The sequence below is a fragment of the Engraulis encrasicolus genome, chromosome 5, assembly GCF_034702125.1.
Source record: "Engraulis encrasicolus isolate BLACKSEA-1 chromosome 5, IST_EnEncr_1.0, whole genome shotgun sequence".
NCBI classification, from domain to species: Eukaryota; Metazoa; Chordata; class Actinopteri; order Clupeiformes; family Engraulidae; genus Engraulis; species Engraulis encrasicolus.
In genome coordinates this window covers 23,474,800-23,539,131 of record NC_085861.1, presented here as the reverse complement: position 1 = coordinate 23,539,131, position 64,332 = coordinate 23,474,800, and the positions used below count along the sequence as shown (strand labels likewise).

Sequence of the window (64,332 nt, the reverse complement as noted above, 5' to 3'; positions counted from 1 at the left end):
TTTTCACAATTTTGCACAAAAAATCAACTACTGCTCTCACAAAATACAAAACAGGGTCTCACTCCCGCAAAGGTACTTTATAATTTGAAAAGCATGCACTTGTCTCACACTGTACATTTCCAAAAGTAAAGCTGGTGTGTGTGTATAGGCAAAGATTTTCAAAAAGTATCTAGCCTGAAGAATTAGTGTCTCGTTAACTTGAGAAGTAATTATGGAATCTGAGTGGCAGGATTTAGAAATAGCGCAATACATAACACCTTTGTACAATTGGAAAACAAACTTAATAGGCATTGATTAAATTAGATTTCGTTAAAAAGACACATACGTACATGTACTGGGTATCCTTACTGCTTGTCCGGGAGCCTCAGCTTCACTGACAGAAGTCAAATGACTTTGGGCTGCCTGGGGTTCCTACATAAGTGGACACCTGTGCAGCTAGACCTGTTTTCAGACATGCATCACATTTGGCTTGTGAAGATTTTGAAGAATTTAGGCGTGAGGAAATGTTCAAGCAGGACAAGTATGTATGATGCTCTCTTGGATACACTGTTCAGAAGCGGTTTGAATAACCTTTATTACATTACATTACACTTAGCTGACGCTTTCATTTATTCAAAGCGACTTAGAGTTATTATTTTTCAGGGTATATTTTAGCGGTATAATCATAATAATAACTAGAGAGTGCAGACCACCGCCAAGGAAGCATTTGGCTATAATGTTACACCCTTTTTCAAGTAGCCTATTTCTGCCTTGTTTTTGTGGAGTTAGAAACTGGAATGTCAAAATTTGATCCATCCCGCCATGGTGAAGAATCTTTTTTAAAAATTCCTGGATCCGGACCATGATCCGGATCACCACCAAAATGTTATCACTTGTTCCTTTTGCCATTTCTAACAACTCACCAAAGTTTAATCAAAATCCACTCATAACGTTAATCTGCTGACAGACAGACAGACAGACAGACAGACAGACAGACAGACAGACAGACAGACGAACCAATGTGGCCGAAAATATAACCTCCTTGGCAGAGGTAATGATAATAATAAAATAGTTTTTAAAAAAAATAGTTTTTTGATGGTGTATATCAATCATGGACCCCAAGGCCACTTTCCAAAAGGATATAGGGCTAATGAATTGGGGAGAGGGGAGGAGGGAAGGGTTAAGGACCCTAGGCCTCAGCTAAGAGATGTACTGTACATCTACTCTTTCGTGCAGAGCCTCTGTCAATAACCTTATTGTCTCCAAAATGGAAATGGCCATGTCTTAATATGTTATTTAATATTGGCCATGTCATAGTAATGTTGTTATGTTATGATGTATTGGAGTTTTTTCAGGAAATGGTGAGTAGGTGATCCTATCTGCATGGAAGGGCTACAGTACATAATGGACGTTGGGTCAGGTCTGCTACAGGAGGGTAAAAGTGTGAATAATGCTAACTTTTCTAACTTTTAGTCAAAGAACTTGGATCAAACGTCGGCGAAGTGTGAGGTCAAGTCAAGTTTTTTAATGTCAGTTTCTTTCATATGCGCAGGTCATACAAGGAAATAAAAAAAATAATTTTCTTTCTAATTCAATGAAAGGACATAGACATATACGAGACTGACATTTACAGACTGACATCAAAGTGCAAGACAGGACAAGTAAAAGTGATGGTCCAATACCCATAAAGTGATGACGTAATGAATAATACTGAGCATTTAACATTGGTGAGTGACAGTGATGGACCACTGATAAACAGTAACAATAAGTGATAGAGTGATAAATAATAATTAACAAGCACTAGTCTAGGTCACAAGCACTAGTCCAGGACAGGAGTTATGATAATGGTAGGTCTAGCCATAGATGGGTCTAGCTCCATTACTACATCTGGACATTTCGGTCAAATTACTTCGGAACAGTTCAAAGACAGTGCATTTCGTGCATCACTGTCTAACCGCAATTAGTTCTAAACATTAAATGTTGTTATGAAGATTTATGGAATCCATGAGCTGAAGAAAGCAGGAGAAGTTGAATGGGGGAATGAATGGGGTGCAGGGTAATATGGCTGCCTGTTCACCCCAGAGTGGCAGACGTGACTCAAAACGCTTTTCGCTTCTTGTTAGGTCCAAGTTCTTTGTTGTAATGGACGACAAAGTAGTTTGTTTTCCCGGACACAGGAAGAGAGGTGGCAGACACAATAACCAGCATGGACCTGGAGGAGGTGGAGATGGTGGGAGGATAGGAGAGGTTTTTTTTCAACCATCTAAATTGTACGTTGCAACCTGTTTGTCCAGTTTAGCGGCATGCTCCAATCCAATCCGTAATGGATGGACATGGCGTCCATAGGGAGACAATGTACAGGTACACAAAACATTCAAAATGATACGTATTGGGATAATGAAGTCAATCTGGCACATGACCCATCCCTTATACTGTAAGTAAGGCACACACATTCCATGTAAAAATATCCATGTACTGCAACATATGCCGGTAACCATATTACAAAGTACAGTATGTGTACAGTATGTATGCTTCTGATACCTGTACAGTATGGCTCATAGGATGGCTATAAAAGTGCCCCGTTTCTACATTAGATTCTATAATAGTTTTATTGCCATGCACATTTGTATATTTTCCAGTGAGTGAACAAATAAAGTGGACAGGAGAAAGACAAAGGGAGAGAGAGAACGCACAACTCTGCACGAGAGCATCAAGAAATGAAAGATTGTGATCTATTCACTAAATATTCCTTAATTAGCGAAACTGATGTCAGAGAGTGAGTAGCAAATTGTGTAGAGCAGAGGCAAAGACACTTAGAATAAGTCCTTTCACTCGGCGGCCATCTTGGCTACGCCTCAGGGTTGCAGTTTCAGATTAGTAAGACCAAGGGCGTCCTAAAATGAATGATTACACAGAAATGGAACAATGGAGCGACCCACAACTCATATGGTTGGAATCGCAATGAAAACTATTTTATAATGGCTATCTCAGATTGGCCGTATGTGAAAGCAACGCTGTAAATCATCATTTTCTTACTGATGTGTTGAACTGCACATGTGCAGAATTTTACATGACATGGCGCTGCGCGGCATGGGATCAAATGGCCGCGGACTCTGTTGCAACCCCACAAGCAGCTGCCCGATGTGAACCGCACATGTCATCAGCAACCGACCAGCTGAAGCAGATTCTGAGGGTATACCGATTAGGTTTGAGCAATTGTAAAAGCTTACGCGTCAAGGCGGCGAGATGATTGGATAAATGACAGCACAGCTCAGCAAGCAATTGGCTCTTGTTGCCGGACAGGTGGGATATAGGCCTATGCAAGCAAGCGCCATATTCGCGTAGCGAATTGCCCCTGTTCATTCCAATGGGCGCTCTTTGAAGTGTTTCATTTCCTGATAGACTATCTCTGCAGAGGTGGGCAAACTCACGCCCCGGGGGCCACATGCGGCCTGCTGAATCATCTGGCCCATAGAGCCTTACAAGAGAGACAACCGTTGAATTCAAAGTGCTTCTTTTATCAACATTCTTAAAAGTGTTAATGGTTTTGTCACAGGGAATTTGTTATGGATGTCTCTGTGACAGTTTCCCTGAACCAAAGCCGGATTGGGAATGACTTTCATTCGGGACTTGTCCTGTCTTACACCATCGATGCGGCCTGCTTGGATCATGGGAAAAAAATGTAACTCATTTTTTTTATCTTATCTTATCTTATTCATTAATATTAATGAAAGTGTAGTCTGCATAAATTCACCATGTCGCGGCCCTACCGTGGCTCTATAGGTAGGGCACTGGGCTGCTATGCTGGTGAACCGGGTTCGAATCCTTTCCTGTCTCTCTCTCTCCCCCCAATCATTGCCTTTCTCTCTAATAAGGTCTAAAAAAAATCACCATGGCAGAACTGTTCCATGTCTTTGTGTCCGACAAAACAGTTGTCCGACAATTGACTGCTTAGTAAGGTATGTATCAGTCTTTGAAAAAGAGAGTGAATAGTCCGACATCCTGTTAGTCCGACCACACGTTAAAACTCAGCCTGGTCCTGACCATCCCACTATACCATTTCATTTCGTATTCATGGTCTGGAGGTTGTTTGATCTGACGTGATTGCAGGAAGCGGGAAGGACATTTTTTTATGAACAGGATAAGTTGTTGAACAAACATGTCTGACGTCTATCTTTGGCGATGTAGGACCGTTTAACAGACATGTCTGACAGAACATCCTACTGTAGGAAAAAATTACAATGTAGGGACAAACACATGCCAAATGCTGATGCTCAACATTGCTCCACAGAAAACAGGTACCAGACGTAGTGCGGAGCCAAGTCTCTTGGCGGAAGGACGTAGGATGGTGCGCGAGGTAAAACTATGAACAAACCAAAACCTAACCCTAACTGTCAGTGAAGGCATGTTCTGTTAGTATACAATTGTTTTAGCATTTTGATTTTGCACACATTTAACAGAAAAGTTAAAACTATGTCTATGCTCAAACCCCAATTCCTAACCCTTTTTGTCTGAAAAGATGTGCTCACATGTAGCCTACCCAGAAACGCATCTTGTCACCAGTCAAGGGAGGCAGCCGCTGGGGGCCTCCAGCACACTAGATGGTGAAAAACAGCTCAACTTCTAACTATAATAGCGGCAATTTGTTTTGAATGTTCATTCTTTTGGGTTTTTGCTTGGGGCCCCCATTGACACTAGAATCGCCTCAGAGCCTACCCCAGTAGCCTGAGTGTCACACACATCTGTCGGCCTAATGGAATGCCAGACCAATGGGCCATCAATGGAGCATCTTAGGCAAGATAGACATCAATAAGTATCATAATTAGGTATATACATACAGCATATTATCATACCCATCTATCTTTAAATTTGCTTGGGGTAAAAAAGTAAAAAAAACTTGCGGGGGGTGTAGGGGGGTTATGTCAAATGGGTGTTAAATTGAAATCAGGATTGTAGGGATTGGATTGCTATGGCTTTATTTCATGATCCACTCAGCAGCTTACTGTACTTTGTATATAAAACTACTGTAGGTAAATTAGGCTATGGATGATATTATCCAAAGTGGATTTGATAAAATATGACAGCTCGTGGCAGAGATGTGGACTTGTGACTTGTGACTCGGACTGACTTGTGACTTGAGTCACAAATGACTCGACTTGAGACTTGACTTGCCAATATTAGGAGTGACTTGTGACTTGACTCGACTTGTACGCTATTGACTTGAGACTTGACTCGACTTGACAGTTTTAGCTTGCAATGACTTGCAATTGTGCTCCAAGCAGGGCTTGAAAACGAAATTATTTTTCAAACGTTCCGTTCCGAACGGTTCAGGCAAGTTTCAGTTTAACGTTTTCGTTCCTGCAATCGTTCCCCCACAAAAATATCGTTCCTGAACCGGTTCGGAACGAAAAATAACGTTCGTTCTTAACGTTCCTGCAGTGTTTAACGGCCATATTTAAGTCTATTTTCGTGGACTTTATCTTAGAATAGACGTACTCATTATTTCCCCTTGATTTACACAGCTATTCTCAAAAATAATAACACACCCAAAAACACTCAGATGGGCTATCCATCCTGGCAGATTCAACCGGAGGCCTATAATTCTTATCAAAAGTAGCCTATGCCAGCCCAGTAGCGGTGGGTGGATGTTGATTAGGGAGGCACAATACAGAATAGCCAGAGAGTTTAAAAAAATAGCCAGAGAGAGTTCCTAAAAAAATCTCTGGAATAGCGCAGGTAAACGTCAGCATAATAAGAGGTGTCGATAGGCATGGATTTCAGTTAGCTCTATTTAATAGGCCATGGTGAGGTTTGCAGCAAGTGAAACCCGTGTAAGTAAAAGGGACACAGTTTGCTCCACAAAAAAATCCCAAACTGTTTTGAGATGTGCACGATGCAAGGGGTCACTAGTTCTAGAGAAGGGACAGGTTGCATAGTCTGAAACCTCGGATATGCTCTCAGATATCGGCTACCATTCCAGTGCAAGTCCATCACCACAAAACCGGAGACCTTTTGTAGCCTAACAGACAAGCGTCACAAAATAGTAAGAGTTTCCACGTAGTCCATCCCATCATCCCAGCCCTCTGCACGACAGAAGAGAATAATAACTTACAACAACAAATGCGCTGTCTTTCTCTATCCCTGCTTGTTGTCACACGCGACCTACTGTTATTCGTGATGACAGCCAGGAAATATTGCACAATACTGAGGAAACCATCGAAACATTGAGCGGGCCAGCTAACGTCAGCTAGCGTCTGTCCATCTGCCACGAATGACTTTATCCCGCATTGACCACAACAACAGATAAATAAGACGTCCTTGATTACAGCACATAAAACACCAGCTCTCACCTCTCTTCTCTACAACCGACAGTGGGATACGCTGCGCACAACAAAAGCACTTCAGTAACTTTACGACAACATAATTTGCCATAACCGCATTGAACATCGAGGCCATCGGCGTCGTTAGAGCATTTTTACCGGGGCACGTGCCCTGGTGTGGACCTGCGGTGCCAGCCTATAATGGGCACTGATTTTTTAATTAATTAATTTATTTATATCTTTATTTTTTATTATTTAAATCTGGATCATCTGTTAATATACAGAATACATGTTTGCATTATTTTTTTTCTCTTAAAATACGCCTATAGCCTACTACACTTAAGTTAGAATGTAAGTCTGACACCGACGCAGCAGCCTGATCAGAATGCACTTGCCACCATGGCCACTCGCACTCGGAGCATGTAGCCGGAATTGCCTGCTAATACAGACATTTTTCATACTATCTTTAAGAAACACGACAGCCTTACTAGTTCTCTTAGTGAAGACACACTAAAACATTGATTATAGGCCTAATATAACCTAGTTATTTTTGGCACCCTGAAGAAATTGACTATTTGAATTACGTGGTGAGTTACATGGTGCCCCCCCCTCATTGGCCGACCGCTGCAATGAAATGTGACGAATAGGACTAAAGAGTCGTTCTTCTTGATAAGGAGAGATTTGGGCAGCACATCTTTTTGAACCGAACCTTACCTGCAACACAGCGACCATTCACTCCGGCCGGTGTGAAGTGAAGTAGCCTAAACAGTAAGCGTCATTTTTTGTTATCATCTGTAAACTAAGCATAGCATGTCAATCAAATGTGTAGAACATGTTTCATCTAATAACGCGAAGGGGCGTCTCTGAAGTGGTGTTAGCCTATGTGGTCAATAAGTAGCTAGCTAAGCTGGACCTGTTGATCGGAGAAAGATCACAAATGTCGGCTTCACCAACTATTTGCCATGTTGTGCTGTTTCTCAATTCTGTACGTTCGTGTTTTCAGGGGGTGATGATCCCGTGATGGACTACCCCAACTTGTCTTGTCAGCTTTGCTAGCTATCGGCATATATTTTGACATCTTGACAAAGTTGCCTGCAACCAATGGCCCCGCTGTTATAGCCCAGGCTATAGCGCACTATAACGGAATACAACACTCGTAGAAAGCAGTTTTGTAGGCTATGCTGTTGCTTTTAAAAATAGCCCAGCGCATGCTTGAATGAGCCGTCGTCCAGGCAAGTTGGAGGCTGGCTGACTTAATGCAGCCCAAGCACACGTTAGTCTCAGAGTTGAAAATTAACGATTCTGAAATGATTCTCATTCTGGTGTTTGCTGCTCGAGTGGTCTTACAGACAAAAGCATGATGACATCCTACAGGTGGTTACTTTTAAGACAGAAACATAATCTATTACACATAGCCTACGCAATGCCCATGTGTGATACTCTGGCTCCCCCTCTTGACGTGAACATGCACCGGCACACACAGACACGCGCACACGCCATACACACACACACACACACCAATTGATCATTCATAGCTTGCATATACAGAATAGAAGAATGTCCAGTTTTTATTATCAGTATGGATTACAGTTATACAGTTATGTTCACAAGTGGGCCAATTCAATATACAGATATACAGTTAAGTTAACAGTAGGCCAATTCAATTCAGTTTGGTTCAGGTAGATATTGAATGATGCAGAAAATAAGAATATAACAATGTATTTATGATGCTGTTTAATAATAAATAAGTGCTATAAAATATTTTCTTGTGTGCTTGCATAAATTATCTCTGCCCATTCTTTTTTAAAAATAATTGCCCAAAAATTTTTCAGCTCGCGCGCTTCGCGCGCTCGCATTTCTTTTTGGTGCCCTTTTGTGCCCCTGTATAGTGTTGAGGCTGCTGACGCCCCTGATCGAGGCACTCGGCGGTGCCATTACAAGTAGTAAGCTAAACATGACTTACCCACCAGTTGCCTCTCCAGAGCACTCTGCGAATTAGGTTCATCAAATCGCCTATCCAATTCCTTTGCAAATCATAGACTGTATGGTCCAAATACTCTGTCCCTGTAGGAATCCCAACACCGATCTCAAGACATGTTCTCTTTTGCTCTCCATGGTGTCAATATAAAACTCTGTAGCCTACTGTAGGGCGTAGTACTGTCCGTGAATGAGACTGAAGAACAGCGCGGGTAAAGTGTCATATCTCTTACAAAAACTTATTTGATATTGGTGGTCAACAACTTTAGGGCGGGTTTATTAGAGCCAACTTCCAATCACTACGAGAAAGCCAGGAGAACAGAGACAGTTTAGTTCTAGTTTCCTATCAAAATCTCTGAGGAGAAGCACATCCTAAAATTTACCCAGGAAGTTTCTCCATACAATGCACAGTCGCACTCTGATTGGCCAATGCTCCTCAATATTTTATCAATCGGCGGCAAGAGCTCATGTGAAGCAAAATGCTGTTGCTGTATGCATGTTTCCCCTCATACACGTCAGTAGCCGAACTAAAAGACTGTCGCCATGGTTACTCCTCAAACAAAATCGTGCACTTGTATGAAATATAGAGAGCGGAAAAAAAACGTTATTAACCGGTTTGTGGATTTCAGAATAACGTTTTTGTTCCGGAACACTTGAAGACCATTTCGTTTTCGTTTCCGTTTCCGTTCCTTGTAAAATTCCATAAAATTTCGTTCGTTTTCGGTTTTCGTTTTCGTTCCTTGAACCGGTTCGGAGCCCTGGCTCCAAGTCAATGAATATATATATTTTTTTGCATTTTGTGTGTGAAAAAAATGCATGAAAGAAAGAAAAATAAATGATTTACCTTCAACCATAGTCAAAAACCATGCTAAAAAATATATATGATCAATTGTGGGTTGCATGGTCACCCAAACAAACATGAAAGCTTGTCTGCAGCCGTGCTGTAATGGTTAGGGAGTTGGGCTGGAGATCACAGAGTTGCAGGTTTGAATCCCACCCTTAAACCCACCTCTTCCTACATCTCCATCCATGACTGAAGTGCCCTTGAGCAAGGCACCTAACCCAATATTGCTCAAAGGACTGTCACCAATATGTGCGTTGGATAAAAGATGACAGTAATTTAATGACTAATTATAAACCGTGGTAAAACCATGGTTAGTATCAGAGTGAAACAATGGTTCAATTTATAGTTAAACCTAGTAAAACCAAAAACCAATGCCGAACCATGCTCAAAAAACTGAAATCATAGTATACCATGGTCGATTTTCGGGACATGACTGGCGAAGGGGGACATGCAAAGCAGTGTGGAGAGGTAATGAATTTATGACCAAAGGTAATTGTCAATATTGCACATATAATACAAGGTGACTTGTTAATGACTTGGAAAAAATAAGACTTGGACTTGGACTTGACTTGGCTTTGGCACGACTTGGACTTGGACTTGACTTGACTTGGCTTTGGCATGACTTGGACTTGGACTTGACTTGGTCAAATGTGTCGTAACTTGTGACTTGACTCGGACTTGATTGGAAGGACTTGAGACTTACTTGCGACTTGCAAATTAGTGACTTGGTCCCATCTCTGGCTAGTGGTACTGTCACCCACGCTCACGGCGTGCATCTACGTCGGCAAACTGCAAGTTTTATACATTTTCCCTGTTTCCATGGGCAAGCAGATTTCCACCTGAAAACGCTTGTGAGAATGCAGATAAATTGTGGAGAAAAAAACGGACATCTGTGTTTATGCTTCAGACCGTTGTCGTGAGCACGTAGCCTTAGTCCAGGGGTGTCAAACTCAAACTGACTGAGGGCCAAAATCAAAATCTGGAACAAAGTCGCAGGCCGAACTGAACAATTATTTTTAAAAAAGGACTAAAATTGTGCATGGCAAAAATCTCTTTTACATCATATTTGTTAGTTAAAATGTGTCTTCACATCCTTTCACACAGCAAATTTCCTGTTCAAGTCATGTTACGCTATACATAAATGGTATATGTGGGCCAAATATAATACACATTTGAAATTATCTCGCGTGCCAAATAAAATGGCTCTGCGGGCCAAATGTGGCCCCCGGGCAGTAAGTCCCATCATAACTCACCACACAGACAAGGAGTCCGGAGCATGTCAGTGACGTCAACTAGCAATCCGGTTCTCTTCCACCTTTCTATCTACATTTCAATGACCCCAACGCTGCCACAGCTGTTTTCATTGATTGCTGGGAATCTGTGCTGATATCAAACAGACAAGTGCGGTTGCATTATTACGGTTAATAAAGACAGAAAGCAACCCCATAAGATGTTCATTTAAAATGTCAAAAGGCCAATGACTCTGATGTATTTTTGGGCTGCAAGTACATTAGGCCCGCCTTTCCAGTTATTACTACATTTGAAAATTGTGTTATTCATTTTGTGGGGTTAAAATCGTTAAATTACCCGACTGCTCAATTTACCCAATTGTTGGGGACGAATATGTTCTTGCTATGGTGCTCTTCAATATTGCTATATGTAGCCGTTTTTTTTAACAGATGACTAAGACAGAGTTGTGTAAGAGAGGAGACAATGGCACAGTGCCAAACATGTTCAACTGCCCCAAGGCCATTCTTGTCTAACACAATCCTTTTTTTGATGGGAGGTTCAGGCCTTGCTTAAATTCTTTACATTTATGGAGCCATCTCATGCAGTCATACCTGTCAGACAACCTTAGTGCCTGCTAGTAAACAGTGACCTATTATCACGCAGCCTTACTGCCGTCTTGTACCCATTGCAAACAGTGAGCCAAACTTTTTGCTGTGAAAAGGAACCCCTCTCCTCTAAGGAAGACTCGCTTGGAGACCTTGGCATTATCCAGTATAATACACCAATAAAGGACAATAAAAGATCTGAGTGCACAGGTAAATACACTAATGAAAGTCACCCATAAAGGGAAAAAAAACGTATTCAAGGATGAACATCAAAGTTACATAAAAGCTTTACTGCCTGAAACGCCTCATGCAAGAATACTGTAGTCTTTGCTTTGATAAGATTTTGATGTATGAAATGAGAAGCATATGTTTGGCATACACACTGGTTTTCGTTTCGTTTGTTTCACTTAGCGCACATGATTCTTATAGCCTACGTATGTTATTGAAAGTAGGCCTATATGTTTTTCTTACGTAATGGGCCAATTGTTTTATGTAGGCCTACTTAACACCACATTCTGACAAAAGGATGGTCTGTGCATGGTGTCTTTAAAATTGATGTTAGACAATTTATTAATACACAGGGGAAGCCTGAAAAGAGACATGGAAGCATTTAATTTCATACATAAATGAAAAGTAGGTGACCACCAACAGTTATACCCTGAATGTAAGGACAGGCGTATTCTGTTATGAGAACATCATCCCATTCATTACAGCCATTTCTGTCAGATCCACTCTAGTCAAAAATGAGACGGGAAACAGAGATATACTTCAGAAGCTTTATTTCTGAATTTCTGTTTGGGGGTAAGAAAAGATCAGATTCTTGAATGGGCAGCAAACTCTTCAAAAATAACTGACCAGAATTGCTGAACCTTTAAATAAAGTCAATTGGTGTCTAATCATCAGCAGATGTTGTAATGAAACTCTTTCACATAGCCTACTCACAATTGCATAGGTTATCCACCCGTTTATCTTATTAATCTGAAAACTAATAGTATCAAAAAATATCTATTAAAATAGTCTTAAACTAACACTAACTTACTAAATAAATAAATAAACATCAAATGACATAAAGGATCACTTCCTTCATATGGCACTACATGCTACCTGAAATAATGAAAAAAGAACCGCAACACCGATGCTCCCATTTACTTCATTTTTTACTGGGCAGTCATGGGTGAGCGGTTAGGGCGTCAGACTTGCATCCCAGAGGTTACCGGTTCGACTCCCGACCCGCCAGGTTGGTGGGGGGAGTAATCAACCAGTGCTCTCCCCCATCCTCCTCCATAACTGAGGTACCCTGAGCATGGTACCGTCCCACCGCACTGCTCCCCATGGGGCGCCACTGAGAGCTGCCCCCTTGCACAGGTGAGGCATAAATGCAAATTCGTTGTGTGCAGTGTGCAGTCTTCACTTGTGTGCTGTGGAGTACTGTGTCACAATGACAATGGGAGTTGGAGTTTCCCAATGGGCTTTAATCTTGTCTTATCTTCTACAAGATTAAAATGAAGTAAATGGGAGCATCGGTGTTGCGGTTCTTTTTTCATTATTTCATGAACTTTACGTCTTTTGGACCTGCACCCGAAAGCATCTGGATGTGCGTGAGATTGGATTTTGATAAACTATGCTACCTGCAAACACCACCCACTGCTATGGAATGGGTCTGTTGGATCATTACTTCTAGGATGACATGGAATATGAAATTAGAGATTAAACATGGAAAGAAGTTAAAAATCAAATTCAAGTCATCTTGTTTTGTTGTTGTTGTTGTTTTTAACATAAATCCTGTAATCAACACATTCAATATTTATTCCTTTACATTTCAAGTAGTCTATTGATTCAATTCTACAATGCATTGCAATGCATTACATTTTTACTGAAAGCAAAGCAAATGTATCATCAGTCATGATGAGGCAATACAAGTAGTCAGATACTGAGCAACATTTTATTGGCTGTTTTCTGTATCAGTCTTGCAGTTTTCAATGCTTTGAAGTGCTTTTATTTAATTCAACATTCATTTGCTCCCGAAATATCCTCGGAAATAACTGAAACTTGAAAAATTTGCTGCATCGATTATGGAACTTGCCGCATTGAATTGAATGTCCATGCCCCGCCTTGCATTGCATTGCCGAATCGATTATTGTCACTACTACTGTATGCCTGCATACTGTATTGTGTTGCTAAGAATAGTGTTTGGTGTAGAGTAGGTAAAGCCAGTTCATCAACTGCTAAACCCGTTTTCTAGCCTCGAGGTAACATACTGCATGGTCTGCATTCCCGGTCCATGTACTTTTTTGTTCATTCCTTATTCTATTTTGGAAGTTGCAAGACAAATGACAAAAGGACTCGTCTATGATTTTGTACGCTTGACAATAACTATTAAAATGTAATCCAGCGCCATGTTTTGATATATTTTAGGTAGGCCTACTGAAAACGAAACACTGAATCGCAGAGAAAACTTCTCACAATCGCATATCCACCCATTTAGACTGAAAATCTGAAAACTAATATAGAATCCAGTATTTAAAACATTTAACCAATATTGTTCTTAAAACTAACACAAACTCACTACGCAAAAAATAATCATCAAATGACCTAAAGAATCACTTCCTTCACATCTGCCACTACATGCTACCTGCAAACACCATCCACTGCTATGGAATGCAGACCTTGTAGTCTGTTAGCTTAAAGCTAGAAAACGGGTTTAGCAGTTGATGAACTGGCTTTACATTATCGTACTTGGGATCTGTGGGGGAGGAAGTAACATTTTGGACATTGTTTTACAGGGTGAAGCATTTTTAGTGACGGACGGTGGGATGTAAACATTGCAGAGTTACTGATTGTTGTAATGCACACAGTTATTAACAGGACTGATTGCAGGTGGGGATCATGGAGTAGCTGGATTGCGATTGGAACACACGGGTGGGGGAAGGACTTTATATTTGGCAGGTCTGGACAAGTATACAGATGTCGGAGACGAGAGAAGCGCAACTGTCACGCCACCAAGTGGGTGGGTCTTTTGCCCAATGTTCTACTTTAACACCAAGGAGCACACAGACCAATCAATGATGACAAGAGAGAAGAGCTGCCATTGAAATACATTTTATTAGTTATAAGTATAGGTTTAAATTGTCCATCGTCCCAAGGGGGTCACCAGTCCACACCCACAGGTCCAACAGTCCCTTCCCCGTGCCACCAACTGCAGGCTGAGAGAGAGACACACGACACTATGTAGAATCGGATCCAGTGTAGGCCCTCTATTCCTAGCCGATGATAACGCTACACAGCACACAATTCAGAATAGTGCACACCACAGCACACAGTATAGGCAAAAATACTGGATAAGAGAAAGATTACGCAAACCACGCCCACTCAATGCAAAAGCATGGGCTCAAGTTGGGTCTCCTAAGGGGGCGTTGTCCCCTCCTTCTTCTTCTATTTTTGAGGTGTTTGCTCAAGACGTGCGCTACCGCCATCTACAGCGCTAAGGGGACTTGATTTATTCTCAACCTCAGGACTCCGAAGGTCTCCTAACCGAAGGTCTCCTAAAGGGGCGTTCACCCGACATAAAGTGGATACCGGAAAAGAAACAAAATGACGCTTCTTGGTTAGATCCAGTTTCTTTGGTATAGGTCTCAAGACACAATTGCAAGAACCCCCACTACATGATGGGGGTGAAGTGATGAACTTAAAAAAGAGTCACAGCACACTTAACATTAATGGCTAGGGATATACATCTATGGCTTACGGCAGGCATGGTTAACTTTTTTGATAAAGAGTGCCAACATTTTTCATCGCCACCATCAGAGGGCCACATGACCATACACTTCAAGTACGAGAAGCTACAAAATGATAAATAATATGTTTTGTATATTTATACCCGAATGTTTAGAAAACCATGGAATTTTAACGTGATGTCCTTGATGAGTAACCAAGACAAAATGTTTACTTTTAAAGAAAGAGCAAAATACTCACATTTACTGTAATGCTCCCACAAAATTAAATTATGTTTATATATGGGTCACACTGAGTGAGGAGGCGGGCCGCATGTGGCCCCCGGGCCTCCAGTTGCCCATCCCTGGTAGCCTAGAAATCTAGACGCCCCTAGTGGCCGCAAAATGAATTTGCTCCCGGGGGCACAGCTTTGCTGTAGGGGTTTTTGGCGCGGCCAGGCTACATCCCTGGCTTAAGGAGAGAGAGAAGGGGGGGGGTGTAGGCTGAAGAAGGAGGTGTCGGCAAGGCATCTCACGTGTCCACAGTGCACATCAGCCAATAGGACCCAGACGGCAACCCACAGCTGCTCCACTCGTCGGGCTGGTCACTGGTGGGGCGGGACAGGACGCTGTTACTAGAGAAGACAATGATCACATCCAATTATGCTGGTCTGCCACATGGACTGTGGACATGGAGAAAGTCAGGCACTTAACTTTTTGAGGGGTAGACGATTCCACCACTCCATTCCTTCCATAGCACTGCTGCAATACACTGGAGTGGCTTCCATAGGGTCTCTGTGCGGCTCACTCAGCTCTGCCCAAGCGCTCCATGCATGGGGTTGGTCTGTTTTGATGGTATCTGAATGCGCACGCAGCCAGGGATACCAAAATGTTAGGCGGCTAGGTGTTTTATCATTGGAAGTTTCATTGAACCAATGTAGTGCTTGCTAAGAACCTGTTTTGTAGTCGGCTGGATGTTGTAGGCCTAGCGGTTTCTGTGCTTTCTGTAAGCCTACCAACTCAATTCTGGGAGAACTATCTTGACGTGAGTACATCAGATCGATTCCTATGCTGTGTAAATTAAGTTTTATTGTATCACACCAATCACACATGAGGAGGACGTTTGAGTGACGGCAGCTTTCAAACAATCAGAGGCTGCTGCCGACCGCGAAACCCTGCCTTGTCAACAGTGGCTAACGCTTCGCAACACAACAAGGCGTTTTTAGAGCACATGGCAAAAAATTCATGATAGTATGTTCCTCTAATGGTGTCACCGACAATACCGCGTTCAAGCAAGTGGATAAAGCTGCCAGCCAACAATGCTCTTGTCATACACTGTGCAGGTCTCCAATGGTTTTCCAATAATAAACACCAAGCTGCCTAGCATTTTGGAATCCCTGGCTGCATACGAGTGATTCTCTAATTCGCCTACACTTTTAAGTCCGTGGATTTTATTTGGCAATTCCACTAACTATTAACTGCATCCAATGATGTTTTGGACATTAGAAAACATTTATCTTTCATATAATACAGAAAGTGTAGACATAGCATTATTTCCCTCAGCAAGAATGAATATTTAATACTGGTTTTGGGCGTTTTCATGCCGTCCTGTTTTCCAAATGTCAGATTCAGTCTTCATATTAGCATGTAAAGAAACTTGTTTTGCCCAAGACGATTGCAAATGTTGATTCACAGTAATCATCACAATATGACAAAACTGTCAGAAAGACCACTGTCCTTTCCATTATACATGAAATTTGCCATTTTGTGTGTGTCCACGAAAAACTGTGTTAACCGTGTCACGGTCTGAAACCTCCTCCATAAATCAGTAATGGTTTGGTCTTAGGCCATACGAATAACATCACGTGATGTCATCATAACCTCTTTGGCAGGATACGGGAAGACTTTTTGGTAAATTTTGAGCTCCATCCTTCCATAATTTAATCCACTCTTTTTCATGTTCTCATAGCGGGAAAATTGCCTGTCAACTGTGTTATCAACATATTCATAAGAATCTGAATTAGAAATCACATGTAGAAAAACACAGATAAAGCATACAGATACATGAATTGATTAAGGTGTTGTGGTGGAACTTCTGAGGTCCTCAGTTAGCACAACACCATAAAAATGGCTGAAATGTCAACGGTGTTACCATCAATGGTGTTACAATTAAGTATGACAGTCAGGGTTGCCAGATGAGGCTGATGATTTCCAGCCCAAAAAATGATCAAAATCCGCCCTAAAAACCTGTCCAATTCTATTGATATGGCAGTGGGCAGGTTTTTTCTGATAGATGCCATTTTTACCCGCACACGGCCATCCTAAGCAGCCCAATTGGGCGGGAACCAGCCCAATCTAGCAACACTGATGACAGTTGAGGAGGAGTATGTTTTTGCCAATTTATATCCATATTGACAGACAAACAAAATAAAAATAAAAAAATAATTTGTGTTCTAGGGAGATGGGTTTGTCTGCTCTGTTTTTTCTCCTAAAAAAGTGCCGACTTGTTCCCCTGCACTGTTGACCGTAACACAGTTGAGTAACACGGTTGAAAGTATTTTTGAGCTATTGATCCCTTATGTGTTGGAAAAATCTTATGAACAGACACTAGGGGTTATCTCTGGAGAAGGAAGTCTTGTGTAAGGAGGGTGACTAAATTCAAATCAGATGTTACAGGGATTTATGATGAAAAATGTGTCAGTCTGTATCACAGTGACTCATAAAATCCTACTTATGAAGCTCAACAATCACATTTTCTATATCAGTTGCACAGATTAATGACAACATTACTGCTAAGGGACATAAGCACTTTCAAACATATATTGTTTCAACTCTGTAGTATTTTTATATATGTTTGAAATGACATAGTATTTGTCCATAACACTGTTGACAAAATAATTAAGCAAATGTTCGCTTTCATTAGAGTATTTATGAAATGATTTAAGATTAAGCTTGGCAATTTGTTTGTTTGGAAACTTAAATATATACACTATGTAAACATCTAGGTCATTTAGTTGAAAAAAAATACTGATAATTGACATTTTGTTTTTGCCAAAAGCGTAGGGGAATCGTAGAATCACTCATACGCATTTGTTTGTGTACGAACAGCCGGAACCCATGTATAGAAGTGGGTGCTTCACTTCAATCAGTCATTGTGGCCTATTGTTATTGTCTACTCTGCATCAGCATGCTGCAGCTCTTCAGGTGTTCTCTAGTGATGGGCAAATGAAGCTTTGTTGAAGCTCTGAACCAGTCAGGCACATTGCTTCACAAATTGGGTTAGTACTTGAAGCTTCAGTAACAGGGCTCTCTCCTGGTGAAAAGCCATGTTTGCAATTCAATGGGCTCTCTTCGATGAGATGAGATGTTGTGCCTCATCTGTGACAATACCCCCAATATTGGACTGAGCTCGTACTTTTGCGCACTAACTTTCAGACATTTGATGTTTTAGGCTACTGATGAGGCAGTTGAGGTAGACAACACTACAAAGGCTACGATGCCACATTTATTTATTTATTCATTTATTATTAGTCTATTTTTGGGCAATCAGAATAAAGCGTTGCTGAACATTAATGTCTTCTCTCCTTGTTGTGTTCATAACTTATGATGATGTTGTCTACTTGTCTATCAAGTGGGACTTATAGGCCTAATGACAGTCAATAAAATATCTATTCTCTCCACTGCAACCTGGCAGACGGCTCTGCACAACCGTATCTCACGTCTGTCGTAAAGTCTTCACGAAAAAAATGGGGAAAATTCTGGGGAAAATTCTAGGGAAGAATCTACAAAGGAAGTGGTGCATTCACGTTATTGCCCGTGTTTCGTGGTTGATTTACGATTTGAGTCTCGTCCAACCACGAAACACGGGCAATAACGTGAATGCACCCCGTCCTTGTAGATTCTGCCTTAGAATTTTCCCCAGAATTTTCCCCATTTTTTTCGTGAAGACTTTACGACAGACGTGAGATAGGGCTCGGTGGAGGATACTTGCGGCCGAGTTGTTACAGGATACTCTTAATAAGAAGGGACAGACCATGCTCGATACTTTACCCGGTCTAGCACTCGAAAAGTTGCCGCATATTGTGCAGATGATTTGGTGGTGCCAACAACACGTGAAACTAGGCACAATGGAGACTAGAGCCTATAATTTAGACATAGCCTATTCATTTGATTGTGCTACGTAAACTTAAAAGTGTCAGTAGGCCTACAGAATCAAACGGGACGCTGAAATATTGGAGCCAGTAACTTCGTGTCTTCGGATATTGTGCAGAGGTGTGCGCGCGCGCACAACTCATTTCTCTCCCATCTCTTTGCTCATCAAGACTCCGATCTCCAAAAAGACACGGGCACTCAGGATAACTGTTTACACGAGCTGCTTAAATAATGTGATGCAGGTTCTTCATGACTGCATTCGCACATATCTTTAAACATCCATGATGGAATTGTCACTCTTAATGTGCAAGTATTGGATATGAAAAAAAGATCCTAAAACGGTCACGGTCACAACACCAGAGGACCCGTGGTGGTGTGGTGGATATTTGCGGAGGGGGCCGAGGCCGAGTTGTTACGGTAGGCTACAATCATATTATAGAAGGGACAGTCAGACGACACAGCGCGACTCACATAGGGTAGCTGTGGTACCGCAAAGCATTCCTGCAACTGCATGCAAATACTCGGGCGGATATCCGGGCACTCACATCCGGCAGCCTACTTACGTTGGGTTGCTACACCGTGCTCTTTGCCAGCAGAAATTGTCTAAGCTATGAGATAGGCGTCTCTCATTGGCTCCCATATAGCCCCGTTGGCGAACGCAGCCAAGTAAAAGATGAATGGGAGCCTATTGGGCTAAATGGCTCAGCAGGGATTTGTGACGGTTCTGTTCTCTGGTTTGTAAAGATGTGTGCACATTCTGTACCTTATCATGAACGTTGTATTAGAAGTGAAGTTAAAGGTTCCTGACATGGCTTTGTTCTCCCAAAGACGTGTTAGTTTTGTCCTGCAACACGCTAGCATTCGGCTAATACCTGCTGGCTGAGGAATCTTTGCGACTATTCACGACCAGAGCTGACGAGAGACGTACTCTGACTGATCCTAGCAGAGACATCTACGGTCACACACCTCAAAACCCCCCACCGCCGTCCAACATGTTAATTGAAGGTGCCCAAATTCTTAAGGATGAGCGCAGTCATTTCCTTTACCCCATGTACACATGCCGCTTTTCCACCACCTTAAATGCAATAAATAACAGGTGTCCGCAACAATCCTAACATAACTTTAAACACATCGACATCTGAAGTCAGACTTAAAACTACAAAACAAATGGCGTAGTGCCGTAAAGTCGATTGTCACGTGTTATGTCATTGCTATAGTTGAAATAAGGGTAATTTTCACGAATGTAACACTTGACAAGATGCAAACGTGTCGGCAAATGCTTTCACTTACTTATATCTATCGAACGCGACTCCATTGTTTCCAGGGAAAAAATCACACGGGCAGATAGTTCTATGAGAAGGGTACAGCCCCATTGGCACCCATTCATTATTTACTTGGCTGTGATAACATAGCTGCAGTGCCACTCCTGGCCACACCAGCTAGTTGTGCTTCTTGTACAAGATTCCATTTTCTTTGCCTGTATACAGGTCTGTGGGGTTGCTACTGTAGCGCCCGGATATCCGCCCGAGTATTTACGTCAATTTTACCTCAGCTACTCGATTTCGGTCGTGTATTTACGACAGTTTAACCTCGGCTGAATTCGAAACGGGAGGCAGTGACTCGATGACTCTCCTCCTACATAAACAGGTCACTGATCAGTTAGCTGATGAGGCAGCCGTTACGAACGGCACTAACGAGTGCGCCGCCTTGCGCATTTGATGTTACGGCGATTCTTGCGATTCATGGCGGGAGTTACGTTCATCACGTTAGCGCTTAGCTTACGCATGCTATTTGAACGGTGAATGATCGTCAGACGGCGGAATCGTAAAATAGGCTATAAATAGATCTAGCGACAGCATATTTAGATACTACAATGTTGATTTATGCATTCGATTTTCAATATCTACAATTGTCACCAGGCGGAACTGCATCCACCGACACTGTTTCCGGGGGGAACAGTTTCGAAACAACACCTAAGATGGCGGCCTCCGTGCCGGTAAACAGCAGCCCATATCATGAAGGCTGGCGGGCCAATCTAGTGATTAATCAGTAAGACACTCAAACAATTAACCACCGATTGGCCAGCGGTAGATAGGAGTGCCTTTAAAAAGTGTTTGTGTCTGAGCTTCCAACACGCAGGACCGGAGCAGCGACCCGAGAGGACGAAGCCGAGAGAGAGGAAACCGTGGATGACTGGCGGAGTTGGGAACGACGGAACCGTTGTGGAAGGACCCCCCCCCCCTCGCAGACCGACACCCGTGGACGGAGCCCCCATCTGCCCTTTGGGCGAGATAAGTGGAATCGTGCTTGCTTGCTATACCCCTAGCCGCTGCCATACCTCTGCTTCACGCTTCGCTAGCAGCTAAAGCTACCTTCTGCCCTGCTGTCATTCTGTGTCGCTTGGCTGCATGTTCTCCCGGTTGCATTCGATTGCATAGCTGCCGCTATCACTTCTGCTCCCTGCCCATACGCTTGGCCTTAACCCTTTACCTGCCTGAGCTGTCTGCTGCATTGTGCTGTGCCCACCTCTGCTGCTCTTAACCCCTGCTCCTTGCCCGCATGTATAGCCTTGGCCCTTTGGCTGCCTGAACTGCTGCATTGTGCTGTGCCCACCTCTGCTGCTCTTAACCCCTGCTCCTTGCCCGCATGTATGGCCTTAACCCTTTAGCTGCCTTAACTGCTGCAATAGTGCTGTGCCTACCTCTGCTGCTCTTAACCCCTGCTCCTTGCCCGCATGTATGGCCTTAACCCTTTAGCCGCCGAACTGTTGCAATTGTGCTGTGCTTGCCTCCCCTGCTATCTCACAGCATGCGCTACTACCCCCCCCCACCACACCCCACACACCGTACCCTGCTTGTCTGCATGCTGCTAGCTCTCTGTGCCCTTGCTGGAACTGTGTTGTGCTTGCCTTTCTGACCTGTCCCTGCATACAACACCGCTGCAACCCCTCGCCACTGCTTTTACCAACGCTGCTAACCCAGGGCCCCAGGACTGCTGAAACTGTGTCTCGTTATTCCTCTCTTGGCCCTGAAGTAGCTACTTGCTAACTGCCCCCTTTCCTCTGCTCTCTAGTGCCTCCCCCCATAGGAACAGCAATAGCCCGGGCCCGTTGTGCCACAGACCCTGCTGCCGAGGCTCTCTCCCTCTCGCTCCCGGCGTGGGCCTGTCATCACGTGTGAGTGTAGTTAATTCAAGTGTTTCACCTGATTGCCGTGTAGTGTTTTGTGTGACCCCCGTTTCTCTCAGGCCCCGTTGGCGAGACTGCACGGCTGTAGGCCCAAACTAAACAACTCTATCGCTGCTCCACCCCTTTCCCCCAAAGCCAAGGATCTCGTAGACCCCCCCCCTTTGACCTGAAACCCAGTGTCGTCCCCTCCTGCCCCTTCCGTCCAGCTCACCACCTTGCCTGACTTAATGTGTGCTGTGCCTCGTTCACCCTGCTTGGATTGCTAACCTCATTAACTCATCGCGTGCCACGAGTGTGCTTCTGACTTAATGTGTGCTGTGCCTCATTCACTCTGCTTGGATTGCTGAACTTCATTAACTCATCGTGTGCCACGAGTGTGCTTCTGACTATTCCCCTCAGGCTTGGCGGCGGAGCTGGAGATTCCGCACTCGGACAGGACTGGAGCGACCCGATCCTTCTTCCTCCCCCCCTCTCTCTGGCTGCCTTGGACGCCCCTCTCTCCCCGGACTCTCACCCCCCAGCACAATTCCTATTTTAGTTAATAAAACATAACCTTTTTGACTTCATTCTGTGGTCCTGTGTCTTATTGGTGGTGTGTCTCAACTCCTCAAGGTTGCTAGGGGTAAAGTTTCAAGTAGGCATACTTGCCTGGTGACATATACATAAGTGTCAGAATAAAGAGTATGGCTGAATCTCAAATGGTGCACTTGTGCACTTTAGTGTTCATGTTTCAGTGCGCATGCCGTATTAGTTACACACTGAAACATAGTGCCCGAAGTGCACAAGTGCACCATTTGAGATCCAGCCTTTGATAAGGTAGTAGCTTGGGTAGTAGCCATGTTTGTTTTTCAGGTTTCCGGTTGAGAGGGAGGTGGCGCACAGCATGTTGGGTACCAAGGCAGCGAAGTCAGCATCTGATGTATCCTCGAAATATCCTCTTTAAGGGGGGTTTAGAGTCGCGCGTTCGCGGGGGTTCTGCACAGAGAATGAGCCACAGCGCCCCCCTGTGCAGCGACAAAACGAGCCCTGGCTGCAGTACACGCATGTTTCTCCCAGGCTGAAATGTCCGTGAGCTGAGCTATGCTTGAAGACGGTGATTGGTCAATGCGCTTACGGCAGTCCGGGGGGAACTCAGCCCTGATAGGTCAGTTGTGTTCTATTCTTCTACCCTACCGCGGAGGTTTGAAGGAAAACGAAAAACACGATGCAGATGACTTGGCAGGAAATCACTGGAGTTTACTTGACAGGGAGAAGAGAAACTGTTTTTTATTTCAGTAGTACAACTTCCAAAAAATCAATTAGAAATATCCATAAAAGGCCATCATGGAAATGATATGTTTGTAGTGTGGTAGTAGCAAAGAAGCCTCTTTGTTCTTTTGTAGTGTGGCAGCTAGCTCATTAAAAAAGGGTTCGCTAATGTCCTGTAGAGTTTGAATGGGTTTGGCTGACAGTTGCTAAACTAGCTGTTAATTAGATAGGCTATCTATTGTATTTAAAAATGGCTTTTGTTTCATTTAACCACCTCAACTGTAAAACATGAATAAAGAGAGACTCTTGTATGCTATCATCCATGTCTAATTACGCCACAACTTTTTAAATTAATAGCAAGAAGCCTCTTTGTTGATACAGTATATAGTACAAGTAGTGTGGCTAGCTAGCTTCTAAAACAGGGTTCGCTAATGTCCTGTAGAGTTTGAATGGGTTTGGCTGACAGTTGCTAAGCTAGCTGTTAATATGGCCATTAGATGTATTGTATTTAAAACGGCTTTTGTTTGGCATTTTAACCACCTGAACTGTAAAACATGAATAAAGAGAGAATCTTGTATGCTATCATTCATGTCTAATTACGCCACAACTTTTTAAATTAATAGCAAGAAGCCTCTTTGTTAGTGGTAGAATTACGTTTCAGGTGGCTAGTCAACTAGCTTTGAGTTTGTAATGACTGATTTAGCTGGCTAGCTACTACTAGGCCCCAGGTGTGAATGGCCATTCATGCTGTCTATTGTCTTTTAAAATGGCGTTTGTCTTGCATTTAATCTCATGTAGTACTTGACCAAAAATAAACTGATGTTGTACCATCTAATTATGCCCCAACTTTTAGAAGTAGGCTACTAGTGGAATATTACGTTTTACATAGCCAGCTGATTAGCTTTGTGATTCATTCTAGGGACTGGGCTCAACTGAATGAGTTAGTTCGCCCCCTGTTGTCACGGAGGTGAATTGACGTCATTAAAATCTCCTCCTCCCTCCCCCCTTGCCCCACTCTTGAATTTTCGGCGGGAAAAAAAACACCACGCCCTTTCGCACGCATTCGCATGTAGGTCGACTATGAGGCAATACCCCCCGCTGACAGTACGTCTATGCTTTACCCCGCAATCGGCACCGCGTGACTATGCATCAGCCTTTACACCCACAAATGCAGTCAACTGCCGAGAGAGGAAATAAAGCAATTTTTCGTTTCGATCCACACTTCATGACTCGATGTCCAGTTAGCTCACTGGAAGGACAGCTGCCTTCCCTGTTTCGAATTGGGCCCTCAGCTACTTGATTTCGGTCCGATTTGAGTCAAACTGAAGATGGAAGGGATGTAGGTGCCGTGCGTAAATGGAAGGCACGTGCGTAAACAGCCTACAGCACATCGCCGATTCATCGACACCAGAGAGGTCCTTGATCTCCCAATCAAAAGTGGCCTGTGACCAATATATATAAAAAAAGAAATTATAACTTTAACAACTTGATTTGGGTGTGAAAATGAAACTGTCTCAACCGGGGCACCTACTTGATTTGGGTGTGAAAATTAAACCGTCTCATCAGGGAATCCATCAAAAGATAACGTACTTTCTCGTCAGCATTCTTTTGTTTTTATTATCCAGGAGGACTGAGCTGAAAACTGCAGCAGTCACCTTGCACAGTTCTAGCAGCTCTGAAGCGCGTGCGTGTCAAATCATCCTGCACATTAATAAATGAAAAAGTTTGCACAAGACTATAAAATAGATGCGTTGTCACAGACACTGGAATAGCACGTTCCGGAAGGCATTTAAGTCACAAGTTTATAAATGTAGGCCTATCCGGCAGCCTACTTACATTGGGTTGCTACAGCTACACCTACAGGCACAGACCTGTATACAGGTCTGTGCCTACAGGCCCCCTTTTATTTTGAAAAGTGGCGGGCGGCCATCTTCAAATTTTCGCAGATGTCGTCGTCGGCTTCACACACCCGGTTGTTTAGCTTGGGCTGGCACTGGCAGATATGGTACCGTAGACACTTCACTGTTAAAACGACTCACGGTTAACACAAACGTTTAAAGACTTCTCTGATTTACCAACCATGGAAAACGCGCTAAAGGTCATTAAAGTGGAGGACGACTGTGACAACAGTCTGTTCAATGATGGCGAGGGAGTTGTGTTTTCTTTGCATGCTTTGGATTGCAAAGTTGAGACCGACTCAAAAGGTTGGTCATCACCATTTGCTGTCTGTAATGGGGCATTGTCGACAACAGAAGCAAAGGTCTTTAAAGAAGAGAACTGTGAATCGTCACTTTCCTCGTTGCCCATCAAATGCGAAAGTGAAGAGACGACACTGAAGGCAATCAGGAGGACAGAAGACTACCTGGAAGAAAGTGGTGGTGATGGTCCTCTGAAAAGTAAGCTCCAACTAGATTTTTTGGTATCGTATGCATGCATTCATCAAACAGTGATCGGAGGTGGAAAGATTCCTGAAAATGATAATGCAATTTTTAAAAAACCAAGTGGGTCACTTCACTTTCACATGTTAGGGTTATAGGGTCCGACCGTCACAGATTTTAAAGGGTGACGTCAGGTAATTCGACACATCAGGTAAAATCAAAGATTTTCTTAGTGTCGTTGGTACAAATTGTTTTGGGGTTCGAGCCCCTCTGGAAATGACAACCAATGGCTACACAGGATGGCAACCTGTTGAGATAACAGATCATGACAAGGGGATTTTATTGGGTTTTGGTTAAGTTTACTACATGGTGGGTCACAGAGCCATCTAATATCAGAGTTACGCCACTCCCATAGACCTCTATGGACCAATCTTTCCACAGCAATGGCGGCTCTCATGGAGCCTCACGGAGCGTTAACATGGAAATCCCCATTGACTTTAGTTCTATTAGAAGTTACTTAGTTCCAGGAGGTGGCAGTAGAACACAGAAAATGTGGTGAAGGTAATGTAATTTGTTTGTACTTAATCCATACCTGTCAACTTTGAGCTCCCAAAATCCGGGAAAATTCCCATATTTTAAGCCAAAATCCGGGAAAATTTCTAAAGGCCAAATTTTGACAGTCAACGGGATGACAGAGACAGATCGGACGGTGCGTTCTACTCTGCTTTTCACAACAGCGCGCATGCAAAGACAGATTCTGTCTAAAATCCCTCAGCACACGTTTTACAGCGTGGAGAAACAATACAATGAAAACAAAACAATGAAATGAGCGCAATGAGTTCTTCTTCTCGTTGTTTTGTCGCACAAGTTGTCTGTTCGTGCAAAGCTTGGTGCTGGTACAGGTTGTGATTAAGTTAATCGCATGATTCGCTGTTACGAGGCTGTTTTGTGCGTTGCATGAACTGACGGTTTCTGAGGAAAAGAGTGGGCGCACAAGCGCTATGGAGCTCGAAGTTGACAGCTCATATTTTCAAGGAACTTCAATTCTTGGTATCTGGCATACCATCTTCTGGCAGGTAGCTTGCAAGACCCTCTGTCTATCTCTTCAAGAGGGGGTGTGGCTCGTCGGACAGGGCCGTGGGTAGCCTATAAATAGCCTACTGGACCAACGGTGTTTTTTGATAATGTGAAAAATCCGGGATATTTCCGGGGAAAAAATCAAATCGGGAAGAAATCGGGAAATGAGTCAAAAATAGGGATTTTCCCGGGAAATTAGGGATGGTTGACAGGTATGNCTTAATCTTTGTTTGGTATGTGATGGTTCTGTGTTAGTTTCCAACGAACAGAAGTTTACTGTTAAGAAACATTTTAATCCACACGAATCACATCACCAACCAACTTCCTGGTCCCCGGTTTGCGCAACTCTGTTATTAGATGGCTCTGGTGGGTCAGGGTGGGATTATGCCTAAGCTTACTTCTTCCAATGAAGACTGCACCAGAAAGTTGCATGGAATTTAGCATGCCATGACACCAAATTTAGCCAAATTATTATAAGTAGGCATATCATCATAACTAAGATACACCAGTAGACATGTACACTGGTGGTTGACGTTTAAGGCCGTAACACACTTAAAGGAGGAAACATATTCCAATTCCTGAACAAATGGGTGGAAATTTTGAAAAAAAAAGAGTAAAAATGGGGATGTCAGTGTCTGTGGAATTTCGCCCAATTTTTGCCATTTTTGGGAAAATGTGTCCTGCGGTGTAAGCTGCAACAAAATGATTAATATTCTGCACAAACATATCCCCAATGCTCTTTCTGATATTGTTCCTTCCATAAGAGCAGTCACACCATGGGACACCATAAATGAACCTAAGCATTGAATGACAAACATTGCAATATGTAGACATATTAAGAGGCTAATAGTCATCTTAAACTTCCACACCACTCTCCAATAACTGAGGTATAACTGGTTAGGACATTTACATTTGTTTTCAAGAGGAAAAATATCAATTTTGTAGGTTCTAATGTTGCGTAAAAACAGGGCGTCATGTCAACCACCCACACATAAAGGCGAAGTATGTGTTCTGTCTTAATGTCATTTAAAAAAAACTGTTTATGTTTGTTTCTTCAAATTTTAGTTTTAAACCACCAAACTTTAACAATGAAATACATTCTTCTCAGAAGTGAGACAAGATGAGTAGGCCCTACCCTTCTAAGCGTTGTGCAACCTCCCGGTCAGTCAGAAGCACTGTTGGTGCCCAACACGGGTCACCTACCCGATGTGGGCTCTTTGCACACTGCACATGCACATTATGGCTTTCACATTTTAAATGTTTATTTTCCAGCACTCCATTGTCCAGACAGAACATTAACACAAAGGGAAATGTTAAGTTACCTTATTTATTTTAGACCTTACTTTATATCAATGTTTTACATCAAATGTAGTATGTCGCTGTAAATAATGTAATATTGTGCTCTGAATTGTGAATTGGTGGGGTCATCCCGATGTTCCCCGGGTCCTATGTTCCCCGCAACCAGGGAGGGAACGTCTGGACCCTTTTTTCAAAAAAGGGTTCTATGTTCCCCGCTGCTTCCAAGTAGGCTGCTGCCGCATAGCAAAGTGCAGGTTGTTGTTGCACCTCTGACAGGTTAGGTTTAGGGATAGTTTTGGTCAGGGCACAAATAACTCAGAAACATTTGCATTACGGACAGGTTAGGTTTAGGGATGGTTTTGGGAAGGGCACAATTTGAAAACTTGGAAACATACAATGTGGGGAACTTGGGACCCTTTTCTCAAAAAAAGGGTTCTATGTTCCCCGTTTGGTCAGGGCACAAATAACTCAGAAACATTGCATTACGGACAGGTTAGGTTTAGGGATGGTTTTGGGAAGGACACAATTTGAAAACTTGGAAACATACAATGTGGGGAACTTAGGACCCTTTTTTCAAAAAAGGGTTCTATGTTCTCCGCTGCTTCCAAGTAGACTGCTGCCGCATGGCAAAGCGCAGGATGTTGTTGCACCTCTGACAGGTTAGGTTTAGAGATGGTTTTGGGAAGGGCACAATTTGAAAACTCGGAAACATACAATGCGGGGAACATAAAACCCTTTTTTTAGAAAAAGGGTCCCAAGTTCCCCGGTCCCATACAAAGACAGGGGAATATAGGACCCAGGGAACAAAGGTACGCTCCCGAATTGGTTAGCTGACCAGTTGGTGACCTTATTTAGCGTTTCTGTGATGGTTCTATATTTCATATAAAACGGAGAGTTTAAATCACAAATTGCCTCCTGTGGACGGCTGCAAAATAAACACTTAAAATGTGAAAGTATAGTAAAACAATCAGTTCTGTTTAACGCTGTCCCAGAAAACACACGTCATGGTAGGCCACATATCAGACAAATCCTCTTCCTGGTACGTCATACTGTGCATGCAGTGTGCAAAGAGCCCACATGGGGTAGGTGGCCCATGTTGGGCCCCGACATGCGCTTTCACTCCTGTTAGCATTTGTAGCTACTCGGCATGGCCAACGATAGGGGCGGGCAATATGGAAAAAAATGTCATCACGTTTTTTTTACGTAAAATCGTGCTTCCGATTGTTTTATCACAATCGGAAAAACAGGCATTTTATATACATTACTATTTGCAATTAGGAATTAACTAAATGTAAACACACTGACACCCTCATAAGGTGTGCTATTGAAATACAATAATGTAAAGAATAAAAGTGAAGACAAGTAAGTAGACATCACTCTGATACTGATAGTAAACATCCACACTGCAAAATTATCTATAAGATTTCTCCACTTTGGCAGATTCGAGACGATCTTTTACTCCATTTCACGGTTCGCGATTTAATATCGTCATATCACCTACCCCTAGCCAACGGTAAGTTTTGGGGCTGTAGTTACATGTGACGAAAGTTTTTCCTGTTTACATGACCATTGACATGAAACAATGTTTGGTTACGCAAATTCAAACGTGGCTTTTTCTATGCTGTGGGAAGTGTGTCCTTCTGCGCGCTTTGACAGCGCATTGATACCTTCACTTATGGCCGCATTCATTCCATATTAACAAAAGGTATAGCACAACCACATCGGTGTGTTTATCAAACAAAACATAGTTATAATAAAGTAATGTTGCTATCCCTCGGGTAATCAGAATTTGTTGAGAACTACATGATCTCACATCTCACGTGAGCTATAAGGACTGCTTCCTGCTGTAAAGTCTAGTCACATTAAGCATTAACTTCAGCTCGATGGTAAGTTTTGAAAGTACAAAACCAAGGCAATTGGACTCATTGCAGTTATGGCATTTTTTAAGTATAAAAAATAACATGCATCAGGACCAGTGAAATCTCCCTCATGTCGTGTAGTCTGCCAGTTTTCCCGGTTTAGCATGTTGATAGCAACATCGTATTTATGTTGGCGTTTGACAGTTAATGATTAACTGTTAACCGGTTAACATACTCCATAGAATACGGGGGTTCAATAATCACGTGTTTTCACTCACACCTTTTGAATGAATGCCTTTCAGAGATAATTTGTTCTCGGAGGGTCTTAACCTGCATCTATGCTACTGTTTGAAACCATCAGCCTACTCTTTCCTGTGTCTTATTTTCCAGTGGGAAAATTGTGATGCTCAACTTTTATTCACTCTAAAAAAGAGGCCGATTTGAATTTCAAAATAGGCAACTTAGCCAGTCTGACTCTGGCATGGCATTTTGTGCAGTATCACAGAAAGGATAACTGGGCCCGGGGCGGCTAACCATCCAACACCTTGATCCAAGACAGATACTGTAACTTAATGCTTTTAGACCACATGGTGAAAATCATTTCCGCCAGATTTTTTCCTGACCATTGCAGTGCACACACAGCAATTTTATCATTGGGTTTGCGAGGAGCGACACCTTTCAAATTATGCCCCCTTTTCACCACCCTGCTGTTCTTTTCTTTACCTGTAGGTGAAGCTGAGCCCCTTTGCACAGAGCAGACCTCGCTATCTGCAGCCGTCAAAGCTGAACCGTTCAAGGTACAGTGGTACTTCATTCAGGGTTTCCCTTTTCCTATACATGGGTTTTTCGTAGAGGTGCACCGAAATGAAACTTTGTGGCCGAAACCGAAACCGAAAAATAATTAATCACTTGGCCGAATACCGAAACAGAAACTGAATATTACAATTCAGTTAAAAGTTAGATTTTTCACTATTTTTAAATATTGCTTAAATGTACGGCTTACAATAAATGTTTAGACATGTTTTTGAAAGAAAATAAATGTGTATTTGAAGTCTTCAAATTAGAGGTGCTCCGATTGCTCGGCAGCCGATCATGATCGGCCGATAATCGGTCCCCCCAGGAAATCGCGATGTTGCGATCGCGTCGTTTTTCGCAACTTTCAAAAAGGATAATACAATAAAAAAAATACAATAAAAAAGTAACCTAGCAATCAGTCCCAGCACTTTACTATGCATGTACAAAGTTGTCGGTGAGGGGGGGAAAACTAATAAATACGAATGTAGGAAACGCCATGTTCTCATTGCGCGTCTGCTCGCATGGTCACAGGAGGGAAAATGTATGACTAGTCTGGCATAACCAATAGTACTACATTTTTAATATATAATTAACACTTCATGACAGTCATCTACATTACGCCAAGTATAGGGCTCCTACAACAAGATGTTTTCTTTTTCTAAAGCGGTCCACCTGCTGGACCACTTTGGTGTTTGACTTGTGCGCATACAGAAGGCAACATTTTCCCTCCGAATTGAGATGCGCAAATGCCTTGTCCACAACAAAGCAGTAATTTCCATCCTTCATTGTGAATGCTGCGTGCGTGCCTGGCCGATATAGTAATCTCTTTCGCGCAAATTGGGCTATGGCTGGATACGAGCACTTGGTGGAAAACTACTTTCTGTCTCTCCCTCTTCCGCCCGCCTACTTATAGTAATTATGTATCCACTTTTTAAGTCAGGAATGGATATCGACATGATACGAAGTTTGTATGCTTACAATTTGAAACGGTGATGATGACATTTGAAACAGAGTCAAATGGCCATAAACAGCATTGTAATGAAGGGTGTCGTAATGGCAGCATGAAAGAGATGGAACTTTTCACGACGACAATCTGGCTAAAAACTCAGCCTGGCCGCTTCCCTGCTTTGCTTAAGGACCAAAATTACAATATAAAAATGGAAATAATATAAAAACACCAGAGGACTGGAATGTGGCAGTGTCCTTTACTTTCAAGTGTGGGGAAACACATTAAAAATCGCAACAAAAATCGCACCTTTCACTTCATGCCGCAACAAAATCGCAACAACACAGTAAGAAGCTCCGCAACTTTTATCGCGATTTTCTGGAAATCCTCGTGCACCATCTGGCAATTCCGACCGCGATTTTTTGAGAAAATGCCCGCGATTTCCTGGTGGGACTGCATAATGGCCAAAAATAGCCTGATCGGTGATCGGAAAAACATCAATGAGTCTGTGCAGGGAATTCTACAATCTATGACAGTGTTACAGAGAAAGAGCTTTCCTCGCAGACACGCTGTGTTGTGCGTGTTGCCTGTTCTTTCAAGTGAAGTTTTGTGTATGTAGAATCTCAAGTGTTTCAGTCACAATGTAATTTGCGATAGACTACTTCTCGCCAGTTAGCCATTTTACGTTATAACCTGTGTAGTTGCCTCGGTCAGCACGTGACGGGTTCACGTTGTCCGCACAAGCATGCCAACGTTATTGTTTTCAAAGTTGTAATTGACAGTCAGTCGATTAGTTTGATAGTCGCTGAAACGCCAAACGGCGACAGGTGAGGGTAGAGGGAGAGAGCACTGGCTGTGTTCCAATACTCGTACTGTCCGCCCTTTCCGCACTGTATTTGGGTACGCAGGGTGTTCCATTTCTAATCGCGACGGTAAAGTGTACTGTAAATTACCCAGATAACGCCCCCAAAACGGTCATTTTTCGAAGTGTGGTGTTACTCTACACTTTTCGCACTCAACGGCCGCCATGTTTGTGACGTAGTTGAGTGTCAGATCTGTCAAACGGTTGAATCTCCGTGATAACAGCATAGTTTTGATTCCAAAGACAATTGCCATGTGTATTAGAGGCAGGGATAACTTTAAAAAGTGTCAGCATAACGAACAGTGCCTTCTGTGCTGAATTGCATATTGGCGGTTGGTAAACTCGGATGACACGCGACCAACCGTCATTTCCGTTCAGTGTATCAGACAGAACGGGAATCGGAATGTACTCGCCTCGTGAATTGCGGAGGGTGGAAAGGGTACTTCACTGCACTCAAACAAGGTACACAGTACAGAGGGTGAATAATGGAACACAGACTCAGTCTCAGAACGGTCGCGGAGCACTGCAGCTGTGGACAGTGAGTGACAGAGAAGGGAGGGGCTCTCCTCACGAGGCTGCTCATTTAAAGCGACAGGGTTTTTTTTTGTGCAAATTAAGATTGATTGGTTTATGGCCAGAAATGGTATTCAATAAGGATAAGTAATAGGCTATTAAAAAAAATAGGAAATAATTTCTGTGATCGGCAATGATCGGTGATCGGCAGATAAAGATTTTTGGTGATCGTGTCGGTGATCGGGCCAGAAAATGGTGATCGGAGCACCTCTTCTTCAAATGTTAGAGTAGAACTGAAATTAGTGTAATTAACCCCTTAGCGCAGCACTATGGCTCTCTGTAATGTCACAGTAATGTTGTTATGATGTAGTTAATCAAGTTCAGCAAGTGAATAGGGTTGCCGGCGACCCCTGCTGCAGTAAGAGGCTACTGGCCATTTTCAATTCATTTTCTATTCGGCCTCCGATTCGGCCATTCAGTTGGCTTTCGGCCGAAAACCGAAAGTGTCACACACACACACACACACACACACACAATACAAGGAGTAAACTAGATGTGTCTGTTGTTTTGTAGCTACACAGAATCGACAACAATGAAAATTAAACATTAAATCTTTATGTTACGTGCATTTTTGATCGCCCTGCCAGCCACCGAGGTAGTTAGGAAGAAAGAAGTGGCTCATTTGACGAGGATAGGTCGCACGAAGCGGAATGTTTCCTCGGTAACACTGTTCAACTGCCCAAATATAACTTCAGCATCGTAACTTGCAAGCGCATGTGTTGTCTTTGGTTCGTGTTAAATGAAACGACAAAAGCACGGTCAAATTATTTAATGAAGAGCTCATCATCCGTAGCCCGACGAAAGTTAGAACAAGGAAGTAGCTTGTTCTCGACTCGAGGACAGAGCAGGCTGATCGAGAGGACCAATCAGAGACCTATTTTCTCTCCTTCCCGCCCTTCACTCTGATGCCGTCTGCATCATTCACTGCGTTGAGTCACAATTTTGGGGAGGTGCCCAGAGTACATGCGTGATGGGGGGGGGGTGCTCACTCCGATTACTGCACGGCTCACTCCGATTACTGCACGGCTCACTGCATCACAACGCAGGGAAGTTGGTCTCCAGGCATAAATCACCCTATAAACACAGGCAATACACCTGATGCCCTCCTTTTCAAACATCAAAACTGATCCTAGTCAAATCTCATGCACATACATTTTCTTTTAGCCGGATGCTTCAAAACGTGAAGTTTGAAGAAGAAAGAGAACCACACACAGATGAGCTCCCTTTTAATCCACTTTTATTTTCCTGAGGTCTTGGGCCACCACGGCCGTTCCTCAGGCTGATATCAAAACTGACCTGCTGCAGGTACAGTACTGTACAGTACAATATTTTAATTTAAGCAGTAAGCCACGAGAGGACTTGAGTTATGCTTGATTGATAACTGGCAAGGGGAGTGGGGCACGATGCGAAGCGGAGTGCCGTAAACGTCCCCTTACCCATTATCAATAGAGCATAAACCACGGACTCCAGTGGCTTATTGCTTATCGAACACTGTTACACTTAATCGCTGACCAAATTTCTTTAGAAACGCTTTAATAACAATTAATTTGATCCTCGACGTTTAATTGACAAGTTGAGGAAGTGATTGTGGTTACCCCGGCAACTTTACTCGCCGTGCTTGCGTTCATCACGCTGCCAGACACACACTTCACTACAAAAACTCAGCAAGGGGCGATAAACACTTCAGGAATCAAATGTCTTTACAATCACACTGATACCCCAACCACAGATGGTGCAAAGATGTGCTCTTCTTGCAGACTCCCTACCCTAACTGCAACATATTCTCATTACCGACGTAGATGCGCTGGGTGTAATTTAGACGTAGGCCTGTCACGATAACACATTTTGGCAGACGATAAATTGGCCAAGAAATGATTGCGATAATCGATAATATTGTCTCTCTCGCCATGTTTTAACAATTTAATGTGCAATAAAAACACTGCTATGCAAGGCGCAGCATCCTTCTTGAAACATTGAATTTAACATTTGGGCCAGCACCCTCAGAGGTTTAAATAATTAAGATGGACGCCTGCTCCAAGAAGAAATGTGTCTAACAAAAACGATAGGAAAATGCGACTACACCCCTTCACATTTTAAAAGCATCACGGCGGGGGATATATATATATGTTTTTAATTACATCCTCATGGAGCACAATAGGCTCTAAATAGGCTTTTTGGTATTCATTATTAGGGTAAGTTATGTAGTCTTACTTTCTGTTATCTATCTTTCTCAAGCACACTGAATGGCTTGTAGGCTATAGGTCCATGGTGTGATGTAAAATAACCTACTATTGGTGGGCTATCGTTATTTCACAAATTATTACTTAGACAGCTTATTTCAACAAAATGCACGTTGTTACTAGCTAATTGTCAGTCAAATCCCAAATCAGCTCTGTTAAAGATATTTAAACATCAGCAAAAAGCAAAAAAGCGAACAGACGCACAAGTTCCAGGTGCAGGCAGCGCACACTCTCCCTCCCTCCCTCTCTTTCTCCCCCTCCCTCCCCGATACCCTCGACTGGAACAAGTTGCAATTCTGCGCACTTTAAACTCCTTTATGAACGTCCATATATTAATTCTTATGAGTAAACTACAGTAGCCATGTTTAGATCGCCTACTAAAGCATTTTCCCCTGTAGCGCACTCAACCGTTAAAATTCTCGTGGTGTGACTGATTAAAACCCACAAATCCGATCTTCACGATTTGCTTGTGGACTGCCTACTCATATTGTTAGGTCTGAATAAACAACAAATATAGCGAAAATCACAAAAAGAACAGACAACGAACGCCGGGGTTGGAGGCGCATTGAACTAATAGGAGAAACTCGGTGAGGTTTAAAATAACAGCCTCAGAGCAAGTTTGGCGCGACAGTACCACAAACACGTCTTCATCATGGATATTGGGTTGCTGCGCATGTTTCAAAATGAACACTTGCCTCAGTGTCGGAGCTGTTCATTCCCCTTTCTGAGGAACGTTGCAAATGCTCTGACTGAGACTGGAAGAATATTGCGCTCCTAGAGTCTCAAGCGCAGATTCTTTGCAGAGGCTTGTAAGTGACACGCAGGAACACCAGCATTCTATTTCAAAGACGCAAGTAGCCAGATCAATGCCTTTTTTCAACCAGAACTTGAGAAATTGGGTGACTGTGTGTGTGTGTGTGTGTGAGAGAGAGAGAGAGAGAGAGAGAATCCGCGGTGGTCCCATGCCAAGCTGATGGCTAACATGGAAAATATAAATGACTGTGACAACCATTTGTGGGTTTAGGATGAAGATGGATCAGCCATGGCTCCTGTCCTGAGCTCTGAGACAAATCCAGATCTAGTGTCACGATACCAGCTGAGGAGGTTATCAGTGCGACTGGTAGACTGCTGTACAAGACGAGGTCAAGAAGGCACGAATGACAAGAAAAACAAAGATGGGGTTAAACCTGAAACTGGTAAGTTATCTCACAAACACTCCTCCCCAGTGGCAATTCTCAATTTCCCAAACCCTACAGAAGATCACAACTGACAATCACACAGTATGAGACACACAAAATAGCTGATGAATTGGTGAAAGTTAATGTGTGACCTGTACTGCCTTCACGAAAATGAACCTAGGTAAATCATGGTTTACATGGTTTTTTGCATGGTTCACTATGATATAATATGACAAAAGTGACTTTATTTCAATCATGGTTTGACTATGGTTTAACTGTACCCTTACAATAATTTGCCATGGTTTTACTCTAAAACTAACCATGGCTTTAAACACGGTTTATAGTTATTTATTAAATTACACTTTGCAGGTGCTTTTTTTATCTTAAGCGTGTATTTGTGACAGTCCCTGGAGCAGTTTGGAGTTAGGTGCCTTGCTCATGGGCACTTCAGCCATGGATGGAGGTATAGGGAGAGGTAAGGGTCGGATTTTAGCCTGCAACTCTGTGATCTTCAGTCCAAATCCCTAACCATTGCACCACAGCTGCTCACAAGTTTTCATGCTTTTTTGGGTAACCACGAAACCCACAAATGTGACGAACCATGCTGGGAAAAAAATCACGAAAACCATGAATAGCCATGATCCATGATTAGTTTTCATAGTCAGGAACCACGTTTTTCATGGTTGCCCTCCAATCCAAAATATGGATAAGTCATAGTACAGTATTGTTGTTCACTTGGGGCGGAATTCTCCCGTCTCCACTTAAGTCGGTTTTACGCACGCACTTTTTACGCACCTTGATCCTGCGCGCATTCTCCCCTCTGCAATATTACCACACCCCTCGCGCTTAACTCCGAAAAACAGCGCGTAGCCCAACATGGGCGTGATATATGCTATGGGGGGATGAGTCCTCCCCGACTTCATCAGTTGTGGTTTCAAAGAAACCACGGAGCATGGATTTTCAGATCAACCATGTGAAAACCTCGGCAGTCCATTGAGATCCAAAACTGAACTTTAACTTTGAATTTAGAACCACGTGCCAAAAGTCCTCGTGCGAAAGCATATCAAAATCTAACCTCAGCTCATTTTCACAAGCACAAGGCCAGTAGTCGAGGTGAGATATTGAGATGGAAACGCAATGTGTACCTTTGGCGGGAACTCAGCTGAGCGTTTTGGTGCGCAACAGGTTGATTGAAATAATAAACATGATTAAACGTTTTGTTAAAAATGGAGTTTGGCGTGTTGCCTGGACAATTCCGGAAATCAAAAAGTCATGCTATATCATTCCCACAGTTAAACAAACACATAGTATTTGCTGACTTTTAAAAGTGTTTCTCTGCTTATCTGTACAGCAACGTGACATTAAAATTATTGGAAATATTTGGATCTCAGCTGTCCGTCAGGATATTACACTTAGGCTACATGCATGCCGAAGAATGAACAAGGAAATCGATCGTCATGAAAAAACGGAGAGTTTATATTCTGTCGCAGACATGGGAATTAATTGGACATGGGCATGCAATGCATTGCCAAGCCAGCTGATGGGGTGTAATAGAGACCAGAAGCGAAATGACAAAGACATGCTCTGATATGTAGGCCTACCTTTTTACGTTTAGCTGTAATGACATTCAGGAAATATTTTCTGCCCTTACAAAAACGGATAGGACAACCTGTAGCCTACCTCAGTATGTGGTGGTTTTGTATGTCGGGCATCCGTTCAGAAAGTAATAGGTTACATGCACATATGCACGAGTTCCAATAATTTTTGTTTTTTTTGTTTTTTTTGTTTTTTTAATTTATTTTGTTACAAGGATGGCCCCTTGAGATGTGCCATCTCATTTTCGAGGGGGTCCTACTGACAGTACAGTACAAAAACAAAAAACAAAACAAAACAGTAGACATAGACACACACACTCACTCATTCACTGACTGGCGTTGCTTTCCAAACTACCCCACCACCCAACATGCTACAATAGTATGGTTTACAAGATGCCATTAGTTGTTAAAGAAATCATATGAATGAAAAGAAAAATGAAAAAGAATGAGAAGGAAGAGGGCAAAACAAGACAACAGAAAACCCAAAAAACACAAAAACAAAACAGACCGTAACCAGAAACAAACAAACAAAAACCCGACCCAGCAACTAAGGCCTTTCAGAAACAAGAGCAGGATGTTTCAAAGTAAGTGATTAAAGATGATCTAAAAATATAAAGGGAAGTGATGGACCTAAATGAAGAGGGAAGGCTATTCCAAACTGATGGAGCTTTGAATTTAAATGCTCGGCGACCGATTTCCTTTCTAATTCTGGGTGTCACTAAGAACAGATGGTCAATATTACGTAGGCTATAGTCAGAGCTTAGGGGGGTTAGTAGCTCTTTCAGGTAAGGAAGGGACTGTGTGTGTATACATTTAAAAATGAGAATTGACCAGTGGAGCTTTCTTCTATTCTTGGGTGCAGGCCAGTTCAAGGCTTCATACATTGTACAGTGATGTGTCCTATACGGACATCTAAGTACAAATCTACAAAGACTGTTGTACAGTACATTGAGAGGATGAAGATGAGTTTCAGGAGTATTACCATATACAACATCTGCATAGTCAAGAATTGGAAAAATTAACTGAGTTACAATTCTTTTACGGACCTCCTGTGAAAAGCAGTCAACTGAACGATAAAGAGATTTTAAACAACCAGTTATTTTCTTGGAAATTGCGTTAATATGATGTCTAAAGGAGAGCTGAGAGTCCAGCCAGACACCCAGGTATTTAAACTCCTCCACTCTATCTAGTAGTGTTCCATCAAGAAGAGTAACTGACCAGTTAGTAGATGGCAGAGAGCTGGTTCGAGTACAAAACAGCATGTTATATGATTTTTTCCTTGTTCAGGAGAGGCTTATTTGACAGAAACCACTGTTGCGCTTTGTTGAAGTCAAATTGGAGAGTATGTTGAATATGATATATATTAGCTGAGGAATAGTACAATACAGTGTCGTCAGCATATAAGTGAATTTGACTATCAGAGCACATTTGTGGCAAATCATTGATGAAAATAGAAAACAACAGAGGGCCCAACGATGAACCTTGAGGAACGCCCTTATCAATTAATTTAAATTTAGATTCCCTACCCTGAAAGAAGACGCTTTGAGTTCTGTTATGAAGAAATGAATTGAAAAATAGTAAAGCTGTACGGGACAGGCCAATAGCATGTAACTTATCTAATAAAAGGTAATGGTCAACTAAATCAAATGCCTTAGAGAGGTCAATAAATATAGCACCTGAGGGCATGTTGCTGTCTGCAGCTGACATTACATCATTGGTAAATTTTAAGAGAGCAGTTGTGGTTGAGTAACCGGGTCGGAATCCTGATTGATGCTGAGATAATATGTTGTGGTCCGTAAGATATGTGGACAATTGGTTAAATATGAGCTTTTCAAATATTTTTGTTACACTATTAATTATTGAAATAGGTCTGTAATTGTTCATATCTGAGGTACTGCCGCCCTTGTGAAGAGGAATTACTCTAGCACTTTTCCATGAGGAAGGTATTTCACCTGTTGTTAAAGATAAGTTGAATAGATCAGCTAAAGGGAATGACAGAACATGAGAGGCCAGTTTAAAGAACCTAATATCCAGGCCGTCTGGGCCTGCACTACATCCAGCTCTCATACCATCAATGACCCTCTGGACGTCAAATGGGGAGACTATATTGAAGCAAAAGGAACTGTTACTCCTGCCCTGAGTCAGGCTTGGCCCATAATGGGAGTTACCTGACATAGTTTGTCCTATTGTAGCAAAGTGATGACTGAATGCCTCAGCAATCATTACAGGTTCACTTACCATTTGGCCATTAGAACTAATATGGGTTGTGGAAGATTTTGAGGATTTGTTTGTAAGATAATTATTTTTTTCCATTTTTTTTTAGGATTTTTAAAATCTGTTGCCAGGCTATTCTTAAAGTAACTTGCTTTAGCATTCCTTGTTTCAGTTTTACATCTATTCCTTAGCTCCTTGTAAATGTTCCAGTCTGTAGAATCTCTGGTTTTGCGGAATTTTCCCCAGGCCTTATCTCTTTGTTTAAGTAAACCAATAAGTTCACCTTTGATCCAGGGAAGATTTTGACCTCTGATCTTCTTTGAAATCAATGGTGCATTTTTGTTAATTACTTGCAGGAACTCAGAATAAAAGAAGTGCCAGGCTTCTTCAACAGTTGGAATTAGTTGAAATCTTCCCCAATTCACATTCAAGATGTCTTGAATGAAGTGTTCAGGATTAATTTTATTGATATGCCTAATCTTAATCAGTTTGGGAGGAGGATGTACCAATTTAATTTTCCAGACACAAAATACCATTGAGTGGTCACTAAAGGAGTCAGGTAGCACACCTGATTGAGTTATTCTGCCCGGGTGGGAAACTAGTATCCAGTCCAACAGAGATGAGGAGCTGGGGCCAACTCGAGTGGGTTCTGAAATAATCTGAGATAAATTTATACTATTAAAAAGAGTGCGAACCTTATGGGAGGAGCGGTCTAACCAGTTAGAGTTGAAATCACCAAGTATAATTTTTTCAGTAGAACGGTTAAGGGAATTAATAGTAGACAAAATGCAATCAGTGGTTTCAGCAGGGGCAGATGGTGGTTTATAGATATTGCCAATAATTAAACTTTTATTTTCATGAAAAGTAATGTTAACAAAAAGTCCTTCAAAATACTGGGGACTCTCCTCAGGAAAAGCAAGATCAGCAGTCAAATTTGATGCAACATATGTTAATAGTCCGCCACCTCTAGATCCTCTGTCTTTCCTGAATGATACATAGTCATCAAGTTTAATATCCTTGTCAGAGATACCATTGTTTAGCCAAGTTTCAGATAATGTAATCACATGGGGTTTGTTGTAGGTAAGCCAAGCTCGCAATAAATCAATTTTAGGCATCAAGCTCCTAATATTCAAATGTACAATAAGTAGCCCCTTAGCGAAATTCATTTATCTTCCATGAAGAAAGGTGGGGTAGAGCATCTTAATCATAAATGAGTAGCCTAGCTGATGAAGGCAGAAACAGCTGGATGAGGGAGGCAGAAAGAGAGCAATAATCACCAACACAAACACATTCACACTCACACTCACACACACACACACACACACACACACACACACACACACACAAACACACAAACACAGAACAAAAAAACCCACATAAGGCAATATAAGATTGCATTGGGGAGGGGTGAGGGGTCACATAGTAAAGCTCAGTCTACCTGGCTTGATTTAATATAATATATAATGAGCTTAACAGTCCTACTCCTGGGGCTTAGGCTTTCACATTACTCAAGTGGGATAGAGAACACAACAAAATAGTCATACTGGTCCTACACTTCACCAGATACTTAGTTTATTCATTCCAACTAGGCCTTATAATTTTCCAGTTTCCAAAAAAAAAAAACTATAGTTTATATCTCACAGAAAACGTGAGCCTATCTTGAGTGATTTAACGTCAGAGAAAAGGGAAAAAAGAGAAGTATATAAATAAAAGAAAAGTCTGTCTGCTTGACAGTCTGTTTGAACCAGCGTTCATAATTCCACTTTCATGCAGCGTAACATAAGTCAAACCTGCTCTATTTTTCTTTTCTGAACTTGCTGTATACAGCTGTCAGTGTCCAATAAAGTAATGAAAAATCGTGCCTATATGCTTCGGAAGCAATGCCAACATAGCAGGGACGAGAAAAAAAAAGAAAAGGCGCATAGTCCAATTTTCACGCAGGGATGTCACCAATGTTTTTTTTTTTTTTTATGGCGAAAGAAGAGGAAGGATGGGCCTAGAAAACAACAGAAGACGTGCGCGACCATAGGCGCTATAGGCCTGCGTAGTAGTAACGCAGAACAGCTGATGACATTTCAGGGTCTGTGAATAGGCCTTGTCCATTTCACATCGATGAGCATAAATAATTCCCATGTTGCACAATTTGACCAGCGGCGAGGTGTTGCAGTGTCCCAGTGGAAAAAATTAAATCAATGAAAAAAAAAGAATAATAAGAAAAAAGTCGGCAGGTTTTGCACTTATATCGCCACGGCTGAGAAGTTCATAGGCCTAGCCTACTGACTGCAGGAGAAAATAACAAAAACAAAAAGCAAGATGTTATCCAGCGAACCGTGCGCTGGTCTCTGCGTTAGGGCAGCGAAAGGGCTACCATCATATTGCCATATCAGAGTCAGAAGAGGAATCAAGTGCATTGTAGAATTTCTCAGCATCATCAGGTTTACGGAAGTAGTGGCTCTTACCATTGTGGGTGACTCTTAAAGTGCTGGGGAAAAACAGACCATACTCAATGTCCCGATCTCGAAACTTTTTCTTTACTTCATCAAATTCTCTGCGTTTCTTGACGACCCCTGCAGAGTAGTCCGGGTAGATGTGGACCTTTACTTCTTTTTCTGTTGAGGAGCCATCCCGATTCGTAGCCATTATCTTGAAGACGAGGGGGTCTTTCTTGTCCTTGGCGAGATTCTTAATCTTTGTCTTCTCCCGGAGATTCTGGAACTTTACCAGGATCGGCCTTGGACCTTTGTCGGTGACATTCTCCTGGTTATCCACATTACCGACACGGTGGCAGATTTCAATCCCAGGAGGAAGGGGGAAGTTGACTTTTCCGAAGAGCTGAGGAATCAAGCCACTCATGAAGGCATGGATGTTGTTCCCCTCGGCCTTCTCAGGGATTCCGATGAAGCGCAGGTTGGAGCGTCTGCTTCGATTCTCAGTATCCTCAGTCCATTTTTTCAGGTGCGCGTTTTCCTTCTCCAGCACGCTTATCCGTTTGAGTAGCTCTGCAATGTTGTCTTCGTTTGCGCTGACTCTTTGTTGTACTTCAGTGACTTGATCTCCAAGCATATGGAGAGAGTCATTTATCTTCTTTAGACTTGATCCAAGAGTATCAATTTTTAAGTCCATGTGCGCGACCGTATCGCGCTTGGATTGTTGCACTAGGTCGAAAATACTTTGGAGCGTAATTGCCTCGCTCATTGTGAGGCCGCCAGCGTTTGACTCACAGATAAGTTGGAGTTGGTTTCTTGGACTTAGTCTCTTGATGGTGCTATTTTTCTCACTAAGTAGACTACATTCGCTTCAAAGCCTCCAGGAAATATTTGAGTTCAGAATATAAAGTCCATCATATGGTTAGTTGAAAAGTTAGTAAGCCAGTTGACTAGAGCTGCAACACGCACTCACTCTCCAGCGGCCATCTTGGGGATTCACTTCACAAAAGTGGAGGAATTGCAATAAAAACCCTTTACTTAACGTCGTGGCCACAGGAGACAACATGATGATACTCATACTGATTAATTAATTACCTGCTTTTGTTTGTAAGTTCACCGAATATGAGAACATGCTCTGGGCAGCTGGTCATATTTTGAAGAATGTGTATGTGAAACTGTGAATTAATTTCGATTTGGACTCACGCTGACGGTAAGGAACATCAACAAGGCATACCGTAACATGTTCAAAATGCGAGCCAAGCGAGCATCAAATGCAATATTACATTTTACCTCATAGTGGCGCTTGACCTTACTGCAGCCCTTTGATGCGCGTAAAGGCAAACACGCTTAAGTGGACGGGAGAATACGCTTAGGATTGATTAACATGGGGAACTCCCTGATTTTGGCCTGGCCCCACCCAAAGTGCGCAAGTGATGAAATCGCGCAAGTGATGAAATCGCGAGTAAGCCCCGTTTACTCACTGGCTTGAGTAAGCTCGGAGGCGCCGTTGCGCGCTTTTTTTTACTTAAGCGGGTGGGAGAATTCCGCCCTTGGAGTACTTGGAGTAACCATGACATACTATGGTAAAACCATGGTTACTACAGTAAAACATGGTCGATTAACATAAGGGTGATGTCAGTTATAATTGTTATGTAAGGGCCTCTGTGTTATTGTCATGTTTGGTTGTATTGTTGATGAGCTATATCATCATACCAAAAACATTCTCTAAATGTTCAGCCGTTGCAAAAAGTTTTGTCACCCATCTATCTGTTTGGATAATAACAGCCAATAACCTGACTTTCAATTAATCACTTGGCTTCAGAAGTCGCTTATATGAAAGTTACAACCCTCCCAAATGAAGTTGTATGTACAAAAATACATTTCATGCACCAAAGGAAGATTGACCATTTAATGAACACAGAAAGGATAGATTTTCACAAACGTACTGTATTTTTTTACATAAATGAGAAATGGGTCAAATCTTATGTCATTTCTCAAAATATAATGGTTGAAATGTAGGCGTATAGTTTCTCCATGCGCCAATGTCATACTGTAGTCATTGTTTTGCCGTCTTTCATTTGCCGCCCCCCCAAACGCCACGTGAATCCCCCCCATCTCCCAGCTGCCCCCATGGTTTCCACTGCATGAATACATCACTGTATTGCTGTACAAATAGCGAATATGTTCCCATTAGTCATTGCCCTTCATTGTTTTTTCATTGTGTTGGTTTCCAACTTCACAATGACTCCAAACACACACCTATGGTCAATTCTGATTTAGTGAAGAGGTGAAAGTGATTGCATAATTGACGTCTGACACCTGATCTGGGTATTTGTGTTTTTGAAGTGATTATCTGCTTATTTTTATTACCTCCGCCAAGGAGGTAATGTTTTCGGTCGCGTTGGTTTGTCTGTCTGTGTCTGTTTGTCAGCAGCATAACTCAAAAACTAATCAACAGATTTGGATGAAACTTTGTGGAGTTGTTGATAATGATCCAAGGAAAAAGTGATTAAATTCTGGTGGTGATCCGGATCACAAACTGGAACCAGGACTTTTTGAAAGATTATGTCAGCAGGATAATTCAAAAACTAATCAACTGATTTGGACGAAACTTTCTGAAGTTGTTAGTAATGACCCAAGGAACAAGTGATTGAATTCTGGTGGTGATCCGGACCACGAACCGGAACCAGGATTTTTTAAAAGATTCTTCACCATTGCTGGCGTATATATCTAGACGCCCCTAGTGACCAGAAATTAAATTGCAGGGACTACACAAAAATAAGGCAGAAAGACTTGGATGTAACATAGTCAAATGTTCTATCAAGTAGCTTCCATAGCGGAGGTCTGCACGAAATTTGCATTACGCTGTGGAGTTGGTTTTGTGAGTTCTTTGTTTAACGAATACATGACTGCTTGGACAATGCCATGGCAGGAATACTGAACACTGCGCCTGTGTGTTGTGATGCAATGAGAATGACAGAGACCCAGATTCCGCCGTGGTTATAAAATAACACTGACCATCAAATTACATCATCAAATTAAGAACAAACTCAATTTGTCAATTTATTCAACATCAGAAACTGATGAACTATCTGATATTGCTAAATGGGAAGCTGCTTTTACACAAACAGAAACGAGTGAGATGCTGGCAGTGCGCTGGTTCCACCATGGCAAAGTCTGCATTCTTGACCAGACATTCCTACAACACGCATGCACACTACGTTATTGCAATTTATTAGAATGCATTATGATTGTGCAGCGCAGGTTTGTGCAGTATGCAATATAATGAACGTGACCAAAGATGGGAAACACACAGTGACTGTATCGCAATGGTAGTAGCGTTCAGGATTTTATGTTTTGGCAATTTCAGATGGATATTTTATGGCATTCTGATGTTGGACAAAATGGATGGCTGTGCTAATAATTCTGAACCAGTAGATCTAAGCACACCACTGAGAAGAAAATGATATGCTCATTCATGAATATTGCTCGGAAATACTGCAAATATGTGAAATTCAAAAAAAAGGGTGGACTGTTCCTTAAAGAGGATGACTAATTTTCAACGAAGAATCTTTGAAGTATTATTTTCACTATTATTTTATTCTAAGTATTCATTATGACTGAAAAATAGCATTTTTCTACACGAGAAGGGGATGCTCTCCATCATCCGCCATGTTGAATTTCCAGAAATAGACATTTTTAGCTGCAAAACGTATTATACTTTGATAATAAATGTTGGTTTATTATTTTGTAAATATTCAGAAAAAAAGATTACATTTGGCTATAGGCAGCACAGTTTCAAATAAACAGTATAGTTGCAATACGTTCTGTGACCACCATGCTACACAGTGCACCTTTTAAGTAGGTTCAAAGGCTTACTGGACAATCACACATGTTGTTTTATGATGATCTAATAATTAACATGTAATGATATTTCCTCTTTTTTTAGTTTTGCGTGGTGGGCCAGAAACGGAATCAATTTCGTCTGTAATTCCCAAATCCACGACTGTGCCAGAAATAATGATGCCTGTACTAACAAAGAAGCACTGCCGTTCTCTTTGTGGTGAGCGCTTCAATGCCTGGACAAGTCTGAGAGCACACCATCTCATTCACACTGGAGAGAGGTCCTATGCCTGCCAGCATTGTAGCAAAAGCTTTTCAAGGGCAGGGGATCTCAAACAACACCAACGCGTTCACACAGGAGAGAGGCCCTATGTCTGCCAGTATTGTAGCAAAAGGTTTTCATGGGCAGTGGATCTCAAACGACACCAACGAGTTCACACAGGAGAGAGGCCCTATGCCTGCCAGCATTGTAGCAAAAGCTTTTCAAGGGCAGGGGATCTCAAACGACACCAACGCGTTCACACAGGAGAGAGACCATATGCCTGCCAGCATTGTAGCAAAAGGTTTTCACGTGCAGGGAATCTCCAAGTTCACAAACGCATCCACACTGAAGAGAGGCCCTATGCCTGCCACCAGTGTGGCAAACGTTTTTCACAGGCAGGGGATCTCAAACGACACCAACTCGTTCACACAGGAGAGAGACCATATGCCTGCCAGCATTGTAGCAAAAGGTTTTCACGGGCGGGGCATCTCCAAGTTCACCAACGCATTCACACTGGAGAGAGGCCCTATGCCTGCCAACATTGTAGCAAAAGTTTTTCACGGGCAGGGCATTTCCGAAGACACCAACTCATTCACACAGGAGACGAGCCTTAGGGCCTGTTCTCATATTTCCGACGATTGCATTCAATTAATATTTAATGGGATGCGACAACGTCCTCACAAAGACTGGGGATTGGGGCATGGCGACTTTGACAGATGACGCACGCCAAAAAGTAGAGCTCCATCATCCAATGAATGAATAGGAGGTTTGTTGTGATGAAATGAAATGCAGTATGATATGAATATGATGTGAATTTTGTAATGAAGTCTCACACCCTGTGGAAAAAATAAAACCATACAAAAAAGACAAAAGAGGAGCATTTGATTAGCGCATTTGGGAAGTACCCAATAATTTACAATATGTCCCTGGCCTCGTACAGACACTAAATAACGAGGCTTGGAAGGAAGTGGCGGAGATCGTTTGTGTCCCTGGTGGGTGTCTCTTATCTGTGTCAACTGGACAGTATGATCATACACATCTTGGTGGTTTAGCCACTGGTACTTGCAGATGTAGCATAAGTATGTAAATCAAAATACAATAAATAGAGTGATAAATACAGTAATAAAAATATAGTAAATACAATAGTGGTCAGAATGTAAAACTTGTGTGAGCATAGAATAGGATGGAACGGAATCAAACTTCATGAATAGGCTACTTTTGCATTAGTCTCTGAAAAACAACACAAACTTGCAGTATGCAAACACATTAAAACAGCATCATGGCCATGTTCTCATCAGGTGTATTCATATCCTTTTTAATCAGAGAAAGCCTGTAGGAATAGGTGGAGTTCGCTCGGAGTCAGGGACACCTACAGGTATATGACTGAAAGTAAGAAGAAGAAGGAGAGAAACAGGAGTGGGGCTGGGCCGTCACCACAGACGCGCTGGCGTTTTATGTCCGTGATGGGTAGGGGTGTAACGGTAAACACAAATCATGGTTCGGTACGTACCTCGTTTTTGGGGTCACGGTTCGGTACATTTTCGGTACAATGTATATTAAAGGAAAATACATTCAAACTGGTACTTTGGGTCGGAGATTTCATCAGTGTAAGAAATAGTACTTTTCTCAAAGTCTCACAAAGAACAAGCCTCTACACCTGTTTTTTTCCCTTGCGTTCTCTCTCAGCGTTCTGCATGAGCCACTGCATGTAGTGGCAGCATAATGTAAAAACATGAACAGAGTAGCATGTCACTCTACCTTTCGGTACAGCACTGTTCGGTTCAATACAGCACTGTTCGGTTCGGTACAACAATACAGTGTACCTTTACAGGCATAGTTATGGGGTTCCTGGCCCCCTTCATACAAACCAGGGAGACGACCTTGAATATTCCTCGGAGGTCAGTCCCTGCCCTGATGTCGATACCCTCCACCTCCATCCACTCCATCCTCCACTCCATCCCTCCATCCTCTGCACCCTCCACTCCATCTCTCCATCCTCTGCACCCCCCACTCCATCCCTCCATCCTCTGCACCCTCCACTCCATCCCTCCATTCTCTGCCCCTCCCTCCAGCCACCTTCCCCGGAGTCAACAGCCTTTTCTCCTGAGGCCAGTGACAATGAGGAGGAGACTGAAGAGGATGTGGTCCTCTTCGATGACTCTGGCTGTGGCACCCCTGCCACCCCAGCTCGCCTTGGCACTGCCGCTCCACTTGCCGCCCCTGCTCCACGGGGGCACAAAAGGCAATCGGCAGATTGAAGTCGTTTTCTGCTTATTTTTGACATTATTTTCTGGAGACGACAACACTTGTGTCTTGTAAAAATGTGCCTTTTTCTGCATTCATTGAGTGATTATTCTTTCTTGGGTCCAAGAACTTTATTTTTATACATGAAATTTCATTGAGGAGGGTTGTGGCCTTTATTTTGGAGGAGTGACTTCTGAAGTCAATTGATCAATTGAAAGTCTGAAAGTCTCTAACAACATGGTTAAAGCAACAAAACTCTGGCAAGGGCTGTACATTACACAATTACTCAGTCACGCACATCTTTACTTACTACAACATTCTTTGGAAATTACAAGGGCTTGACAAAACATGTCTTCTAGTTAACCTTTTCCAGTGTAGCTTACACTTGCTAACTTTCTTTCATTACCTCAAAGCTGTTTATCAGCTTGATTTGCACTGGACTGTGGAGGGGGTTTTGTGAGTTCACAAATACATGATTGCTTGGACAATGCCATGACAGGAATACTGAACACTGTCATTCTCATTGCATCACAACACACAGGCGCAGAGACCCAGATTCCACCGTGGTTATAAAATAAGATGGACCATCAAATTAGATCATCAAATTAAAAAAAAAAAACTCCAAGAAGAAACTTCCATTTTGTTCAACATCAGAATCCGATGAACTATCTGATATTGCTACATGAGTGAGAGGCTGGCATTGTGCTGGTTCCACCATGGCAAAGTCTGCATTCTTGACCAGACATTCAAACAGCACGCATGCACACTACGTTATTGTGCAGCACAGGTTTGCAATATAATGAACTTGACCAAAGAACGGAAAACACAGTGGCTGGATCTCAAATGGTGCACTTGTGCACTTCGGGCACTATGTTTCAGTGCGTAACTAATACGGCATACGCACTGAAACATGAACACTAAAGTGCACAAGTGCACCATTTGAGATTCAGCCCGTGACTATATCGCAATGGTAGTAGTGTTCAGGATTTTATGTTTTGGCAATTTCAGACGGATATTTTTTATGGGATTCTGATGTTGAACAAAATGGATGGCTGTGCTAATAATTCTTAACCAATAAATCTAAGCACACCACTGAGAAGAAAATGATATGCACATTCATGAATATTGCTCGGAAATACTGCAAATATGTGAAATTCAAAAAAAGGGTTGACTGTTCCTTTAAGAGGATGAATCATTTTCAACGAAGAAATTTTTAAAGTATTATTTCCACTTTTATTTTATTGTAAGTATTCATTATGACTGAAAAATAGTATTTTATTCACGAAAAGGGGATCCTCTCCAGCATCCTTTGATAATAACTTAATAATACCATACTTTGATAATAAATTAGGGATGCACCGATACCACTTTTTTTGAAAACCGATACAAGTACGAGTACATTAATGTATGTACTTGCCGATACCGAGTACCGATACCGATACCTTTTACCACCAAAATACAATGAAAATAAATGCATGGTCTTGTTTTTTTCCACCTGTGATATTTTTATTGTCCATTTCCATGTAGATTTAAATGTTAATAAACGTATGAGGTGGCAATTTTTTCCATGCTGATTTCAAGTCCACAGAACATGACAAGATTTTGCATTGTTTTGAGTAATAGTAGTACTCATAGCTGGTATCGGCAAGTGCTTGACGAGTACGAGTATGAGTATAATGAGAAGTATCGGTGCATCCCTATAATTATTGTTGGTTTATTATTTAGTAAATATTCATGAAAAAAGATTACAGTTTCAAATGAACAGCATAGTTGCAATACGTTCTTTGGCCACCATGCTATACAGTGCACCTTTAAGTGGGTTCAAAGGCTTACTGGACAATCACACATGTTTTTTTTATGATGATCTAATAATTAACATGTAATGATATTTCCTCTTTTTTTAGTTTTGCGTGGTGGGCCAGAAATGGAATCAATTTCGTCTGTAATTCCCAAATCCACGGCTGTGCCAGAAATAATGATGCCTGTACTAACAAAGAAGCACTGCTGTTCTCTTTGTGGTGAGTGCTTCAATGCCTGGACAAGTCTGAGAGCACACCAGCTCATTCACACTGGAGAGAGGCCCTATGCCTGCCAGCATTGTGGCAGAAGGTTTTCACGGGCAAGGAATTTCCAACGACACCAACGCATTCACACTGGAGAGAGGCCCTATGTCTGCCAGCATTGTAGCAAAAGCTTTTCAAGGTCAGGGGATCTCAAACGACACCAACGCATTCACACAGGAGAGAGACCATATGCCTGCCAGCATTGTAGCAAAAGGTTTTCACGGTCAGGGCATCTCCAAGTTCACCAACACATCCACACAGAAGAGAGGCCCTATGCCTGCCACCAGTGTGGCAAACGTTTTTCACAAGAAGGGCATCTCCAAGTTCACCAACGCATTCACACTGGAGAGAGGCCCTATGCCTGCCAACATTGTAACAAATGTTTCACAGTGGCAGGAAATCTCAAACGACACAACCGCATTCACACTGGAGAGAGACCCTATATCTGCCAGCATTGTAGCAAAAGTTTTTCACAGGCAAGGGATCTCAAACGACACCAACGCATCCACACAGAAGAGAGGCCCTATGTCTGCCATCAGTGTGGCAAACGTTTTTCACAGGTAGGGCATCTCCAAATTCACCAACGCATCCACACTGGAGAGAGGCCCTATGCCTGCCAGCATTGTAGCAAAAGTTTTTCACAGGCAGGGGATCTCAAACGACACCAACACATCCACACAGAAGAAAGGCCCTATGCCTGCCAACATTGTAGCAAAAGTTTTTCACGGGCAGGGCATTTCCGAAGACACCAACGCATTCACACAGGAGACGAGCCTTAGGGCCCATTCTCATATTTCCGACGATTGCATTCAATTAATTTTCAATGGGATGCAACCAATGTTCCCTCTAAATTTTTCGGTGCCTGAGCAAATGCACTATATCACTGAGCAGAGCCAATAACCTCGGTGAGCGGGTCGCCCGGCCCCCCCCTCCCCCCCCATTTTACGGGTAACATTGATGCTTCATAATATGTTGATTATATTGTCATTCACTATAGTGAATATTACAAAATCAGTTATGTAATGTTTCCAAATCTTGATTATTACTTAATCATCAAACCACCAACATCAATAGGCCTATATTGTAGGCTAGGCCTACATTTGTAAGATGTTGGAAAGAAAGTATCTTCACAGCAGCCCAATAGCCCAGAATGTTGCATTCATGTTTAAAAGGATGAATCATTTAATTTGGATTTAAATGTTTTATAATAGGCTAGGCCTATGTAACAAATTTAAAAGACTAAAATATTGAGCTTAAATTAGGCCTACAAGTAAAAGTAAAAGTATGCACTGTCACTTTAAGAGCTCGTGGAAATTTCAGATCTTGGGAAGCAAACATTTTTCTTACCGGACAGTCTGACTGACCTTCTGGCTAACTTTGTTTTATGGACGTTCTTATCAGTAGGCTAGTAGGCCTAGTTCATTTAGGCATATTAGTTCATATGTTTTCAAGACATTTCCACTGCGTGGACAAATGCTTTCATCAACACCATTTTGACGAATTTAAACCAACTCTTTGGCAGAAAGCAGCACACACTTCCAATGATGCCAATAGCGCGAGAGATGTTGCCACTCGCAAAGCTATGACAGGCATCGACACCGTTATCAACATTCACATCAGATTCACGATCGAGCTCTAGGAGAGCTAGAACTTGTCTTCTATCCATTCTACAGAGATGGATTTAGGCTTTTTGTGTAGGCTACTTAACACAACCGAACGCCGTAGATTAGGTTGCGAGTGACAGCTGTTACAAAGTTGTCTGGTCACTGTTTTGAAGATCAGCATTCGAAGCGCGGCGTGTCCGCGCTCTGTCTGATCGCTATTGAAAAAGCAGCTGGAGGCGCAATGCTGATTGTAAGCAGAAGTCCGCGTCTAGTGTGATCGTTTAAACTGCTGTAAGATAGATGTTTCATATCTAAAGAATATGTTTTATTTCGATTGGATGTTATAAAGCTACAATGAGTGGAAATTTCGGCCTCTCCACACAAATTTGCCGCCTTGTTTTACCTGCGCTGAATGGATTTGCTCTGCGCTGAGAACGTGAGAACAGTGCGCGATTGCACAGTCGCACAGCTTAGAGGGAACATTGGATGCAACAACGTCCTCACAAAGACTGGGGATTGGGGCATGGCGACTTTGACAGATGACGCACGCCAAAAAGTAGAGCTCCATCATCCAATGAATGAATAAGAGGTTGGTTGTGATGAAATGAAATGCAGTATGATATGATATGAATATGATGTGAATTTTGTAATGAAGTCTGATACCCTGTGGAAAAAATAAAACCGTACAAAAAAGACAAAAGAGGAGCGTTTGATTAGCGCATTTGGGAAGTACCCAATCATTTACAATATGTCCCTGGCCTCGTACAGACACTAAATAACGAGGCTTGGAAGGAAGTGGCAGAGATCGTTTGTGTCCCTGGTGGGTGTCTCTTATCTGTGTCAACTGGACAGTATGATCATACACATCTTGGTGGTTTATTCACTGGTACTTGCAGGTGTAGCATAAGTATGTAAATCAAAATACAATAAATGCAGTGATAAATACAGTAATAAAAATACAGTAAATACAATAAGGGTCAGAATGTAAAACGTGTGTGAGCGTAGAATAGGATGGAATGGAATCAAACTTCATGAATAGGCTACTTTTGCATTAGTCTCTGCATACTGCGAGTTTGTGTTGTCTTTCAAACACATTAAAACAGCATCATGACCATGTTCTCATAAGGTGTATTCATATCCTTTTTAATCAGAGAAAGCCTGTAGGAATAGGTGGAGGTCGCTTGATTTGCACTGGACTGTGGAGGGGGTTTTGTGAGTTCACAAATACATGATTGCTTGGACAATGCCATGGCAGGAATACTGAACACTGTCATTCTCATTGCATCACAACACACAGACCCAGATTCCACCGTGGTTATAAAATAAGATGGACTATCAAATTAGATCATCAAATTAAAAAAAAAAAACCTCCAAGAAGAAACTTCCATTTTGTTCAACATCAGAATCCGATGAACTATCTGATATTGCTAAATGGGAAACTGCTTTTATACACAAACGAGTGAGAGGCTGGCAGTGCGCTGGTTCCACCATGGCAAAGTGTGCATTCTTGACCAGACATTCGAACAGCACGCATGCACACACTACGTTATTGCAATTTATTCGCATGCATTGAGATTGTGCAGCACAGGTTTGCAATATAATGAACTTGACCAAAGAATGGAAAACACAGTGACTGTATCGCAATGGTATTAGCATTCAGGATTTTATGCTTTGGCAATTTCAGATGGATATTTTATGGGATTCTGATGTTGAACAAAATGGATGGCTGTGCTAATAAATCTTAACCAATAAATCTAAGCACACCACTGAGAAGAAAATGATATGCACATTCATGAATATTGCTCGGAAATACTGCAAATATGTGAAATTCAAAAAAGGGTGGACTGCTCCTTTAAAGGCCAACTTCCGATAAAACACAGTTTTACTCACTCCTTTTGAAGATCGGACGGTCACCCCAAGTTAAACTCACTTGCAAGGCTCTCATAGCGGTGCGTCACCTCGCCTGGCTGTGTTTCGCGGTGTTTCCCAATTTACATTAATAATGCAGAGAAACGAGCGAATCACGAAAGCCTTTCTGTGTTTCGTCACGTCGAAAGAAGGCGTTGCCCACAAAGGTTTATGTCGACCCATATTTCTAAAAACATGTCGAGTAATTTTTTTCTGCTTGTTTTCAATACAAGCAACGTCTGGTGGCCCGAAATCTAGCTTAGCTTAGCTATCAGCTGGTTGCTACTCTCAGGTGCACAAGCAGCACAAAGCCTCATCCATACAGCAAGCCCACTCTGGTTGCTCCGTGCCTGCAGCTTGCCTAGGGGTCGCTGTCGAAAGAGCACAGCCCTGAATGGAGCATGCACGCCAGTGTTAACTTCGTCAACCTTGACTATGACTAAAATATTTCGTCAAAAGCCCTTTTTTGATTTTCGTCATTTAGACTAAGACTAAGACTAAATTGGGAAAGCAATGACTAAAATATGACTAAGACTAAAATTGATTTTCGTCATTGTGACTAAGACTAAGACTAAATTTAAAAAAGCTGACGAAATTAACACTGGTGTTAAATAAAATGGAGAGAAAAAGAACCAGTGTGTGAAGAAGTTTCATTCTGCACAGTGTGATATATGTTGAAAAGAGAAGCAGTGTGCGGAGAAGGTTTACTCTGTACAGTCAATGATTATGTTAAAAAGAGAAGCAGTGTGTTCTATTATGTACAGTGTTGACTAAAATGACTAAAATGACTAAAAATTGACTAAGACTAAAATGGATGTTCGTCATTTAGACAAAGACTAAGACTAAATTGGGAAGGCAATGACTAAAATATGACTAAGACTAAAATTGAATTTCGTCATTTTGACTAAGACTACGACTAAATCAAAAAAAGCTGACAAAATTAACACTGATGCACGCCTCCGTTGGCGCCCCTATAGTGCAGTACCACCCGGAGAAGTGGCGACTCTGTTTCCCATTACATTCTATCCAAGAACAGGAGGACTGAGCCAATCAGAGACGCATTTCCACGAGAGCAGGGAGAGTGAGCCAATCAGAGACGCTTTTCCACGAGAAACACGGAACACCCTCTCGTTTCTCCACAAGCCACATTGCTGGCTTGCAAAAACGGCTTGAAACAAAGCAACCAGAACGTTTTTTAAAACAGGACCAACGCGTAACACATTCAATAACAATGGGGAACACAGCAATATTAATCAAATGACGTTGAGAGGCCATCTTTAAGAGGATGAATAATTTTCAAGAAGTATTATTAAGTAATTGAAGTATTATTTTCACTATTATTTTTTTCTAAATATTCATTATGACTGAAAAACAGTATTTTTATACACAAAAAGGGGATCCTCTCCATCATCCGCCATGTTTAATTTCCAGAAATATGAAAAGAAGGAAGGTCCGCACACTGTTGCTGCTCCAGGTTTATTGACACAATGTTTCGACCATGCAGTCTGGTCTTCGTCAGGTGTATGTGACGAAGACCAGACTGCATGGTCGAAACGTTGTGCGGACCTTCCTTCTTTTCATGTTTAATCGTGTTTAAGTCCGGCACCTGTTTAATCTGGATGTGCACGCTCTCCAAAACGTTACTGTGAATTTCCAGAAATAGACATTTTTACCTGCAAAACACTTTGATAATACTAGTAAATGTGGGTTTATTATTTAGTGAATATTCATTAAAAAAGATTACATTTGGCTATAGGCAGCACAGTTTCAAATGAACAGCATAGTTGCAATACGTTCTGTGGCCACCATGCTACACAGTGCACCTTTAAGTGGGTTCATTAAAGGCTTGCTGGACAATCACACATGTTTGTTTTATGATGATCTAATAATTAACAAGTAATGATATTTCCTCTTTTTTTAGTTTTGCGTGGTGGGCCAGAAACGGAATCAATTTCGTCTGTAATTCCCAAATCCACGGCTGTGCCAGAAATAATGATGCCTGTACTAACAAAGAAGCACTGCCGTTCTCTTCGTGGTGAGCGCTTCAATGCCTGGACAAGTCTGAGAGCACACCAGCTCATTCACACTGCAGAGAGGTCCTATGCCTGCCAGCATTGTGGCAAAAGTTTTTCACGGGCAGGGGATCTCAAACAACACCAATGCGTTCACACAGGAGAGAGGCCCTATGTCTGCCAGCATTGTAGCAAAAGTTTTTCACGGACAGGGGATTTCAACCGACACCAACGCATTCACACTGGAGAAAAGCCCTATGTCTGCCCCCTCTGTGGTGAAGGTTTTTCACAGGCAGGGAATTTTCAACGACACCAACGCGTTCACACAGGAGAGAGGCCCTATGCCTGCGAGCATTGTAGCAAAAGGTTTTCAGGGGCAGGGGATCTCAAACGACACCAACACATTCACACAGGCTCGAGGTCCTATACCTGCCAGCATTGTGGCAAAAGTTTTTCACGGGCAGGGAATTTCCAACGACACCAACGCATTCACACAGGAGAGAAGCCCTACGTCTGCTACCAGTGTGGCAAACGTTTTTCAGTCAGAGAAAATCTCATATTGCACCAACGCATTCACACAGGAGAGAGGCCCTATGTATGCCAGCATTGTGACAAAAGTTTTTCACAGGCAGGGCATCTCAAACGACACCAACGCATTCACACTTGATAAAAGCTCTATGTCTATTCCCAGTGTGGTGAATGTTTTTCACAGGCATGGAATCTCCAAGTTCACCAACGCATTCACACAGAAGAGAGACCCTATGCCTGCCAGCATTGCAGCAAAAGTTTTTCACGGGCAGGGGATCTCAAACGACACCAACGCATTCACACAGGAGAGAGGCCCTATGTGGTGAATGTTTTTCACAGGCAGGGAATTTCCAACAACACCAACGCATTCACACTGGAGACGAGCCTTAGGGCCCGTTCTCATATTTCCATCGATTGCATTGACGCCAACGCATTCATTTTCAATGGGAAATCATCCTCGCAAAGACTGCAGGGATTCAGGCACGGCGACTTTGACAGATAACGCACGCCAAAAGAAGAAAGAAGAAACTTCCATTTTTCAACATCAGAATCTCAAAACTATATTATATTATGTCAAAAACTATATTATCCCAAACGAGTGAGATGCTGGCAGTGCCCTGGTTCCACAGACATTTGTAAAGCACTCGCACGTGTGGCCACGCTGCATTAGTTATACAGTTCCGGACATTTCACTGGTAGCGCATTCAGGCCGACTGAGAACAGTGCTGGAGCCCGTTCCCGCACCTAATCGCGAACCAGCCGTCGTGTTCACGCCACAGATATTTGCGTTCGCAAACCAGAAAATTGGTTAGCAATGCGAACCGCAAAATACTAGGTTTTTCTCTGCGAACCGTGACGACAGCGGGTTCATCCGGGTAACAAAGTCACGTGCGGAAAAAATTCAGAGCCCGGTATGAACACTGGCGGTTCGCAGACAAACACTTTAGTGCCGAACGTAACTGGTGCGAGCACCGACACCGGCTCCGTTCTGGTCGGCCTGAAAGCCATATGGGAGGATCTGGGAAAACTGGACCTCAGTGACATTTACTTGAGGAGCCCTGCTCTAGGGTATTAATCAATTCCAATAAAAACAACCTGGGCCTCGGTTCCGAAAGGGCCTTAAGTACTACTTAACGCTACGTGCTACTTAAGTTCACACGTAACACCATCGTAGAGCTCACAGAGCGTTTCCCAAAGCCTACTTAGCAAAGAACCATCGCAGGTTGACACGTAACTCTAAGAGAAATCCACGAGTGGTCTTTAGTAGTCTTAACGCGCTAAGATTGATCGTAGCGGCATGGCACAGTGGAGACACCCACAGGATATGAAGGGAAAAGAAGAAACTTGCGCATAAGATTGTTGTTTTAAGACGCGAGTGGCATGGCACAGTGGAGACACCCACAGGAAAAGAGGAAACTTGCGCTTCAAGTTGATGTTTTAAGACGGGAGTGTAAATATCATGGCACCACAATTGACACTGTAACGAAAATAAGAAGGTAACATTAATTGTGTATGTGTATAAAATTAAAGCAATGTGTTTGGAAAATATTTTACAGGCATTAAAATCATTTAACATAATTTGAAACAATCATAGGCTAATTTGTGTGGGTGCTTCGTGAACAAGAACAAGGCATCCACACGCAAAATAAATAAGGGGGCTTCGGCGACCAGAGACTAGAGTGTTGATGTCGGAAGGCCACTACCGAAACATTTTTTTTTTAAAGAAAAAAAAAAACGGTCAGCGAGTCGTTGTACCCTCTTTGATTTTCAAGTAGGCCTAGTCTAAGAAAGGGAAGGCGACGCAGAAAAGACATGGTAGTTGTAGGCTAAGGGTGAGCTAAAAAAAAAAAGACAGCAATAGGGATTCGTGTAGATATTTTGTTTTAATAACAGCAGAGTGCCGTGCAAAATGTTCCTCACAGTCGTTAAAGCCTTGAGCGCACGATACGTTGCGCGCCGCTCCCCAAATGTGCCAAGCTCTGCTCTCCCAGTTTTATGAATTTTAAAGCTAGCTGAACGTGTGTGTGTTGCACTAGGCCCATTGATGGGAACTGCGCTGTGGATGTGCGCGACATGAAGCGACGCGCTCGGGATGAGCGAATACAGACACACACTCTCACATGTAACCCGAACTCTTTCTGCGAGTTTGCTTGTGCAAAGCCGACCGCCGAGAGCACGTAAACATTGAGTGTCGTGACTTGTCATTTTGCTACGCTGAAGCTTACTCACAGTGGTGGTTCCAGCTCTACCTTTGGGGTGTGGAATGTGTCTGAATAAGGGCATATATTGCAAGGTGTGGTGTCGGATTCGGTTTCAAACAAACGTCTTTCCACTTCAGTAGTCAAAGCAAGTTGATGCAGAAAGGGAAATGGTCATTTACTTATCATATTCAGATTCTAGTAGCCTAGGCTAAGCAATAACAAAAAGTCAGCGAGGGGATGTGTCAATTTTGACGGACATTGTTTTTAATAATGTTATTAGGCCTACTGTTCAGCAGGCTGACGTGCTCCCGACAGTTGTCAAGCCTTGAACGCCTTGAGGTTGTAACTTTGCGCATCCCAATTTGGAACTCCAACTATGCCTACTTGTCTTGTTAAATAGGCCTATTAAGCACAGTAGCCAACTGCACGCGCTTTATCTGGGTCTTAACGGCATAGCTCATGGTTTTGCATGATTTCATTGTTTGTGTGCATTTTATTTCATTTGCCAACAATAACTTCTGTCAATAGTTTCAAACTACTATAAATGTAGTCCCACCCTTCTAGAATGAAACTTTTGATACTGACACACGCCTCACATTTTGTAAATGGTTTAGCAGCATGACGGCGCAGTTCACTCCGAGGACACTTCAGCACCACATATGTGGACAGCGATCCTTAAGAGCGACGCTACGAATGATCTTAGAGGCTGTGCACGCGCGTTCATGTACGAGTGTCTTTGGGAAACAGTCGTAGGAAATCTAAGAACACTCGTAGGATCACTGGTTAACGACACACGTAAGACTAAGAACCATCGTTATCGGGAAACAAGGCCCTGGTCATTTTTTTTATAAATATGTTGGGTAGGTATGTGTTCATCATAAAGTAATGTGTGGTGTATAAGATAATGTAAAATTTTATTTAAAACCATAGGCCTATTATTAGTGTCCCACTTTAGGATAGGTGCTGTCCTAAAGTGGGACACTCAATTTTGCAAATGTGGGACAGTTGTAAAAGTAGTAATTTAATAACCCAAACAATTACTATGAATTCAGACACCATTGTCCACATACAAAATGGGTGTTTACAATCTATATCAAAGTTGCATTTCAGTCTTTCTGGACTAATCTACTGGAGCATAGTTATCAAAACAACCTTTGGGTCCAAAAACCGAAAGTTCTTTCCTCAAAAAGAGCAGCCCTGTTGAAACAACCAATTGTGTGAAATGGGTTCAAACAGTCTCAGTCATATTTACCAATAAAAGAAAGTAAGAATAATTCAGAAAACATGTTCTAAATGTGTAGATGATATGTCTTAAAGTGTGGCAGATAACATTTTGGACTAATACGTATTTTACACTAATATGTTTTAGAGACCTTTTAACCCTCTACTGCATGAATTATTATTTTTACAGTGTAAAAAATGTTTCAGTGCTTTTTTAATGTTAAAATGAGTTAAATAATAGATTTCCAAAACATTTTTTAAATTTTTATTTTAAATTAAGTTTTTAGCTAATGGTTGCCATATGGCAACTTCATGCAGTCGTGGAATCTTGTGTAAAATCAGGTTTTTCCTTAAAAAGAGAATTTTCCCTTCATAAATCTTCAATATATTACTTTCCAAATGTTAAAACTCATTAAATGACATAAATAAAAATGTATATTTTTTGTATTTAGTGAAAATATCTTTGGTAAAATAGCAAAATATGGTCTACAAGACGGCCCATAGACATGTACACACTTTTACATAAACGCTTCCGAAAAGGTTGTTTACACTTATTTGCAAACATTCGCATTGCATTTTCACATTAAGCATGTCTAAAATTACAAATATAAGTTCAAATGATTAATTTGGCACAAAAATTATAAGAAATATCTGTAAAAATAGCCTCATACTAATCTAATTCTAAGTCATTCCAATGGGGTTGATTGGGGTGAATGGCCAACAATGTTGTTCCATAACTGCATGAAGTTGCCATATGGCAACCATAACATTTTACCATTTTACAAAAAAACCTTTGCATCTAAAGTTGTTTTAATGATGAAAAATAACAGTTTACATATTCCAGATAGTGTTTGTATTTTTAATAAGAATATTTTGGGCTGAAATGAGAGTAATACCTTGGTTTATGGAGGTATCGAGCGATGACCACACACAAAAGTAGGTGATGAAAAAGGGCTTCCTGTGTTTATTTCTTAATCATGTGACCTGAAAAGTTTTTTTGGTTTCAAAGTAAAAGGCTGTCTTATCACAAATAAGTATAAATAAACAGGTTATAGTGCACCCTCTATTAGAAAAACTGGAAAAAGTTTACGGTTGCCATATGGCAACCCCATGCAGTAGAGGGTTAATATTCACTGTCCCACATTAGGAAACCGATTGTCCCACTTTTTGACCAGCATGCATTAATATTTAGGTTACATTATTCAAATTAGAAACGCTAAACATTTTTTTTATCTTTGTTAATCTTTGATTAGAGCGTAACTAGAGGATGAAAAAGGTGTAATTTGTTTGTTTTGAGATGTCATTAAATTTTCATAGACAAAAATGTCCCACATTAGGGCATTCTACCCCACTGTTTTTGTACACACGTTTAATACACATTTCACTTTAGTGTATTTGCGGGCAATCGTAGTATCATTGGATAGTCATGTGTCCAGGTAGACTACACCTAAAGGCTGGGAAAATGATGAAAGATGCTGATCATCAGAGCTGTCATAATTCGATCGTGCTCATGAATCCCAAAGACACTTCTGTTGGATTACAGTAGGGTGAAGACCAAATAGGCTGCAATCAAGTCTGAAGGCCAGGCCTAATCACATGAAATGTTGTGGCAGGCTTACACTGTGCAATATTTTCAATCGTGTGTATTAAGCTTCTGCTGCACGAGGGAATCGCACGGTTTAAACGTTAACATCTCACGACTAACGTTCTCACACTATACGAGCCGACGGTCAGATGCGAGCAGAATGCTCCCACTGCGACAGGCATGTTTCCTGGAAAGCCAATCAGAAGGTAGCCATAGGCGAGCTGTTGTAGCTAATATATTATAAAACTAAAAAAGATATTGCAAAACATAGGGTGATGTTGCGTCCGACCGTGTGACCGCAGAACATGACAAATAGTCAAAATAACGGAAAATAGGCCTATGCAATATTTTGAGCCCTCAAAAAAGGTAAAGAAAGCAAAATGATATTCACTTTAAAACAAAATAATAGTTAAATTTTAACTCTGGAATAGTTCAGAAATCAATAGCCTATTTGGTGGAATTTGCCTGAATTCAAGCACAGCTTTCATGCATTTTGGTATATGCTTTCCACCTGATGAGTGGAGGTGCAAAACGCACACCAGAAACAGAGGTGCTGGCAACCAGAAAATACACTTGCAGGAGGACCTGTGACCTGAGGAAGGCCAACAGGCCGAAACGTTGTCACATTAAAAACTGTTTATTTAACTTGAGAGTGTGCGGCACTTCTCTCCTCCTGCATATGCTTTCCACCTGTCATTCACATTGCTCTTTGATGACTTTATTCCAGTCCTGGTGCAAGAATTCAAGTTGCTGAGCTTGGGTTGTGTCAGATTGTGACCATTCAACTTCCTCTTGATCACAAAGCCAAAAGAGCCTGGGCCCTATTTCTGCCCTGGTCCAGCCCTGTACTGGTATGACACTTGCAACGTCAAACATCTTGGGGCATTAACATAACAAAACCCTGCATTTGAACAGGGGTGTGACTTTTCATAGGCACTGACTGTACACATTACATGGGTATACTGTATCTAGCAGTAGGCATCACTTACTGTAGGATGTGCCTTAGACCGCTATCTGGATAAGATATGGTCCAGTTTTAGGGTAAAAGTATGATAAATTTTCGTTATTTTTCCTTTTTCCCTTTTTTTGTATTTTAAGTTTTATATTGGCTATTATTGATTTATTTATTGTTGGAAACAAGCAATACAAAGTTTGACTACACAATGATATTAAGATCGTCCACTAAATGCTGTTTGCTTGTCATGCCATGTCATACAAGATTTGTGTGCTTGTACCAAGCCTGATATGTCAAACATTTGTAAGGATATTTCTTAGATTTTGAACGTTTCCAAAATTCTCTTCTCCAATAAAAATTGAAGGATGAATGCTCTGCGTTGTGTTTTAACTGACTCACATGCAAAAATAAGATAAGTCTTACCAAGTAAAACTTGGTGTCATAATACCTGCAAAATTTTACATTTATGTAGACCTATTTAAAATTCCTTTTACAAGGGATTATTTGTCATATAACCTACAGTATATGAAATTAAAGTAGGCCCATGTTCATTTCCAATTAGGCTACATTTAAGGTGCTCTCTATTTCGTTGTGGTTTCTTTCCAGAATTCATGCTGCCTATTCACAAATGTTACCTTTTTCGCAAATAGGGCCTACTTACCACCACCATCAAATTGCAAGTATTCATTATAACATAAAATGGCAGTGCTCATACATGACACGAAAAGGTGGATCTTCTCCATGTCTGCCATTTTCAATTTCCAGCAATCTACATTTGTATCTGCAAAACCTACTCTACTTTGGTTAGGAAATATGACAGTATACATACTAGCCATATTCATGGAAAGAGCAAATTTGGCAATAGATGGCCTAGCTGTTTCAGTGAGTAGCGTAGTTGCAATACCCACTCTGGCCGCCGTCCTACACAGTGCACCTTTTAGGCTTAGAACCTATTTTAACGTTATGAGCATGTTTCTTCTTCATATGGCAAAGTAGTGCTTCTTTATCTATTGCGACAGATAGACAAACAAAGGTGCGTGCAGAGACAGTGGAGTCACCTGGCCGGAATGACAGCAGTGATGTGAGACCACGGACCAGGTGTATGTTTGAGTCACAGAAGCAGTGTGAGAGGATAACATGGCGGCTAGGATAACAGGTGGTGTATCACGAATATAGATGTGAACGCCAGATGCCATTTTCAGCCTTTTGATG

At 42.0% G+C, this 64,332-nt stretch overlaps 2 protein-coding genes across 3 annotated transcripts; both read left to right on the top strand.

Moving 5' to 3' along the window:
* Nucleotides 1–25,183: 25,183 nt before the first annotated feature.
* On the top strand, nucleotides 25,184–52,012 carry LOC134449154 (zinc finger protein 391-like). 2 transcript variants are annotated; one of them, XM_063198959.1, is made up of 4 exons: nucleotides 25,184–25,648; nucleotides 30,595–30,662; nucleotides 36,306–36,477; nucleotides 50,948–52,012. In XM_063198959.1, the coding sequence occupies exons 1-4, from the start codon at nucleotides 25,333–25,335 to the stop codon at nucleotides 51,883–51,885; spliced, it is 1,494 nt and encodes a 497-aa protein (XP_063055029.1). In that variant the 5' UTR covers nucleotides 25,184–25,332; the 3' UTR covers nucleotides 51,886–52,012. The 2 variants fall into 2 exon arrangements, with proteins under 2 accessions (XP_063055029.1, XP_063055030.1); XM_063198960.1 differs by lacking the exon at nucleotides 50,948–52,012 and adding an exon at nucleotides 46,644–47,673.
* A 48-nt stretch (nucleotides 52,013–52,060) lies between these two features.
* Nucleotides 52,061–58,615, top strand: LOC134449155 (zinc finger protein 239-like). Its single transcript, XM_063198961.1, has one exon. The coding sequence runs from the start codon at nucleotides 56,518–56,520 to the stop codon at nucleotides 57,295–57,297; it is 780 nt and encodes a 259-aa protein (XP_063055031.1). The 5' UTR covers nucleotides 52,061–56,517; the 3' UTR covers nucleotides 57,298–58,615.
* Nucleotides 58,616–64,332: the final 5,717 nt, after the last annotated feature.

Excerpts from the sequence above, each read along its gene's own strand:
- LOC134449154 (XM_063198959.1), top strand. The coding sequence starts at position 25,333 with ATGGAAAACGCGCTAAAGGTCATTAAAGTGGAGGACGACTGTGACAAC. Across the intron at positions 25,649-30,594 it reads TGGTGATGGTCCTCTGAAAA|GTGAAGCTGAGCCCCTTTGC; the intron begins GTAAGCTCCAAC and ends CTTTACCTGTAG. Across the intron at positions 30,663-36,305 it reads TCAAAGCTGAACCGTTCAAG|GATGAAGATGGATCAGCCAT; the intron begins GTACAGTGGTAC and ends TTGTGGGTTTAG.
- LOC134449155 (XM_063198961.1), top strand. The coding sequence starts at position 56,518 with ATGATATTTCCTCTTTTTTTAGTTTTGCGTGGTGGGCCAGAAACGGAA.